This window comes from Notechis scutatus, chromosome 4 (genome assembly GCF_049901735.1).
Source record: "Notechis scutatus isolate UNSWTSFEM ecotype Mainland chromosome 4, rNotScu1.2, whole genome shotgun sequence".
Lineage (NCBI taxonomy): Eukaryota > Metazoa > Chordata > Lepidosauria > Squamata > Elapidae > Notechis > Notechis scutatus.
This window is the reverse complement of record NC_142012.1, coordinates 91,587,679-91,647,515: the sequence shown is the minus strand read 5'-3', so window position 1 is coordinate 91,647,515 and position 59,837 is coordinate 91,587,679. Positions and strand designations below refer to the sequence as shown.

Here is a 59,837-nt window from a genome sequence, read left to right as displayed (position 1 = left end):
AAGTAAAACTTCAACAAGACTTCTAAAAGATACATTTTAACTGAAACTTTGCAACTAAATAGTAACCCCAGGAAGAGAAAGTGAAAAAAAAGAGCAAAAAAGAAACAGCTTGCGTGTATTTGGATTATTTGGTGATCTTTGGATTTTTGGTTATTATATTTGAATGACTAAAATCAATCGGGTGGTTGTTTAAAAACTTATACAACGGCACCACTTCTGGATGAATTGAAAATGGAACTTAAAAAGTACAAAGAAGATGCACAAGAAGGGAGGGGTTCTTTTGGCTTCGTCTTTCAATTCTTAGAAATGGAGATTTGGAACTATGAGAAACAACAAGAAACGACTGCAAAACAAGAAGACTGGGACAAAGAAGAAGCCATCTTTAATGAACAAGTAATTCTATGTGGGGAAGAAAAAGGAAAGGGGGAAAAGAGAATGGAGAATTTAAGACTTAAAAAAACAACCAAAGAAAAGAAAAATAATTCAAAAAATAAGTATAATATTGGAAAGCAACAGAAAAGGGGAATATAGAAGAGAGAAATAGAGGTAGAGAGACAAGGGGGTAAAAAGGGGAGAGAGAAGAAGAGAGGGAAGAAGGAAGGGAAAAGAAGTTATAAAGGACAGAAACAAAATATAGAGAAACAGGGCCTATTTAGAGATAATGGGTGAAAATTTAACTGAAAAAGGGATTCTGTAAAGGTACATAAGATTGTATTGTTATATTAGTAATAGAAATAACTTTAGAAAATTGGAAACAACGTATGATTAAAATGAGGTATAAAATAGTGTAATTAAGTGAAATGTTTGTGAATAAAATAAGTGAAATAAAATAAATGAGAAAATTGAATTAGGAAGGGACGGGAACATTTTAATTAATGTTTTATAAAATATAAGTGAAGGGGGGGAATTAACTATGGAAAGCTTATAATTGTTCCAATAGAAGTATGATATTTAATTGAAAAGTAATGTTAAAGATGTTAAGACTTTAATGAATATTAATATTAATGATAGAATTGAATTGGAATGGAATGTTGTTTTAATTATATTCATTTACATTTTTTTTCTTTTTTTAAAAATACAGTGTGTATTTTAAGAATGTACCAAGCAGAATCCGAATGGAAGTTATGTATTATATTGAATGTTACAACTTTAGGGAAAAGATATAAAGGCGTCATACTCCAATCAGTAACTACAGGAGAAATTTTGTTTAATGAGAAAAGATAATAGATAATTGAAACAGGACAGACAAAAAATATAAATACAATGATTTGAATTGAGACGAGATAATTAAAATAAAATTGAGAAAATTAAAAGAGGGGAGAAGCTATGCAGAAAATGTAAAATAGTAATAAGATATGGAATAGAATATAAAAATGACCATGAACCTGAATTTGTGTCTGTACGAAGAAATGTAACCCGGGATTATACTGCTTTCAAAAAAGATGTTTTATTTGTATTTTTTTTCTCTTTGTGAAAACTCAAATAAAATTTACAAAAAAAAAAAAAAAAAAACTGTAATAGAGCCAAGTGGATCTGGGTAAGTGCCATATATATGGCATTGTTTCCTTAACCTTAACATTCCCAAAATATCCCTTAAACAGAAATTGAAGAATAAGGTCAAAGTGAAACTTCTACTATCTACCTAGTCAGACTACTGACTTATCTTATTCAGGGATGTCTACCTCAATGCCAGACCTCAGTGTTTTCCAGCTTACTTTGAGATGGACTGATTATGCCTCTTCAAATTAGTGTCAAGTCTTAGCTATTGCATAGTAGATTTTCTGTATAGGACCATCTGTCCCCAAGCTGAATCTTCAGAATACCTTTGTTGACCAGGGCCTCAATTCATTTCCAGAGTGGGATTCCATGAGCCTGGTTGTAGAATTTGCATAATATGAAGCTATCATTCAGAACAGCGGTACCCAAACTTCCCAGCTTTGAGGATCAGTGGTGGCGGCGGCGGGAGAGGGGAGGGGATTATTTCAGGCGAGTGGTGGGCGAGTGTGTGGGCCAAGCATGCACGCCATGCGCACAAATAGAGCTTTGCGTTTGCATGCACTTGCCTGCCATTCATGCAAGTGGAGCACTGCTTGCAAGGCCCAGTTCCAAATGATTTGGAACAGTGGTGGTATTCTACCAGTTCGGCCCGGTTTGGCCGAGCTCTGAAGATCATCTGGGAGCAAACCGGTTTGCTCTGACGATCAGCTGCTAGGCCCATTCACTCACCCCGGCTCCAAACTGTCCTTTATTTCCTGCTTTTGAAGCTCAGCTGCCTCGCGCGGCACATGGATTGCCGTGCATCAGCTGTTGAAGACACAGGGAGGGTGCAGGAGCGCAGGAGCGCAAAGGTCAGTAGGAAAGCCTCTGTGTGCGTGTGAAGCGCACATTTGCCGCATGCGCAAAGCGTGGGTGCGTGTGCAAAGCACACCCACCAAGCCACGCACACTGAACCGGTGGTAAAACAATTTGAATCCCGCCACTGGTTTGGAGCCCTGATTTAGAAGCACCCATCATGGTTCTGTTGTTGTTGTGATACCCTGTTGCCTGGACTGCCTGGACTTGTACCGGCCATTTGGGGGGGCAATATTCCAGAGATGGCTTGCCAAGGCCTTCTTCCTTGGGCTGACAGAGAGTGAATTGCCCAAGGTGACCCGGCTGACTTTGTGCCTAGGCACTAGAACTCACAACCTCCTGGTTTCTAGATTTGTTGCCTTAACCACTAAACCCCTGGTGTAGTCTCAGAAAAATTAGTGGAATTATTGCGGAGCTGATTTTGAGCAACAACTGAACGACTTAGTCTCTTTATGAGTATGGTGCAAAGTTTATTATTTGCATTGAAGTAGCACAGGCAAGTGGAATCCATTGGATGAGGTATTTGCGTTATCAATGTATATTCATAATAAACCTCCTCCCAACTATACCAGAGAGGCAGGGAAAGGGGAAAGATGCTGCGGCAGACTGAAACACACTAGAAGCATTCATCTGTCCCATATTATGTAACCAAGAGTGGGGATTTGAAGATGACAACATCTCCCACACCTCACATCCTTTCCTTAGTATCAACAATGGCAAAGCATTTGATCTTCATAGTTTGCTTAAACCATGTTTCTGAAATGACTATGAACATACAGTGGTACCTTGGTACTCAGCTGCTTTGAAACTCATCCAATTTGGTACCCAATGCATTTTTGAAAGAAAAAAGAATTCCTGATACTCATCTTTTGTTTGACACACAATGCACAAGCTAGAACAGTGATGGTGAACCTTTTTGTTGTGGTGTGCTGAAAGCGCGTTCATGCCGGCATCCACAATACAATGTGACCCTTCCCCCCTGTGCATGCGCACGCAACCCCCCCTGGCCCCTTACCTGCACTGCGCATGCACACACCTCCCGCTGATTTTCGGCCCGTTTGAGGCCTTTTTCAGCCTCCCAGCGGCTCAAGGGAAGCCTCTTCAGCCTTTGGAGGCCGAAAAACAGGCCTTCCGGAAATACCAGAAGTACCCGTTTTCAGCCTCCGGAGGGCCTCTGGAGCCTGCGGGAGGTCATTTTCTCCCTCCCAGGGACTCACAGGAAGTCTCTGCAGCTTTTGGAGGCCAAAAACTGGGCCCCTTTTGGCACTTCCGGTATTTCCAGAAATATCGGAAGTGCTGAAACGGGGCCATTTTTCAGCCTCCAAAGGGACTTGTGTGCCCGCACAAATGGCTCTGCGTGCCACCTGTGGCACGCGTGCCATAGGTTCACCATCATGGAGCTAGAACATGTCGGTGTTGGCTGCCTTGTTGTGACATGCTGTATAATTCCTTATGAGAAAAATTTGTTTGGTACTTATCATTTTTGGTACTCATCGTGCCTCCCAGAACCAATTAGCGATGAGTACAGAGGTACCACTGTATTCTGAAAATATATCGCATCTAGTAAAGTCAACTCATCCTTTCAAAGATGTTTGAGATACGCTCAGATGTCCCAAGCAGGGATGCTAATGGTTTTGGGAGAGCAACTTTTACTGTCCAAATCCTCCACCTTCAGCCCGCGGTGAACTGGCTGCCCATTTTTGGCAAGAAACAATCCTGCTTTCAAAATACTGCTTTCTCCAGAATCCGAGGGCTGCGCCGAATCAGAGCCTTGAACTTCAACGAATATCCGATTGCGTGCTCTAAAAAGAGGCCTGCTGTGGTTGCGATCAGAATACGTTTCTTGACGTTCCTTCTCTGCTGAGCAAAAGTGGATTTTGAAAGCAGCTTGGAATCCCCTCCGAAAGTTTTCATTGAAGTACCCATAGATGATTGGATTGATGCTACTGTTAAAGAAAGCCAGCCAGTGGGCAAATGGGAAAAAATAAACCGTGATGAGGCTAAGCTGATGGTAATTCAGGCTCCCATAATCGGTCATCAGCATTAAAGTCCAAAGGGGCAGCCAAGAGAGACTGAAGAACAAGGCCACAATAATTAGCATATTGATCACTTTTATTTTCCTCTTGGAGATCCTTCTTCCCTTGCTGTCCTCTGATTGGGAGCCTCTAATAGGTGCGGAGGACTTGAAGAGTTTCAAGGCGATCCGAGCATACATGATCACAATTGCGATGAGAGGGCCAAGATAAATGTGTGAGAAGAGGACAGTGGTGTAGATCTTGCGCATTTTGGGGTCTGGCCAGGCTTCCCAGCAGGAGTAAAAAGGATAGGAATTATTGTAAGCATCCAGCATGAAGTGGTTTTCGTCTCGAGTGACAGTCAAGGTAACTGCGGAGGGACACATTATGATGAAGGCTAAGACCCAAATGATGATGATGATGATCAGAGCTACCTGTAGAGTTAGTTTTTGTCTGAAAGGATACACAATGCAGCGGAACCTGGAAGAAAAAGAAAAAACAGTCTACTCAAATATTGGAAATGCTGTTTGAAACAAGCCTCCTTTTGAGATTTGCTGTAATATCTACTCAACCATCTACTAGGAAGTGTTTTCCCATCTATTGGGAATCTTTAGATCGCTGCCTGGTGTGTTAATTATAACATGCAACCCACGAACATTATTAAAAAGGAATATTTGTTCCAACTCGATAACAAGCTCTCATCAGCAAAGATTAGGTACATTAAGGAAAGAAAAGAAAAAACACACCAAAAGATTTAGAGAGACCTGGGCTCAGATTCTTCTTCTGCTGTAAACTATCAATTTTTATTACTCAACCCAGACTACCTTGCAGGAATTGCTGTGATTGGATAATCCCAATATAAAAAAATAATCATATAATAAAATTTGTCAGAAAAGGTGCTGACAATATTTTCCTGGTTTTAAATTTATATATTGTTAAGCAACCAGACTTGAAATTCTAGATGTAGAAAACCTTGAATTATGCCGTCTTCAGTCTGATCTAAGTATGGTATATAAAATCATACATTGCAATGTCCTACCTGTCAATGAGTACTTCAGCTTCAACTATAAGAACACAAGAGCAAACAATAGATACAAACTCAAGGTTAACCGCACCAAACTTGATTGCAGGAAATACGACTGCAGCAACAGAGTGGTCAATGTCTGGAATACTCTACCCTCAGTGGCTCCAACCTTTTTGTGCCACGGCCCGGACCGCATCACAAAATGATCCGTTTCTGTCACCCGCTTCTCCCGCCACCTTCAACTCCTCCTTTGTACCTTTGTCGATGGGCCGCCAAAACGGTCGCCAGCTCGCCTTGCTTGGTGCTGAAAGAATCTCGCGCCTTAGTTTGTTTGAACCCTCCCCTTCAATGAAACTAAGGCACGAGGATTCCTTCAGGACCCAACGCCGCTTTCCAACTGGAAAAGCTCACCCGAAGCCTTCTCATCAAACAAGATGGCGGCGACCAGCAAACCGGCGACCTGGTAGGAAATGTTCCTACCCTGCTCTACCTGACTCTGTGGTTTCTTCCCAAACCCCAAAACTTTAACCTTAGACTGTCTACTATTGACCTCACCCTTTCCTAAGAGGTCTGTAGGGGCGTGCATAAGCGCACCAATGTGCCTACCGTCCCTGTCCTATTGTTTCTTTTATTTTTCTTATATGTACCCATTTCATGTATTCATAACTATGTATATACTTACACCTATTATCTTGTAAGCGATTGACAAATCAAATAAATAAAAAAATAAAAATAAATAAATAAATAAAAAGGTGCTGACAATACCTTCCTGGTTTTAAATTTATATATTGTTAAGCAACATCCTACCACAAGGTTCATCCTATATATAGAGAGAGCGCTTATTAACATAAACTCATGATATAAATTTTATAAAACTAACAATTTATTTTACCAAAGTCATCAATATATGGGGTTCATAAGAGCTAGGATCCAGAGCAGTGGTGGAATTCAAAAAAATTTACTACCAGGTCTGTGGGCATGGCTTGGTGGGTGTGGCTTAGTGGGTGGCTTAGTGGGTGTGGCAGGAGAAGGATACTGCAAAATCTCCATTGCTACCCCACTCCTGGGGGAAGGTTACTGCAAAATCCCATTCCCTTCCCACCCCACTAACCTGCTTTCCAGCTCTGTTCTCCTGTGCAGGGCAACAAAAGAAGACTCAGACTATCAGCTGGGACTCAGGAGGCAGAGAATAGATGGGGGTGGGGCCAGTCAGAGGTGGTATTTGCCGGTTCTCCGAACTACCCAAAATTTCCACTACCGGTTCTCCAGAACTGGTCAGAACCTGCTGAATACCACCTCTGATCCAGAGTTAACTTTAATAGAAAGAATTGTTATAAAAAGAGATGCATAAATAATACTTAACATTGGCTAAATCATTTTTTTAAAAGTATTAACCCATCCTTTTGGAATTAAGAGACTATTATGTTCTTTGCTTCAGGCAGCAAAGAGAGGCAGGGCTGGGTTTGGAGCAAGTTGGGAGAACAAAAGCTGGAAGAGAAAGGTTAACCAAGAGAACAAATTTCAGATCAGTAGAATGTCAGGTGATTTTGTAGTTTCATTTTCAGATCGAAGGGAAAGAACAGAAAATTAGTGAGGCAAGCTTACCTCTCTACTGCAATGGCCACCAGAGTGAACACGGAAGCTGAGACGGACATGCCTTGGACCAACCCACTCATCTTACACATAAAAGTATCAAATGGCCAGCCTGGAACAATAAGCAGAACATCCTGATAATATCCTAGTCCTAATATCCTTACATCCTAGTCTGACTCCAGCTGTCAAGATTTTGTCTTGTTTAAGAGTTGCTGAATCACTTGTTAATAAGATACTGTTAAAAAAAATCGAAGCTTTGTTCCTTGATGGACCATCTAATTCATGTGCATTAGAATGAACACTTGTATATACCTGCACATGAGTGTGGTTGTTGAAGAGGTATTAACAAATTCTGCAAATTGAATCTTTGTGGCTTTAGTAGATGTATTAACAAATTCTGCAAATTTCTGTGCTGTTTTTAGTAATATTGTTTTCCTTGTTGATTGAGAGCTGCTCAAAGTTTGACATAAAATGCATAGCTTCATGAATTGTTTCAAATAAGTAAGTAGGTAAGTAAGTAAGTAAATAAGTAAGTACGTATACGTATGTACATAAGTAAGTAAGTAAGTAAGTAAGTAAGTAAGTAAATAAATAAATAAATAAATAAATAAATAAATAAATAAATAAATAAATAACTGGTATCTTCCACAAAAGTTGGATTTCAATTTCCCAAATTCCCAGAATGAGAAATTTGGGACTGATCTCACCTAGGAGGCATCAGATTAAGGAATGCACAAATAATATAAGCAAAATATAGAACACTTAAATCAGTTAAAAACATTTTGCTTAAAAGGGGATAATCAAACCATTTTTGTACCAGATTGGCAATTCTGATTACAGAGGTGTTTGCAAGGGTGGTGAAGAAGCTGCCATCTTTATTTTTTGATTACCACTCTACCCCCCTCATGGACACTCCAGACTAGTTATTACTACTTCATTATGAACAATAACAAAGCATCACAAACCTATATCACCGTGCTGATTAGAAAGCTCCATTCTATTGCAAAATTACAGCAATATGCAATTGCAATTTTTTGCAGTCTCCACTAGGGGTCTCCATGCCCCACATGATCACAGTCAGCCACTGTACCTGTGCCATAGCACTATTCTTCTTGAAGCCTGTTTTAAAAAGTTGAGCATATTTATTTATTTATTAAATTTATTTGTCGCTCATCATGTTTTCAAGCAATTCTGGACAGCTTGTAGCATTCAGAGGAGAATGCAGAAAATGTTTAGCCCTGGATATGAGAGATGGAGCTAAAATAAAGATCACATTTTGTTAAAACACAATTTTTTCTGTTTCGACTTACAAAAAAGGAACAAGGCAATAAAAAAATACATTTTAAGGAATTTGAATTGTGGGGCAGAACTTTTTAGGGCTCTACTTTGCTGTGAGAGTCTTGGGACCATATAAGGAAAAGTGGATACATTTGGTTGTATAAAGAGAGCTATTTTATTGTGCTTTTTAGAATTGACAGGTTTGCTGGAAACGGGCATCGTTTCTAGTTTTTAAAGACTTTTTTATATGGACTTTATTATTTTTATAAATAACTCAAAGTGGCAAACATACCTCTTACTCTTTTCTCCTCTCATTTTCTCTACCACAACAGAGCTGTGTGTGAAGTGAGTCAAGCTGAGAGACAGTGACTGGCCCAAAGTCACCCAGTTGTTTTCATTTAAATATTAAAATAATATTTACATTTGCCTAAGATGGGATTAAAACCTACAGACTCCTGGTTTCTAGCCTGAGGCCTTCACCACTAGACCAAACTGACTTTCTTATTTCTTATTAGCAAATAGAAAAATATTAATGGGATGAGATGCCTGTCCCCCCCATCTGTGCAATTTTTTTATTATTTTGTCTTATTCAATTGCAGATGGCTAGATCTTTGTTAGGTAATTACTATCATTCTGCCTTTCTTAAGCTGAACAATGTAGATAAGTCCTCAACACATCCGCAGAGGAAAAATATATTCATCATTGACTTCTTCTGGGATTTCGCCCCACCCAGTGGTGGGATTCAGACAGTTTGCACCGGTTCAAGCGAACTGGTTGTTAAATCACACACCGCCTCCCTGCTGTCAAAGTTGATTCTGGGTGCAGCGCTGCGATGCACTGCAATGGAGAAACGGGAAATGGAGCGGCTGGAGTGAGGGAAGGAATCCGCTTTCCCTCTTTCCTTGCTCCTCCTCCTTCCCTCATGCCGGCTGCTCCATCTCCCATTTCTCCATTGCAGCGCAACACCCAGGATCCACTTTGATAGCAGGGGAGGGGGTTATTTAACAACTGGTTCACCCAGGGTTAGGTTGACAATTGTGGGAGGCTCTTTCCGCATGTGCAGTGGAGCTGGAGGGCGAGGATGGGCCACACCTCTCACAACAGCCAACCTGACCCTGAGCGAACTGGTTGTTAAACTATTTGAATCCCACCACTGCCCCCATCCCAGTTTCGCAGACAAGCCTACAGTCAGATTTCCTGAGGTTTTAAGTTTTAGGTTTCTGGGTGTTATCATAAAAGAGGACCTAACATGGGGCACTCACATTGAAGCACTGGTCAAAAGGGCCCAGCAGAAATTATACTACCTGGGACTTCTCAGGAAACAACAACTGAATGAAAAACTGCTGGTGACCTTCTACCGCTGCACCATAGAGAGAGTGTTTTAACTTACTGCACCTGTGTATGGTTTGCCAATTGCATAGTGGCAGATAGGACAGCACTCCAGAGGGTTAACATCATTGCCCAGAAGATCATGGGTTGCCCTCTCCCCTCTTTGAAAGAGCTTTATAGCTCCCACTGCCTTAAGAAAGTTCAAAGCTTTCTCAAAGATCCATCTCATCCTAGAAACCCTTTTTTTGAACTATTACCATCTGGCAGATGGTACAGGACAATAAAAACAAGGACAAACAGGCTGAAAAACAGCTTCTATCCTAGGGCAGTAACTATTGAATTCTACTGCATAGTGCAATATGAATGCAACATCGGGTTTTTAATTCAATTGTATAGAATGTGAAGGATGTGTGTTTGTGTTTTATTTTTATAGTCATAATGTACACTGAATTTAATTTCATTGTATGAGGTGTAATAACAATAAACTAAACTAAACTAAACTGAGGTGATTTACCCACACTAAGCCTAACCCTGCTTGGCATCATTCAAGATCAGTGACACACCCATGAGGCTGGGAAACAGGGTCATAGGTGATAGTAAATTATATGTCTCAGAGTTGGCTTCATATGGATTAGTGCCGGACATGTTGTTCCTAATAAATATTTTGGATTCTTTTGAAGCTTGGCTTGAGGCTCATGATTTAATTAGGGCAATCCTCAGAATCCTGGCATTTTTATTTATTTATTTATTAAATTGGTACGGCCACCCCCTTATAAGAAGCGACTCTGGGCTGAGTACAATAATCAAACAAAAACAATTAAAATGCAGTTGTTATAAATATATTTTTAAAAACCATTGTTAACATTTAAATATATTAAAAGCAAAATATGCTATGTGATTAAAATCAGAATGTGCTGGATGGATTGTCAAACTTAGCTCTGAAGAGCTAATCAACATTCAGAAGCATAAATATGCTTCTAAGATGTCCAACTTTTTACATAAGAAGAAAGGGTATGTTTTTACTCGCTCAAAATTTTCCTGCCTGCACTGAATAATGCATGAAAAATTCTGATTTATTTTAAAGTGCCAGTCGGCTGCATAAGTGCAACTCCCTGGTTACTTGTTACAAAAGAGCAAGATTAATAGCTACTGGGGGCAAAAACATTCTCAAAAATACTTTCCATCTTTCTATATTGATTGGTGCATCTCAGAACTCCTTCGTAGCCATACTGTGGAGAAAAAATAAACATATCTTCAGTTCTGCTCAGGTATAGGTAAACTGTGAGGAAAAGAAGTGTATCCTCAGCTCCGCTAATTACTCATGCAGAAATATGGAATTGTAATTTAATATAATTTTTTAATCAGCGATCTATTTGACAGTCAGAGAGAAACATGAGAGGTGTTCAGTATAAGGGTGTGGATTTTCATGATCAATACAGGTAGTTCTTGACTTACAAAGTCTTCATTTGATAACAGTTCAAAGTTACAAAGACATTGAAAAAAAGCGACTTATGACCATTTTTTCACACGTATGACCATTGCAGCATCCCCATGGTCATGTGATTTGTATTTATGACGGTTGCAGTGTCTAGGAGTCATGTGACTCCCCTTTGCAAACTTCTGACAAAAAAAAGTCCATGGGGAAGCCAGAACCACTATATTATGAACTTAACAACGGCAATGATTCATTTAACAAATGCGGCAAGAAAAGCCATCACCTGAGGAAAAACTCACTTAGCAAAATTCTCACTTAGCAACATACATTTTGGTCTCAATTGTGGCTGTAAGTTGAGGACTACCTGTTATCAGCTGGGCAGGGTTGGGTTTCAGGTTTGTGGTCTCTAGACAGATGATTTTCTGATGTTTCACCAGTCAGGGGTGGGATTCAAAAAGTTTAGCAACCGTTTCTCTGCCCGGTTGCTGGGTGGGCGTGGCCATAGTGGGCATGGCCTAGTCGGCCTCCTGCATCATGGCAGGAGCGCTGTTTTCACCCTCCCTGGGCTCCGGAGGCTTTCCTTGAGCCTCTGGGAAGGCGAAAACGGCCTCCATGGGTTCTGAAGGCTCTCTGGAGGCCGGAAACAGGCCCATTTCTGGCCTTCCAGTACTTCTGGGAGGCCCATTTTTTTGCCCTCCCTGGGCTCTGAAGGCTTTTGTTGAGCTTCTGGGAGGGTGAAAAAGACCTCCCTAGGCTCCAGCGGCCAGAAACGGGCCCATTTTTCGCCCTCCCTGAGCCTCTACATGGGCCCTGCACTTATCTGGGATCCAAAATGGGTCACGTGGGGACTCCTGGGAGGGGCCGGGTGGGTTGGACAGGGCCAGCCATGGGTGGGATTTGCCAGTTCACCAAACCGGCCATAAAATTAACAACCGGTTTGCCCAAACTGGGACGAACTGGTAGCAGCCCATCCCTGACCATGGTAGCATCTTCAAAGGCCAATTATTCTGCTACGCAGACCACAAGCAACTGAGGAGGGACTGACTGGACTTCTGTCTTTGTAGCCAGGACATTTGAAGATGTCCCCCATTTGAGAGATGTTTACTGTCATGATATTATCTGGCTTTGTCTTTGCTGCTTTCCAGATTATTGTACCCAACAGCCCTGCCCTATGTTTTAAACCTAAGCCCCACCAAACAGCTTCCCCTTTTGGAACAGGTGAAATTCATAGGCTGTCTTACTCAAGGAAAGGTCTAAGCGTTATCTATAGCGTGATAATTCCGCATATCAATTTAAAGCTGTCAGTAAACCATGCCCTGAAGAATTTCTGAGAAGAGATAAAATAAGTTGCTCTGTTAGAATGAGAATTTATGTTAATGAAGGAGAAGGAATTTCATGTTTCATCTAATTCATTTCCATATGTTATTTGCAATGTTTGCATTTTAACCTTTCCTTATTATTTATTTTAGGTCATCCTAAGGGATTGAAAGCAAATGAATTATCTGTCATCCCACTACCTTTTCTTATACTTCCCTAATAAATATCATGCACGGTGAAGCATAAAATATATTGCTTAGGATTTAAAGATTCGCTTAGGTTGCATTTTAGCCCAAAGATGCAAAACCTTGGCCTTTGAGTGTTGGAGATGAAGCCAGGACAAAAACTAAATTTAATTTAACGTATATTTAAACTTAAGCTGAATTTATTTTAACTTCAGCTAGTAAGACTGTGGGTAGGCAGCTCCTTTGTATCTGGGGATTTATGTCTATGGTTCTGGATGGGGTAGCAATGCCCCAGACAAACCCACTCTGTAACTGGGTGGGTCTTCCTGGACTCAAGATTCCTGCTCAAGGGGTCTCTCCTCCTGGTTCCCCCCCAACTTTTGGTTGTGCACTAGTTATGCCTTTCTTGGATCCTAATGACCCATTAATGACCCATTTCCTGGATGGGCTATTAGTACTACAATGTGTTCTACATGAGGCTACCTTTGAAGAATGTCTGGAAGCTGCAACTGGTGCAGAAACCAGTGGCAAACAAGCAGTTTTGGGTGCCACCAGGGAGGTTGATATAACACCTCTGCCACACAAGCTGCATTGGATACCCATTTGTGTTCAGATTCCAGTTCCATGGGTGGGTTATCACCTTTCAAGAACTTCATGGTGTTGGACCAGAATACCTGAGGAACCCTCTCATCCCAGTTACATCAGCCCGTTCCACATGGCCAAGCAGAGAGGGCATATTGCGCATCCTATTGGTCAGGGAGTTTTGACTGGCGGGATCTAGGAGGAAGGCCTTCTCAGTTGCTGCCCCCACCTTATGGAATATCTGACCCTCCCACCCCTTCGAGATGAGTTAAGCTCTCATTCTTCTGGTTTTCCAATTGACTTTGCCAATTAGCATGACAATCTAAAAGTATGATACAGCTCTGGGGGCAGCTGATAGCCTGAAAATTTTCCCTATTAATTTCTGTCAGGCACAACTAACCAGGCCCACACGTGGAGGTTCAGAATTACTGATTTGTTGCTCAAGCTCATCTTCACAAGAGACTAGTCAGACTCATGGTTTGCATCTAGGTCAAATTAGATAAAGGTCAACAGCATGGAAGAAGGGTTGGGCTTCACCCTCTTGTGGCTACGTAGAGATTAACTGACAAATATGGGAGTTTAGACATACCAGAATCAGAGATTTTCAAGCGACACCTTTGATTTCTGTACAATCTAAATCTGATGATTTAGAAATTGTTGTAGCTCCACCTGATGAACTACAGCCTGCAATAGAGAGCAGCTCAAATCCATGTTCAGGGCCCTGATGCCTCATTCTTAATTCTGTGGTTGTATTGACCCATAGAGAAACCCTAAATCAGGGGCCCTCAAGTTTGGCAACTTTAAGACTTGTGGACTTCAACTCCCAGAATTCGCTGGAGAATTTTGGGAGTTGAAGTCCACAAGTCTTAAAGTTGCCAAGTTTGGAGACTTCTGCCTTAAATATTTTCTTAGGTATTTTCTTAAGGGTTCATCTTTTACTGTCTGAATATCAGAAACACATAGATAGTATATATGTATTTGTTACTGTATTTATAGCCAAACTTTTCTTTGAGAGCTCACGAGCTTACAAGAGACCCTGCTCTAATATTGTTTCGACAACAACCCTATCAGGTGAATTGAGCTGAGGCAGAAAATGTCAAATCTAAACTGTAAGATAGGGATTTAAACCTAGATCTTTCCTCAGAATATTTGTATTTGAAAGTCTGGCCAGACTTTCAAACGCAAATATTCTGAGGAAAGATCTAGGTTTAAATCCCTATCTTACAGTGAGATTTGACATTTTCTGTAAGTGATCACTGGAATTTGGAAACAAAATTCAAGAATAACTTTGTAGAGCTCGACAAATCTAATCAATAAACATAACCCTTGACAGAACAGTTGGCTTCTAATCATTTGGTTATATTTTTCTCATATGCAGAGTTCTCCATCTAACACCTCTGTTAAAAAGGCCACTGTTTTCCAGCTCTGTGTCCTTCATTTTCACAGTTACAGTCATTGCATCATTTCAGGGAAGCAAAGTCTATAAGACTTTCATTATTAGGTAGATAAGAGCACAGTGGTCACATGGATAGGATGCTGGCTTGACAATCCTGCATTTGAGACCTGGGTGCTGCCATGGGTGAGTTTCTGTCCTTTGTTCCAGCTACTGCCAGGGACATGAAAGGACCCCCCCAAACTGGGCATCCCCTGGGCCAGTGGTCTCCAACCCTGAGGCCACAGACCAGAAACTGGCCTATGAAAATGAGCGAAGCCCCATCCATGCACACATGGAATCCAGGCAGCATGCAAAACCACACACATCCCAATCCGCAGAAAAACCTACCCCCATGGAACTGATGCCTAGTGCCCAAAAGGTTGTGGGCAGTGGTGATTTCCATTTTTCTTCTACCGATTCAGAAAGCGTACTTTGCATGCACACTTCGCATGTGTGCGCCGAACTCAAAGACCACCCTCTGGAGATCTGTGCGGTTTTTTAGCTCAGTTGAGGCATAGCAATCGATTCTGCGCAAATCAGCTGAGCTAAAAAGCAAGGGAATATAGGATATATAGGGGTTGGGGCTAGCCAGAGGTGGTATTTGCCAGTTCTCCAAATTACTCAATTTTTCCGCTACCGGTACACCAGAACAGGTCTGAACTGGCTCAATACCACCTCTGGTTGGGGGCCTTTTCCATGGACAATGGTGATGTCACTGGCTAATCCTTTCAATCCAGAAGCGCCTCGGTGCTTCCAACATGAGTATAATATGATTAGCTAGATCATTTAGCAATATAATTTCATTGTACGCTGCGCAGAGCCATTTGCTTGTAAGATGGGCATTAGATAAATAAATATCTCAGAAGAGAGACAAAGTACAATTCCCTACTCAATATCCAAACCACACGTTCCATCACCTTTCATAATAATTCTCTGCCCTCTCCAAGGAAAATCTTCATACAATTTAATCACAAAAGTAAAAATGTTTTACCTCCCCCCCCCTCCTGAGCAAATGCAGGCAAATAATATACCTATGCTATCTCACAACTATAACCTGTGTATAAAATCTAAAACTAGTATTTGTGCCACTAGCACCTGAGCTGACTTAAGCTACAAAATTAAGGCTGCACTTTCATATAAAATAAAATGCTTTTTGGGCAATAATTTTTTTTAATGGAAAATTTGCATCACTTTATTCCATATTTTAAAAGTGTAAGACATTCATAACAGAGCTAGTGATGCTCTCCAACATCATAAAACCTCCAAGTCCAACCTCTTGTAAATTAGTTATCAACCCTCAATATTTGAAGGGATCTTAGCATTTCTTTTCATTTGCCCCTTTTTTCAATATTCTCTGAATGTTCTTGGTTTTCGTTTACCTGTAATCAGGTTGTCCACCAGTGTGGTTGGCATACAAAAAATCCCCACCAAGACATCGCTGATCGCTAGGTTGAGGATAAAGAAGTTGGTGACTGTTCGCATCTGCCGGTTCTTTAGCACAATGAAGCACACCAACATGTTGCCAATCATGCACATGAAAAAGATAAAGGCATAGGCAACGATGAACATGGATGCTACTGGAGAAGAATGTTGATAGTAGGGGGAGAAGGTGGAGTTTCCCTTGTAAGTCTCGCCATGGCTTGTGTTCTTAGAGAATGGTGGGCTGCTCTTGGTGGGCTGTGGAATGACACCTGCGAGGGAGAAGAAAGACAGAATAACAGAATTGGGCCTTGAAGATCTTCTAGTCCAACACCCTACTCAAGCAAGAGACCCTATACCATTCCAGACAAGGAGCTGTCTAGTCTCTTCTTAAAAGTCTCCAGTGATGGAGCACCCAGAACTTCTGAAGGTTAAACCGTTCCACTGGTTAATTGTTCTCACTGTTACTGTAGATGTCTATAGAAATTCTCAGTCATCCAGATCATAGTTGTCTCAAAGGTGCTTTTTTCAAGAGGCAACTGGACTTTCTTGTTTTTCTTGAAAGACATTTCGCTTCTCATCCAAGAAGCTTCTTCAGTTCTGACTGGATGGTGGAGAATAAAAGGATTTATACTCCTTGCAGACAGCTGGCCATTTGCAGATAGACTGTATTTAAAAGACAAAGGCCACTCTTTTGAAGACAGCAAAGTCCACATTTTGGACAGAGAGGACCACTGGTTTGAAAGAGGCATCAAAGAGGCCATTTATGTCCTCTCTCAACAGAGGAAGAGAGATATGAAATCATCTATCCCCAGTCTACAACACAATCCTTTCAACAGTTCCAAGAAGGCTCCACATACATTTGCATTACTCAGATGACCCTGACAACACAGATAAACCTCCAGGTGGCCTCAAAGACTCAAGAATGCAAATGACTAGCTGTCTGCAAGGAGTATAAATCCTTCCCCACCATCCAGTCAGAGCTGAGGAAGCTTCTTAGATGAGAAGTGGAACGTCTTCAAAGAAAGCAAGAAAGTTCAGTTGCTTATTGAAAAAGCACCTTTGGGTTCTGTTAGGAAATTTTTATTTTGTTCTAGTTTGCTTCTCTCCTTGATTGTTTCTTGCCTGGTCTTCTAGTGCTTTGCAAAATAGGTTGCCTCCTTCTTCTTTGCGTCAGGCTCTCAAATATTGGAAGACTGCTATCATGTCACCCATAGTCCTTCTTTTCACTAGACTATACAAACCCAATTCCTGCAATCGTTCTTCGTATGTTTTAGCCTCCAGCTCCCTGATCATCTTTGTGGCCCAGATTCAAAGCCAAAAGAACCACAATCCCTGTAACATGATAGCTAAAGGATGAAAATAAATTAAGAATGTCCTGAATGTTAAGAAGGGCCAGGTTCAACAAAACAGAAAGCCAAATCAACTGAATCTGCAGAAACAACGTGGGCGCATCTCAGAAGGGGCCCTCCCTGGCTTCTTCGACGTTCTTCTGCTGTCAGCCTTGCAGAGTAGTCCAGACAGAAACCATGGTCAGAAAGTAGATTTCTCCCTAGCCAACTTTATATCCAAGAGACTTGGCCATGCCCACCTTCAGTCTGTGGGCTCAGTGCCTCTTATACAAGTGTTCCCCTCTCTGTGGCTCTTCCCTCTGTTCTCCCAAAAGTCATCCCCCCGTTACCATTACATTTGTGGAAATCCATTTCCCATCATCCCTCCCCGTTAGACAATCTGGCTTAATTTACTACAATTATATTTTAGTAGAACTCTGGAGAACCCGTGTCCCATTGAGTCATTATTTCAGAGATAGTTCCTCATCTACACTGAGAAGCTAAACGACTATAGCAAAAACAACTTCTGACTTCGTACTGGCTTTCCCATTGAGTTTCATTGTGGGAAACCAGTGGAGACTGGGGACCATCATAAATCTTCCTTTCTCTTTCCCCCTCTCCCTCCCTTTCGCTCAGTTAAAGGTCACGACAAGAAGAGTTTCTATAATTTATATATCCAGGAGTATCTGCAGGGTGTAGAAGAAAAGACAAATAAATAGTGGCTGAGCAATGGGATTAAAGCTTGGATTGATTTTTAACGTGTGCCACATGTGCATATGAAAAACAGGTAGGGCTTCACTTGTAGCATCCTGGCCCACTATCTATGACTTTGCCATACCCTGGGGGAGACTCCTAATCATCTTGGTAGTTAGTGATTTTTTTCCCAAGGCAACCAAACAAACTATGGAAAATAAAGCGATTATATTCCAAGCATGAGATTTTTCTATCCTCTTATTTTAAGCCCTCTGAAGAAAACGTCAGTTCATAGCATGTGATATTCTCATTTAATATGAATGTCAAGGAAAAGTCAATGGCTAATTCAGAGATGGTTTGTATGTCAGTGTTCCAATGAAACTCCCCATTTCATTTAGCACTCAGAAACAGAGTTCTGAGTGTTCTGAGTTCCAAGTAAGAATTTGTTGAAGAAGTCATCTTGGCACATCTGGGAAAACCCGAATCTGAAAGTTCCAGATTTTCCCTTCCCAATTGAAAACCAAAACCCATCCCCTGCACCCACCAGTCCATCACATGGTACAATCAACCATTGTTCCAGCTACACCTCTCAAGTGCAGGATAACTTGTCCTTGACTTTTGAGAAGAATGTTGTTGAGTTTAATCTTCCTCCTCTACAGAGGTGGTACTCAGCAGGTTCTGGAGAACCGGTAGCGGAAATTTTGAGTAGTTCAGAAAACCAATACCACCTCGACTGACCCCGCCCCCATCTATTCTCTGCCTCCCGAGTCCCAACTGATCAGACCGGCTGGGTCTTCTTTTGTTGCCCTGCACAGGAGAATGGAGCTGGAAAGCAGGTTAGTGGGGTGGGGAGGGAATAGGGATTTTGCAGTAACCTTCCCCCAGGAGTGGGGAGGGAATGAAGATTTTACAGTATCCTTCCCCTGCCACACTCACCAAGCCACACCATGCCCACCAAGCCACAGGCACAGAATCAGTAGTAAAACATTTTGAATCCTACCACTGCTTCTCTCTATGAAATCTCCCTCCCAAATTCCCAGGCACAAAAATGTGGCAGCCTCGAAGCTTCTAAGTAAAATATGGCTTCCAAGGCTGATATTATAATTGCTGAAACCCTGAAATTACCAATTCTGCATGTAGGCTCTCGATAGTTAAGCTGCCCTGGAGTGAAAAGGATTAAGCATAATGCCACCCGTTTAACAGAAGGAAAAATAATGTTCCCACAGCATACGGTCACTTAGAAGGTTAATGTTCTGTATATAGAAGAATGACATGTTTGTGAGATAGATGGCTATATAAATTGGATAGATAAATAGATAAACCAATAAAATATCCCCCCAAATAGAGAGTTGACCTAGGTAATTCCCACAGATTACAATTATCCCAAAAGAGACCCTATTGTGCACAGAGGTTAAATTAATTTCATTCACTTATGTTGTGGGAAATTTCTAGAGTCAGTCAATCAACTCATTTTGCATATTTAAGTCTAGTGGGGGGAAAAAATTGGAAAAAAAATCCCAACCCTTCTGCAGGTTCCTAGGCCTGGCAGCACAGAATATGCCTGCCAAATTCAGTTCCTCTTGGAGATTTAGCCACATCCATTATCCCCTAAATCCATTCAGTCCAAATGTACATAATTGACACCCTTGAACATCTATGTAATTGGTGAGATTTCATACTTTGCATCAATTTGTCTCAATTTGCATCAACTGCATAATAATATCTTTTGGAGTTTTACATTGTGCACCTCCTGTTTATGTTCTGTCTGTAATCACCACGTAGAGATTAAACAATACAAAGGACATAAATTGCCCAGACAGATTTTTAGAACAATGGAACAATTCAGAACAATTGTCATTTGTTTGTTATCAGATTTCTGAACAAGGGAACCATTCAGAGCAATTGGTTATTTGTTCTATTAGCTACTTGACGAAATCTCAGTTTGGCTACCTGAGATTTGAATGAAGGTCCAAAATTTAAGGTTTCGCATGGGATGTTGCATCAGTTGTGAAGACATTGTGGGTAACAACTCTGTTCACAGAATGGTGATTGTTTTTGTTTGGTTACTGTGAATAGAGACTGCTAGAACCACCACTTTTGATTGTTAACCGTGTTGTGAATATCCGCAGGAAGAGATTACGGTATCAGCCATTGCAGTAATCGTTCTGTGTAAGCAGAACTATTTCCATTTTTGTTATTTTCAGCGAGCAGATCAAGATGCTTTGAAACACCCCTTAATAAAAGGCTATTATTCCAATCTAGCGGGGTTCTCCTACGAAGGGTCATTTATTTACACTACCTCTTACCTGAATTGGAATAAGAATATATTGCTCAGGTACATGATTAACTCAAACAATCCAATAATTATTTCTACCCTTTTAGATTTCAGGAGAGCTGGAAAACCTGGCTTTCCACCTCAAGCACTGGGTTAGGATTGGAGTTGAGCTGGGAAGCTGTTTGGTTTGTGTCCTGGAGAGAAGGGTAGTTTTGTTTTTAGCCTTGCTTTAGTGGATGATTTGAGCTACCTAGAATTGTTATAGGAGATAGGTGGTCATATACTTGCTGTAAATAAGTAAATACATAAAATTATCTTCACAGGTTGACCAACAAGCTACCTTTTAACACAATAACTAAGGAGTTACTCTGCACTAAGCCATATTTTTGCATATTCCTCTGTACTTAGCCATAGTTTCTTCTAAACATGGTTTGTACAAATAGGTCGCAGTGGCTGGATTCACGAGTAATACTAAAAACTATATTCAATACAATCAGGGGTGGGCTGGGCTTCAAAAATTTTAGCAACCGGTTCTCTGTTTGGTTGCTGGGTGGACGTGGCCATGGTGGGCGTGGCCTAGTCCAGAGGTCTGCAAACCTGGCCCCTTTAAGACTTGTGGACTTCAACTCCCAGAATTCTCCAGCTGGAGAATTCTGGGAGTTGAAGTCCACAAGTCTTAAAGGGGCCAGGTTTGCAGACCTCTGGACTAGTCGGCCTCCTGCACCATGGCAGTGGCAGGTAATTTTCACCCTTCCCGGGCTCTGGAGGCTTTCCTTGAACCTCCAGGAGGGTGAAAACAGTCTCCCCAGGTTCTTGGAGGCCCTCCGAAGGCCAGAAATAGGCCTGTTACTGGCCTTCCTGACTGGAAGGCCGATTTTTTGCCCTCCCTGAGTCTCCCTGCACTTACCTCAAATCCAAAACGGGCCTCATGGGAACACTTGGGAGGGGAAGGGAGGGTGGGTGAGGCCAGCCAAAGTAGGATTTGCCGGTTCACCAAACTGGCCATAAAATTAGCTATGGCTTTGCTCAAACCAGGGAGTTCCGGTAGCAGCCGACCCCTGAATACAATTCAGCACAGAGGTTGGAATCATACAACAGGCTAAGCACAAGCCAAACTCAACATATTAGGACTTAACACAAAGTATGCATTCGGCCTCTGGAAAAAAAAATTATCCAGCCCCATTGGAGACAGAAGGCAAAGGCAACTGGTTTGTGGTTCGCTGGCAGCCTGTGCAGACAGCAGCGGAATTGGACAGTGGGGAAGAAAGGGGATCAGTTTGGGAGTCTGGAGAGGACTCGGACGAGGGTCCTGCATCTGATGTGAAGATGGGGCCAGGACCATCTGGGAGTGGTGTGCTGACTCTGGAGCCTCTGGAGCCTGGCAGCAGCGAGGCAGAGGACCCAGGGGAGCCTGTTCCCAGTGTGCATGTGCGCAGAGCTGCTAGAAGGCGAGAGCAGCTGAAACAAAAGGGGTGACTTGGGAGCAAGGCTGGGAGGTGATTGCCCCTCCCATAAGGTATAAAGGACAGGCAAAGTTGACAAAACCTTTGCAGGAAGCAAAGTCGTTCGTTCGGTTCTGATTCATTCTTGAAGCTCTTTGTACTTTGGTTGGCTTTTTTTCCAGTTCATTTGATACTTCTGTTATTGGCAGCACTTCACAGGAAAGCAAGGTGGGTGCTTATCTCGAGGGACTGTTTGAGATTCATTACAGGCTGGGAATGAAAATAATTCCCAGCATTGCAATAAAACAAGATTTGTTTTTAAAATAAGCATGTGCATAATTACGGTCTCGGAAGCCTTGGTCAGAACAACTGGTCCGATTTGTCTTGAGCCACCAGCTTTACTATTCAGGTTCTCTTGATTTTCCCTTTGTCATTGTAATGATCTTATTTGATTTTCTGGAATCACTGAAGCCACTTTAGTGGAGAATTGATAGCATATATGCTCCCCTCTATGACCTGTCCAAGGTTTTAATTGTGAGTTCTTGGATATCTCATAGAGGTTGCAAGCTCAACCATAGCAAGATTGCGAATTCTGCACAAAGCAACTGCATAATAATGAAAAAATCCAGAGCAATAATTGGTGTTGGATATAAGGCACACATAATACCACAACTATGTGAGCTGCATTGGCTACTGGTGTATTTCTGGGTGCAATTTAAGATGCTGGTCGTCACTTTTAAAGGCCATTACTCCCTTTCCCGAAGGCGGTTGCAGCGGTGGTCAGAAATGGCCACCTCAAAGAAGAACTCGACCGGAAAAGAATGTGCAGGAGGAACATAAGAAGTGAAAGTTTTGGCTGACCAGGTTAAATTGCAAAAGCAACAACTAAGGTACCCTGGAATTTAAACTTACAAAAAAAATAACATAGTTCCCAAAGAAGAGTCTGAAGCAGCGAAGGAAAGTGAAAAGGGAAAGGTTTGGGGGTTTTTTCTTCTCTCCCTTTCCCTATACTGACAACTAAGAGACTTAAATAAGAAATCGGAAAAAATCAGCTTTGACATCAACAGGCAATTAAGCTGAAAATAAAACAAAATGTCAAAGGGATAATAAAGATTTCTGGACACTAAATTTTTTTTCATAAGCAGGAAAGGAGAGAAAAAGAATAAAAGGGTAGGATCTGGGAAGAGGGAGGAGACTGCCTGGAATTAAAAGGAATCTACAGTAAAACTTCAACAAGACTTCTAAAAGATACATTTTAACTGAAACTTTCTAACTAAACAGTAGAACCCCAGGAAGAGAAAGTGAAAAAAAAGAGCAAAAAGAAACAGCTTGCGTGTATTTGGATTACTTGGTGATCTTTGGATTCTTGGTTATTGCATTTGAATGACTAAAATTAATCAGGTGGTTGTTTAAAAATTTATACAATAGCACTACTTCTGGATGAATTGAAAATGGAACTTAAAAAGTATAAAGAAGATGCACAAGAAGGGAAGGGTTCCTTTGGCTTCGTTTTTCAATTCTTAGAAATGGAGATTTGGAACTATGAGAAACAACAAGAAACGTCTGCAAAACAAGAAAACTGAGACAAAGAAGAAGCCATCTTTAATGAACAAGTAAAGAAGAAAAAGGAAAGGGGGGGGGAGAAAAAGGAAAGGGGGGGAAAGAGAATGGAGAATTTAAGACTTTAAAAAACAACCAAAGAAAAGAAAAATAATTCAAAAAATAAGTATAATACTGGAAAGCAACAGAAGAGGGGGATACAGAAGAGAGAAATAGAGGTAGAGAGACAAGGGGGTAAAAAGGGGAGAGAGAAGAAGAGAGGGAAGAAGGAAAGGTAAAGAAGTTATAAAGGACAGAAACAAAATATAGAGAAACAGGGCCTATTTAGAGATAATGGGTGAAAATTTAACTGAAAAAGGGATTCTTTAAAGTATTGTTATATTAGTAATAGAAATAACTTTAGAAAATTGGAGACAATGTATGATTAAAATGAGGGATAAAATAGTTAGTGTAATTTAGTGAAATGTTTGTTAATAAATAAGTGAAATAAAATAAATGAGAAAATTGAATTAGGAAGGGACGGGAACATTTTAATTAGTTAATGTTTTATAAAATATAAGTGAAGGAGGGGAATTAATTATGGAAAGCTTATAATTGTTCCCATAGAAGTATGATATTTAATTGAAAAGTAATGTTAAAGAAGTTAAGATTTTAATGAATATTAACATTAATGATAGAATTGAATTGGAATGGAATGTGTTGTTTTAATTACATATATTTATAATTTTTTCTTTTTTTAAGAATATAGTGTGTATTTTAAGAATGTACCAAGCAGAATCCAAATGGAAGTTATGTATTACATTGAATGTTATAACTTGAGGGTATATATTGAAGCCTAAATAAGAGTTAAATGGATAAACTTAAAAGATATAAAGGCGTCATACTCCAATCAGCAACTACAGGAGAAACTTTGTTTAATGAGAAAAGATAATAGATAATTGAAACAGGACAGACAAAAAGTATAAATATAATGATTTGAATTGAGATGAGATAATTAAAATAAAATTGAGAAAATTAAAAGAGGGGAGAAGCTATGTAGAAAATGTAAAACAGTAATAAGATATGGAATAGAACATAAAAATGAGCATGAAATTGAATTTGTGTCTGTACAAAGAAATATAACCCGGGATTACGCTACTTTCAAAAAAGATGTTTTATTTGTATTTTTTTGTGAAAACTCAAATAAAATTTACAAAAAAAAAAAAGAGTTGTTACATAGGATTATTTTTCTCTGGTAATATCACAGTACTAACTAGAGCATACAAAACATTTGCTAGACCAATACTCGAATACAGCTCATCAGTCTAGAACCCACATTACGTATCTGATATTAGCACAGTTGAGAAAGTCCAGAAATATTTCACAAGAAGAGTTCTCCGCTCCTCTACTCGTTGCAGAATAACTTATGCCACCAGACTTGAAATTCTAGACCTGGAAAACCTTGAATTATGCCATCTTCGGTCTGATCTAGGTATGGTATATAAAATCATACATTGCAATGACTTACCTGTCAAAGAATACTTCAGCTTCAACCATAACAACACAAGAGCACACAATAGATACAAACTCAAAGTTAACCGCACCAAACTTGATTGCAGGAAATACGACTTCAGCAACAGAGTGGTCAATGTCTGGAATACTCTACCTGACTCTGTGATTTCTTCCCCAAACCCCAAAAACTTTAACCTTAGACTGTCTACTGTTGACCTCACCCCTTTCCTAAGAGGTCTGTAGGGGGCGTGCATAAGTGCACCAATGTGCCTACTGTCCCTGTCCTATTGTTTTTTTTATTTTTCTTATATGTACCCATTTCATGTATTCATAATTATGTATATACTTATACCTATTATCTTGTAAGCAATTGACAAATCAAATAAATAAATAAACAAACTTCTACATCATAATATGGAACAACTAGAAAAAAAAGAACTGAAACCATCACCTTTGGAGAAATAAAAATCACAAGGGAAGAAGAAAACAACATTATGCATGCCTTGTATTAACCCCTGGATACACCCTCATCAATACAGGACACAATGACAAATGGGAACCCAAGTCTACCAGAAAGTAACCTGTAGTATCCTAGGTAACACATTTCGTTGGTTTATCAAAATATCAAATATAAAACATACAATGAAAAATAAAGAGAATGAAGAGAAAGGGAGAAAAGAGAAAAGGGCAGAGCAGAGGGAAAAATAATAAAAAGGCATTGACTTCCGACTCCTTTTGGTACAGTAGAATAAGATACCCTGTTTCTCCAACAATACGGCCTCCACCAATAGGAAGGCCCAGCATGATTTCTAGGCATGAGGTGAAATTAAACCCTACCCCCAAAATTTAGGCCTATTTAATCCATGCGTTTCCCCACCATTTCTCACATCGTTCATTAAAATTACACGAGGTGAAGAGAAACGGGGGGAACGGGGGGAGAAAACTTGCCTTTAGGAGCACCCTGCACATAGAATACCCCAATCTACTACCTATAGAACATCGGTCAATAGAAGCTCCACGAAGGCAGAGTCACCAGCCACTTCTATCGGCCGGTAGAAGCGGCCTCGGGGCAAACGCCCACATGCACTCCCCTCACCACAAAGCTGTTTCTATTGGCCGATGGAAGCTCCCCGAAGGCAGAGACACCAGCTGCTTCTATCGGCCAGTAGAAGCAGCCTCAGGGCGAGTGCCCCACGCACACTTCCTTTGCCATGAACCCGCTTCTACCAGCCGATAGAAGCAGCTGGTGACTCTGCCTTTGGGGATCTTCCATTGGCCAATAGAAACGGCTTCGTAGCGAGGGGAGTGAATGTGGGCACTCGCCCCAAGGCTGTTTCTACCGGCCGATAGATTTCCTCCTCCATGTGCACCCCCACCTAGAGCGGCCCATGCGCACTCAACTCTCCACAAGGCCACTTCTACCAGCTGATAGAAGCGGCTGGTGACTCTGCCTTTGGGGAGCTTCCATCAGCCGATAGAAGTGGCGTCATGGAGAGGTGACTGCGCATGGAGCACTCTAGGTTGGGGTGTGTGTGGGGGAGGAAATTAAGACACCCCTGAAAAGAAGTCCTAGCTGTTTTTTCGGGGCTCAAAAAAAAATAAGACCCGGCCTTATTTTATGAGAAACACGGTAGTAACATAAAACTTCAACTTTTAACTTTTATTTAATAATATATACCAGCCATTTCTATAACATCGAACCTATCTAATTGGCAAAACCCAAAGTTGGCAACCTGTAGTATCCTAATATTCCACTACCAAAGTAACAACCCAACCTCTTACATGAGGAGCTATGTAAGAAGCACAAACACACTGCGACAAACTGGAATCAGAGGAAACAGACTACTTATGCAACACCTTGGATACCAACACTATTTTATCAAAAAGTGCCTCACAACACAACCAGTACAATGTGTGGAAAGAATAACAATTGACTGCCAGAACAACACAGCATCATTGTAGCACACAAACTAACTAAAGCTCTCCAAAACATTTTAAACAAACAAAATGACCCAGTAGCCTAAGAAAGAAAAAACAGGGTATATGTACAATATATGGCAGAAGTTCTGCAACAGCCACAGCTAGAAGACTACAGAACACATCCATAAACACCAACTGCTTTGAGAAGACATGATTTAATTTCACAACGCATGGACAGATTCAGCCACAGTTCCAACTAGGAACCTATTAGTAGCTTAGACTAAGCCAAATCCAAAAATACTAGAGAATTCATGGAAGTTTGTCATTCAGACAAATCAGCCATCAATAGACATGTAGAGATAAATCACATCTTCCCACCATTCAAAGAAGACAATAAGAAAACCTAACAAGGAAACGAAAAGACCACAACATATCTTCTCTAGCAGCAACACCCATGTAAGCAGGGACCAGACAACCATTAAGCAAAAAGCAATATTAATCTTATTAAGGAACCACCAAGGAGGAACCCCCACCCCCAAAACTGCCAGGACAAGCTGCTGCATGTAAATAGGCAGCAAACCATATTCCCTTGCACCTATGTTACCTAGTTGGGTAATGCAATATTTGCAAGCAAACAACCAAACTCAGAGACCACCAAAAACTCCACAGTTCCACCTTGATCCTACATATATCCTCTTCTATGGGAACAGTTTCAAATGCTTGAAAATTAATTGAACTAAGCAGTGTAGCAGTGTTTTAGGAAGGACCAACACATAACCTTTGTTTTCAGAACTTTCTTCCTAAAGGAATAGTTATTTAACCTCAAGAAAACACTAAAGGGTGTAATTATTCCACTTGGAGTAACTGATTGGAACTTAAGACCATAAGATATGGGACTTCTATGGAAATCTATGTAGGATTGCTCTGTCTGAAAACAGATTTTAGTTTACATACCTCTATGACTGCCTTCTCCTATCAGGTCTCGTCTATCTCTTGTATGCTACAGAATATTTGAAGGGCAGCAGATTGAGAATCCTGGTTTGTATTCTAATAAATATGCTAGTCTTTCAGATGGTATTTGATCCTTTGTTGCTCATGCTGAGGCAGTCCGTATTTCTTGATACCTGGTCTGTCATATCCAGAGGAGTTTGTAACCATCCATCTGCCAGCTCCTCACACTCCACATGGAATTTGAAAATGCTGAGATTCTCTTGACTTCTGCTCCATCAGCGTGGAAAATTAAACCTAGTGTCAAACTTAAGCAATTCACTTCTGACATTCCCCCCTCCCCCAATATTGTCTTGGCTCTTGGTTGAGAATAAATCAATCAAGAAGCATTAAGGATTTCCTTGCAGTTCCTTTTTGTGCTGTATCTGAAGATTCTGTAATGAGATTTGAGTGCAGTTGGTCCCTTCTCTCAGATATGATGCTTCGACTATATATATATATATTAATTGAGCCTGGAGTAGGAACAGAGAAAGCGACAGCTTTCTGCAGAGGAGTTACCAGAGAGAAAGATGAGTCATCTTTTTGTCCCATAAACTAGGACGTGTGAAATGCATCTCCCTAGAACAGAAAATATGTACTGAGCTAAAAGCAGGAATGGAGTGGACTTCTCTGCAAGAAATCCTATGAAAGCATTGAGGTCCTTAGAAACTCCAAGCTAGTTGTAGGGCTTTGCTGCAAATCCCTCATCTTATTTTTGGCCTGCATGAATAGCCTACCATTGCAGAAAACAAAATTGTGGGTTGCTTAGCACACTAGACTAGAGTAAAAGGAGATTCGGTATACTAGACTGAACTACAAGGTGTTTGGGTCATTTATAGTTATTGTGGGAATTTGACTATTGTGTCAACTTGCTATGTTAAGGAGGACATCACTTCCAACCTTAAAAAGGATTTATTTCTTTGGGTATAACAAGTCGTGTGGACATAGGAACTATGGGGAGTAAATGTAAAGGTGGAAATTTTCTTTGGACTTTGGGCTGAAAATTGCTCCCACGGATGATGTCATTAGAAGAATGGAGAAATTACTGGGAGGAGAGAGTGGCATATGCCATTTTTAAGGTTGAGAATGAAAGCGTCTCTTAAAATACACACAAATTGGATCAGTGGTGGCAAAATGGGCATATTTGGGCTACATGATTTCAGACTGATTTGGGGGAGTTGCTGAAAAATGGATTTTGCCACCATATGCTAGCAGTACAATTTCAAACACCGCCATAGTATGTAGATTGCCACCTCTTGTTTTAACAAGTGTTTTAAGTCTTCATATCCTTCTTGGACAACTGAAATCCCAAGAAGATCTGGCACCTCTGAAACTGTCTCAATTTGGGGGAAAAAGCTACAGGAACATCTAAAACTAGAGGATGTAGGAACCATTTGGCTATCCGAAGGAAGATCAAACATTTATTTAAACAGAAAAAATGAACCTAATGAAAGATGCATGTTCTTCATGAAGGTGGGAAGATTAAGTGGTGAAGCAGATGCAAGAATATCATTTCTCAGGCTTGACAGAGCCATTCTATAAACAGTGAGAAGATGCTTCCCAATCTCAAGATTGGGAAGAGAGTAGCCAAAATTCCATTGACACAAGACAGGAGGAAAATGCTTTGAATTTACAGTCTGGAGCAGATATACACAAAAGGACTTGATTTTTTTGTGCTCTGTAATAAAATTGTATATGTGTGCTTATGCTATTAGCAAGTCCCTGAGTACGAAATTAAGAATCTAAAGAGTCAAGATTTATTGTCCAGTAGATGGCAAGAAACATAGAGATCATCAGGCAGATAGGAAGGGAAATGCTATGCACACACACATACACGCAAAACAAACCAGGTTATTCATTGTTCCCAAATGATGCCTTTTATCCTGTTTATAAGCAGAACATAAAAGTGTTTAGTTTTAGGGAGTTATCCAAAAACATGGCTGGGATAGGAGCAAACAATTTTATTGCCTCTAGCCATTCATGAAATACGACTTCAGCAATAGAGTGGTCAATGTCTGGAATACTCTACCCGACTCTGTAGTTTCTTCCCAAACCCCAAAAACTTTAACCTTAGACTGTCTACTATTGACCTCACCCTTTCCTAAGAGGTCTGTAGGGGCGTGCATAAGCGCACCAACGTGCCTACCGTCCCTGTCCTATTGTTTCTCTTATTCTTTTATTTTTCTTATATGTACCCATTTCATGTATTCATAACTATGTATACACTTATACTTATTATCTTGTAAACAATTGGCAAATCAAATAAATAAATAAAATAAAATAAAATAAATAAATAAAATAAACAATAAAACATCTGGGAAAGAGAAATGTTTGATCCTTATCACCCCCGTTAATTTCAAAACGACTTAGATCTTGCACTAGTTTAATTCTGGGACAGCTATGTAATGAAACTACATGGATGGACAATGGGAATGGATTGCCTTAGTTTTGTATTTTGGAATTTCTCAGATTTTATACTTATACTCTAATAATAAAATGTACATGGAATGGACTTTCTTCCCCCCTCTACCATTTCCTGCAACAGGTGTTGGAAAGGTGATAGAGGGAGGCAGCAGGGACTACAGTAATTTTAACAGACGTTCATAGGGAATGCTTCAAGCCATATACCCCAAATAACCCATCCTATTTCCTGGAAGTTCAATGGACTGGTAGAAAACAATACTGCAAATTTATCCTGGAATGGCTATTGTTAAGAGCAACCTAATCAGCCCTGGAAAGTGTATGAATTAGAAATTGTATAAAATACCATAACTTAATTTAATTTTAATTTTAAATTGGTGGGATATACCTGTAAATTTCTCAAGTATTCAGAATGTATGGGTTCCAAAAGCAAGAAAACAAACACTGGTGGATTCTTTTCACTTATACACACACACTCTCTCTCTGTCTCACTACAACAATTAAGCATATTTTCCACATGGAAAAACAAAATGTAAGAAAGAAGTTATTTGGGATTGCTGCTCCCTGATCTCAGGTAACTCCTTGATTTTACAGATTTTGAATTAGTCACTTGAGAAAACAAAATGCCAGGATTTTAGCAGGCTTTCAATCAAACTATAAACAAACCAGGTTTTCCAAGAAAAGAAGAAGAATCTGACCCTACCTTCTTCGTTTTCCATGTTGTTGTTAATTCACAGTTTCTTCTCCAATGGTACCGGTTGAAGAGATTGTTCAGCAATGAGTTGAGATCTGCTCCATGTTTCCTTTTAGAGGCTTACTCTCTATTTACACAGAGGCAAGAAAATCAGATTATTTATTTCCAGGAAAACTAGCCTGAGACAGTTCTTCTGAGAGCTTGCTGATGGCTTGCTGAGATACTGTTTCCTTCTACACTTTTTATTTTCCCCTAAAATGACCTTTGGGTTTACATTCCAGAATGAATGAAAATAGCATGCATCTCTTCCTTTCTGTTTCAAAGAGCAGGTGGCTGGCAAACAGGCTTGATTAAAGAAAAAGGAAACCCTTAGTTAGAACTGAAGGGAAAGAGATAAAGAGATTTTCAATTTATTTTCCTCCCCTATTTAAAGGGAGGTGAGGGACATTCTTGCATAGGCAGGGATGCTTTTTGGCCAGGGTTGTGTTGAAATCCTTGCCAGCCCCCAACTTCAGGGCAATGGGTCAAGGTTGGGTCTCTTCTATATCTTTGATCTCCTTCTGAGATCAAATCCAAGTTGCTGGTGTTTATCCACAGCAACGCAGCAGGCAGAAATCTCACCTTCCTGGTGTTTGAAGCACAGACAGCCAACTACCTTTTGCTCAGTGTCTGCTATCTCCCCCCTCCTGAGGTTCTGAATGCTCTCTCTCCTCTGCCTTCTCGCTCAGCCAGGAGGCAAACTGGTGGAAGCGGCTTTTCTTGTTGGTCGGAGTCAGTTTGTACGTAGAAAAAGGGGGAGACAGGATGGTCTGAAAAGGAGGAGGGGGTACACCTCTCCCCACTACCATGGTTACGACATTGGGTGACTGAGCAGGCAAATTACAGATAAATAATCCACCCAACCCTTTGCTGAGAATGTTCATTTATCAAATGGACCAAGTGAAGAATTTTCAAGGCAGAGTCTATAGCAGGGTTCTCCAAACTTGGCAACTTTAAGATATAGCTTAATGGCTGCAGAATTCTGGAAGTTGAAGTCCACAAGTCTTAAAGTTGCCAAGTTTGGAGACCACTGTTGTATAGTATCCCAAGAAACTCTAATCTTAACCCTTGCTCTTAAAGGTTTGGATGACCGTGATTTATTATCCACTTTCATATACCGTGTTAGTCTTTCTAATTATGTATTACTTATGTATGTAGCAGCATTCTAAATATTACTGAATTACAGTTCCCAGCATCCCTTACCACCGGCCACCCTGATTACTCAACCCTTGGGGAGGTTGCATTCTTCGGCATGACTGGCTGGGGAATTCTGGGACTTGAAGTCCACATATCTTAAAGTTGGCAAGGTTGCGAAATGTTGAACTTTGGTGATTCTCAAGAGACGGTGTAGGACAGATGTGGGCAATTATCAGAGGCACGATCTGCTGTGTTTGTATTACCGCAGGAAGAAAAAACTGAGTGCTGCCATCAGTAAGGCAGGATAGGGCCCCTAAAGCTCCATCCATGGTCCATGCTCAAAGGCACACCTGATTACTACTGTAGAATATTGAGAGTCTCCAATTAGGGCTTCGTAGATTTAGAACAGTGTTGAAACATTTAGAACAGTGTTGAAACATTTAGAACAGTGTCGAAACATTTAATATAGAATTAGAGATTTCACAAAAATTCATTCTTGGGGGTGTTTTTTGCACTTAGGACAGAGGACAATGTCAACCCATGAAGTCCTGTTGCTAGAAGAAGGACCAGCCATGAAAAGAATGAGGAGTTTGTAGAAAGGATGCAGAGAAGAGCAACGAAGAAGGGACTGGAAGCTAAAACATATGAGGAATGGTTGTAGGAATTGGCTATGTCATGTTTAATGAAAAGAAGGACAAGGGCTGACACGATAGCAGTGTTCCGATATCTAAGGGGCTGCCTCAAAGAAGAGGAACTCAACCTATTTTCCAAACCACCTGGAGACAGGACAAGAAATAATGGATGGAAACTAAACAAGAAGAGAACTAACCAAGGACTAAGGAGAAATGTCTTAATGGTGAGAACAATCATTGGAATAGCTTGCCTTCAGAAGTTGTGGGTGCTCCATCACTGGAAGCCTTTAAGAAGAGATTGGACAACCATTTGTCTGAAATGGTATAGGGCAGTCTCCTGCTTGAGTAGGGATTGGACTAGAATTCCTCCAAGGTCACTTCCAGAAGTGGTATTCAGCAGGTTCTGACTAGTTCTGGAGAACCGGTAGTGGAAATTTTGAGTAGTTCGGAGAACCGGCAAATGACACCTCTGAGTGGCCACGCCCCCATCTATTCTCTGCCTCCCAAGTCCCACCTGATTGGCTGGGTCTTCTTTGGTTGTCCTGCACAGGAGAACGGAGCTGGAAAGCAGGTTAGTGGGGTGGGGAGGGAGTGGGGATTTTGCAGTAACCTTCCCCCAGGAGTGGGGAAGGAATGGAGTTTTTACAATATCCTTCCCCTGCTGTGCCCACCAAGCCATGCCCACAGAACCGGTAGTAAAAAAATTATGAATCCTACCACTGGTCACTTCCAAATCTGTTATCCTGAGGCAACTCTAACATCCTGCCAGCCCATTGCTTTTTCCATGACCCCCTTCAACAAGCACCTTTCCTGATCTAGTGGAATTAGCCAGAGATTATGTCAGCGGATCATATTATGAGTGTTTGGGATAGAAATTTAGTGCCTTTGGGGTGTTTGTAGTCTATTCCCCCCCCCCACACACACACACACTGTAGTGACTGGAGTCCTGGTTTCCAGTTGTTAAGAAAATTACCTGGCTTTGGAAAGAGCTAACATGCTGCTATTTCACATTGTAGTTCACAGTGAGTTTCATATTCAGTGGCGTGATGGGCAGTTTCTCAGCGTTCGGATTTTCAGCATGCGCCCAGGCAACATGTGGGGAGGAAGGAAAAGGAAAGAGGTTCTTACAGTCACCTTCATTTTCTTTTTATAATGAGTACAGGACAGTCCTCAAGTTATGACCCCAATTGTGCCCAAGATTTCCGTTGCTAAGCGAGGTAGTTGTTAAGCAAATTTTGCCCCGTTTTATGACCTTTCTCCCCACAGTTCTTAAGTGAATCACTGCAGTTGTTAAGTTAGTAACCCGGTTGTTAGGTGAATGTGGCTTCCCATTGACTTTGTTTGTCAGAAGGTTGCAAAAGGGAATCACATGACCAACTGGTTGAAGTGTCCCGGGGTCTGAATTTTGATCACTTGGCCATAGAGATCCTGCAAGGTTTCTAAGTGTGAAAAATGGTTCATAAATCACTTTTTTCAGTGCCGTTGTAAATTTGAAGGATCACTAAACGAATGGTTGTAAGTCAAGGGCTACCCGTAGAGGATAGGGGTGTCTATAAGTGGGACAACAGATAACAGATAGTTGGAAGGGACCTTATAGGTCATCTAGTCCAATCTCCCCACCCAGGCAGGAGACCCTGCACCATTTCTGACAAATGGCAGTCCAAGCTCTTCTTGAAAATCTCAGGTGATGAAACTCCCATAACTTCTGAAGGCAATTTCTGTTCCGTTGGTTGATTGTTCTCACTGTCAAAAAGACTCTTGAATGTTACAACTTGTACCCATCTGTTGGTTTGCTAGAGGAAGTGTTACCTGTCTTAGAAGGTTCCTAGAAAAAAAAATAACATCACTCCCAAAGAAGAGTCGGAAGCAGCGAAGGAAAGTGAAAAGAGAAAGGTTTGGTGTTTTTTTTTTTTCCTTCTCCCCCTTTCCCTATACTGACAACTAAGAGACTCAAATGAGAAATCGGAAAAATCCGCTTTGACATCAACAGGCAATTAAGCTGAAAATAAAACAAAATGTCAAAGGGATAATAAAGATTTCTGGACACTAAAAAAAAAAATTATAAGCAGGAAAGGAGAGAAAAAGAATTAAAGGCTAGGATCTGGAAAGAGGGAGGAGACTGCCTGGAATTAAAAGGAATCTACAGTAAAACTTCAACAAGACTTCTAAAAGATACATTTTAACTGAAACTTTGTAACTAAACAGTAGAACCCCAGGAAGAGAAAGTGAAAAAAAAAGAGCAAAAAGAAACAGCTTGCGTGTATTTGGATTACTTGGTGATCTTTGGATTCTTGGTTATTGCATTTGAATGACTAAAATTAATTGGGTGGTTGTTTAAAAATTTATACAATGGCACTACTTCTGAATGAATTGAAAATGGAACTTAAAAAGTATAAAGAAGATGCACAAGAAGGGAAGGGTTCTTTTGGCTTCGTTTCTCAATTCTTAGAAATGGAGATTTGGAACTATGAGAAACAACAAGAAACGTCTGCAAAACAAGAAGACTGGGACAAAGAAGAAGCCATCTTTAATGAACAAGTAATTCTATGTGGGGAAGAAAAAGGAAAGGGGGGAAAGAGAATGGAGAATTTAAGACTTTAAAAAACAACCAAAGAAAAGAAAAATAATTCAAAAATAAGTATAATACTGGAAAGCAACAGAAAAGGGGAATACAGAAGAGAGAAATAGAGGTAGAGAGACAAGGGGCTAAAAGGGGGAGAGAGAAGAAGAGAGGGAAGAAGGAAAGGTAAAGAAGTTACAAAGGACCGAAACAAGATATAGTGGAACAGTACCTATTTAGAGATAATGGGTGAAAATTTAACTGAAAAAGGGATTCTGTAAACATACATAAGATTGTATTGTTATATTAGTAATAGAAATAACTTTAGAAAATTGGAAACAATGTATGATTTAAAAGAGGGATAAAATAGTTAGTGTAATTTAGTGAAATGTTTGTTAATAAAATAAGTGAAATAAAATAAATGAGAAAATTGAATTAGGAAGGGACGGGAACATTTTAATTAGTTAATGTTTTATAAAATATAAGTGAAGGGGGGGGAATTAATTATGGAAAGCTTATAATTGTTCCCATAGAAGTATGATATTTAATTGAAAAGTAATGTTAAAGATGTTAAGATTTTAATGAATATTAATATTAATGATAGAATTGAATTGGAATGGAATGTGTTGTTTTAATTACATATATTTATACTTTTTTATTTTTTTAAGAATATAGTGTGTATTTTAAGAATGTACCAAGCAGAATCCAAATGGAAGTTATGTATTACATTGAATGTTATAACTTTAGGGTATATATTGAAGCCTAAATAAGAGTTAAATGGATAAACTTAAAAGATATAAAGGCATCATACTCCAATCAGTAACTACAGGAGAAACTTTGTTTAATGAGAAAAGATAATAGATAATTGAAACAGGACAGACAAAAAATATAAATATAATGATTTGAATTGAGATGAGATAATTAAAATAAAATTGAGAAAATTAAAAGAGGGGAGAAGCTATGTAGAAAATGTAAAACAGTAATAAGATATGGAATAGAACATAAAAATGAGCATGAAATTGAATTTGTGTCTGTACAAAGAAATGTAACCCGGGATTACGCTACTTTCAAAAAAGATGTTTTATTTGTATTTTTTTTGTGAAAACTCAAATAAAATTTACAAAAAAAAGAAGGTTCCTAGTGTAGTCCCAGTATTCTGGATTCAGCAGATAAAAGATAAAGATAGAAGATACAAACAGAAAAAAGATACAGATAGAAGATCCTTCAAACTCTTGTGAAGGAGGCATCAACAGTGCCACATGGAAATGTCCTTATGAAGACCTCCCTTTTTAAAGACAAAGAATCCTCTGATTCTTTGATTTCCTCAGAATTCCAGGTACTTATCTAGCTTAGATGATGTGCACCAGAGGTGGTATTCAGCAGCTTCTGACCAGTTCTGGAGAACTGGTAGTGGAAATTTTGAAATTGAGTTTGGAGAACCGGCAAATCCCACCTCTGACTGGAGATTTTACAGTATCCCTCTCCTGCCATGCCCACCAAGCCACACCCACAGAACCGGTAGTAGAAAAATTTGAATCCCAGATGATGGGCGTCTATGGAGGACAGCCTCAGCAAGCATTTTCTGGAGCTCCAGAAAAAGGTCCACTGTCCACAAGAGGCCACTATTCAGTATTTCTTATTTCAGTATTTATGAGCCTCTGTGGCGCAGTGGTTAGAGTGCAGTATTGCAAGCTACTTCTGCAGCCAGCTGCCTACAATTTGGCAGTTCAAATCCCACCAGGCTCAAGGTTGACTCATCCTTCCATCCTTCTGAGGTGGGTAAAATGAGGACCCAGATTGTTGGGGGCAATAGGCTGACTCTGTAAACCGCTTAGACAGGGTTGTAAAGCACTATAAAGTGGTATATAAGTCTAAGTGCTATTGCTATTTCAGCTTTAGGAACATCCCATTCAATTGGGTGCTGCCTGACAAACTCTGTAGCCACCTGCTATTTAAGTTCAAGAGTTGGGGTTGTATTCCATTTTAAAGAAATCTAATCTGGAAAGGTTGTTATTTATTACTTGTTCTCTAGTCAAGTTTGTCCCTTGTGGTACAAGTGGACGATGGCTTTTCCTTCACCTTTCTGTTTCAGTCTCCACTCTCTTTTTTCTGGGTTTTTTTTCCCCCTTGCCTTACCTACTCTGAAGTTGCCAATCCTTTGATACAAGAGCTCATTTCTTGACATTCTTTGAAGCTTGACGCATAGCACTGCTGCCAGTGAAACATCAAACAAGCAGAGCCTTCACTCACTATTGCTTAATGGTGTATGGTCCAGGAAGGTTAACTCAAATGTACTCATTGTATTTCTGTTTATTTTAATACCTTTAGGCTCCTAGACCTAAATATAACTTTCAATGTATGTATCTATCTATCAAATATATACATAAAATAAATAATAAGTAAATAAATAAAATAAAGCCACAAGTGTTAGACTCTTAAAATGGGTCTGAGTTATGTCTCCTTTGGTCAGGCCCAAAGAACCAAAAACAACACATGAAAATATTTCTGAGTAGTTTCTTTATTGTTGTTCGCCTATAGACAGAATCTTGCCAGACTAAAGCAACCATCAGCATGATTATAGATATAAACTGAATTGCCAGGGAAGGTCCATTGTCCTTGCCCTCTTCCTGCTCACTGGACATTCCAAGCTCCACTTTCTCTTCACCTTTTGAGAAAGAGTCCCTCCCTTCTGCAACTCCAGACTAAAAGCTAAGAAGACCCTAGAACTAAGGAGAAATTTCCTAGCAGTGAGAACAATTAACCAGTAGAATGGCTTGCCTTTCAAGAAGTTGTGGGTCGTTGGAGGTTTTTAAGAAGAGATTGGACAGTCATTTGTCTGAAATGGAATAGGAGCTCCTGCTTGTGCAGGAGGTTGGACGAAAAGACCTCCAGGGTCCCTTCCAGGGGTGGGATTCTACCGGTTCTGTCCGGTTCTATAGAACCCCTTGTTAACTTTCTAAGCAGCTTGGAGAACCAGTAGTTAGAAGCAATCTCCTTTTGTTTTTTTTCCACCCTTATTACATTCTTGGCAGAAAGCCTAGACTTCCTGTCTCCGGAGCTTCTGGGGCTTGGCTTTCTTAAAGCAAAAGGGTTGTTTTAAGATTTTTACACTGCTGTTGGGAGGAAATACTTCCCTGGACAATCAGCACTTTGAAGAAATAATTGGATAATGAAGCAGAACTTTTAGTGACAGGGAACCAAGATGAGTGACATTCATCAAAGCTTCTTGGCTAGCTAGAAAGATTAACATTCAAACGTGAGTTTGCATACCCTTTCTAAGTTTTGGTCTAAAACTGGTTTTTGGTGAAGGTTAATTCTGTGCTTGGTGAAGGTTTAATCCTGTGTTTATTGATGGGATAATTTTCCCTATTCAGCTTCAACAAGCAACAGCTACTGTTGTGATTTAATTATTTGTATTGTGTTTGAATTTTTTCCTGCCTCAAGGTTTCTTTTTCTATCTGAGGAGGGGATCTTCCTTCACTGCTTTAGTACTATCTGGCACTGTCCTTTTGGGGTATACTTCCAAGAGGCAGGATGCAAGCTTGGCACTGATTTTTTTTACTGCCTTTCTGGGGGGCATGTGACCTTCCCTTAAATATGGATGACTTCCTTAGGATATCTTGTGAGGTGAGTGAGACCAGCTGGTATCTTTAAGTGGTGCAAATGGATCTAAGGATTGCTTTTCCTGAGGGTGCTTTTTCTGGAGAGCTTAAATGACCTCTCTGCTGAAGGGTTTCACTTTATGAGCAAGAGTTGGCTGCTTGATAGTTATCACTGCATTTTAACTATTTTCATTCCTCAAGGTGCTCTGGCACCCTGCCTGTTTTGTAACTCTGGCTTGCAGGTATTTTTAATCTAATGATTGGTATTTAGGGCAGCTTTTTGCAAGCAAAGAAGCTTTTTGTATTTTTGTACAGGTAATCCTTGACTTACAACAGTTCATTTAGTGACCATTCAAAGTTACAATGGCACTGAAAAAAGTGACTTATGACCATTTTTCACACTTATGACCGTTGCAGCATCCCCACTGTCATGCCAGGTGAGGAGAAGTGCCCCTTGACATGAGTGATGTCGAGTTGACCATGCCCACCCAGTCACATGACCACCTAGCCACACCCATCAACTAAGCCACGCCCACAGAACCGGTTGTTAAAAAAACTGAATCTCACCCCTGGTCCCTTCCAACTCGGCTATTCCGTTATTCTGTTAAACATTCCACTTCGTGCTTCTCCCCGTCCCCCATAAGGCAGTCTGTAATTATAAAGCATGAATTATATACTGTTTAATTCACAACTAGTCCTGAGATGCTCACACTCCTTTCACGTGCCAACACATGCCCCCAGAAAGGATAACCAATTTCCTACATATGCGCTGCTTCTAAATTGACAGTTTTTTCCAATTCATCATATGCGAGAGGTGTGCTCTGTGCTTCCTGTTGACACACAGCAAATCAACTCTCCAAAGACAGCAATGTTCGGATCACCTAACTTCACGAAAACCCATGCCAAACATTTCAATTTTTTTTCAGATGCAGATGCACGATTAATGGTAACATAATAGAAGTGGGAAGACCCAAATTTTAACCTCCTCTTAGGACTGGCAACCAGCTGGGTAGTTATTCCACCTCAGCTCTAACCAGTGTCATGCTCTCCGACATATCAATTGACTAACATTCATAGAAACACACTTATGTCCCATCATGTTTTGCTAAGCTTTGCTGTGGTAAGAGGTAAGCACAGAGCAAAACCTCTTTCCACAGAAGCCGTTTCACAGAAGGAACAGGAAACTGCCAACAGGTTGAGGATCTTCTGCTGTGTCACGCCCCTGTCGGAATCTGATTCGGAGGGGGAGGCCAAGCAACTGACAGGGAGTGGGAGTGTGGCTCCATTGGCTGTGGAGGAAATTGGAGAAGGGCAAAGTCTGGCTGGGCAGAGCAGGAGAGAGGTAGAGCAAAGGAGAGGGAATTTGGAGGAAGACCCAGGCCCATCCTCTCTTCATCCTAGGGCAGTGGTGGCTAACCTTTTTGGGCTCCTGTGCCAAAAATTGTGCACATGCTTGCATGCTCGTACTCATGTGCCAGCACCCAGAAGGCAATGCCCCCCCTTGCCTCCTACACATGTGTATATAATCCCCACCCCTTCCCCCTTACCTGCACCTCACAGCTGATTTTTAGCCTATTTGAGGCTTTTTTCGGCCTCCTGAAGGCTTGAGGAAGGCTTCTGCAGGCTTTGCAGGCCGAAAACTAGGCCTGTTTCATCACTTCTGGTATTTTCAGAAAAACAGGAAGTGACGAAATGAGGCTAGTTTTCGGCCTGCAAAACCTGCAGAAGCCTGCAGAAGCTGGGAGGCTGAAAAAGGCCTCAAACTGGCTGAAAATCAGCTGTGAGGCACGTGCATGCCCAGTGAGGTAAGTTTGCCTGTAGTTCACGTGCCGGCACAAATGGCTCTGCGTGTCACCTGTGGCACGCGTGCCATAGGTTTGCCATCACGGTCTAGGGCATGCAAGGAGGAACAGAGAAGAGAGTAATGTGGGTTGCGTAGCTTACAGGGAAGGAAAGGGCCCTGATTCCCTTCATTAGCTGCAGCTGGGAACACAGTGTTTAAAAAGGGAAGCTGCGCGCAGCAAGTTGTTGGGAGCAAATCGTGAATTATCTGGTATCATTGAGGCTTTTCTGTGTTCCTGTCATCTTCCCAACTGTGTGTGTTTTGCTGTGCTTTCAATTCCTTCTCCTGCCCTGTCAAGTTAATTACTGCTGTGTGGTTTGTTTGGATTTTTAGTTACAGTTTGTAAGTACTTTGTTTTCGGACTCAATTTCCTCCATTTAAAGACTGTTCCTGGGAGAGTTTTCCTCCAGCTGAAGGTAACTTGGACATTGGGAGCAAAGTTGGAGATAATAAAGGGACTCTTCTTGCTTATTTGACTGTGTTGCCTTTGTGCCATGCCCTGGGTCATCACATGCTGTTTTGAACAGCAAAAGCAGTGGATTCCAAAAAGACATTTTAAAAAGAAAGGCTGTTTCTGCTTTCTCACGCTCCCACCCTCCCTCTCTAGTTGTTATTTTTGGGCAGACAATGTCTTACCTATTGTATTATGACATTTTGACAGATTACAATATCTCTTGGCTGCTACTTGTATTTTATTTATTTTCTCCATTGTGTTTTAACTGTTTTTATGTCTAGATTCTAAGTCATCCAGGTCCTGGTTGTCTCAAAAGGCAACTGGACTTTATTTTTCATTGAAGATGTTTTGCTTCTCATCCAAGAAGCTTCTTCAGTTCTGACTGAATGGTGGAAGAAGGAAAGATTTATATTTTCTGCAGTCATCTGGTCATTCGCATTCTTTCTGAGTCGCTGAGGCCACTTGGAAGTTTATCTCTGTCCTCAAGGTCATCTGAATAGTACAAATGGATATGGAACCTTCTTGGAACTGCACAGATAAATACAATTGACGATTTCCCTCGGTATATGGTACAGATATAATATCTATAACGTAGATATTACATTATTCTATTCACTTTCTCACTTTATATTTTTAAAGTAATAATATATATGATATATAATATGCATTGCTATATTTATTTGTAATACACGATATATGTTTTTTATATGCATGACATACTTTTATTTTTATTATTTGGGAAATGGTCTCAGTTTTAAACAGAAACAATAATTGCTGGAGAAGCTGTCCACCAGTCACAATTTATAAGTAATTAAAATGCTTTCTATCATATCAGCTTCTAGCAATCCTATAATCAGACATAAAACCTTTTAAAATTCTTTAAAGCCAATCTGCAGTTTTACTAATAAAAGAAATACTGCAATAGTCATTGTTTCTCTGTCTTATAAAAGATTTTTGTGTTCTAATTAACCATCAAGCAGCTCACTGCTAATAAGCAGTGGTTTGTATATTTTAAAAGGTAGACAAGCTATGGTTTATTTTTTGGGCTCTAATGAGCCTTGATAAAATCTTTGGCGATGGGTATAGTCTCATCTAATTAGTCCTCCAAAAATAAAGAAAATCATCTTTCTCATGCTTTTGAGTTTCCCAGCTCTTGAGATAGTGTATGTTTTTAGTAATTGTTTCACAGTGTTTTCACACACCTTTTCTCTCCCTCTCCTTCTTTCCTTCTCCCTCCCCTTCTGCCCTTCTCCCCCTCTCTTTCCCCTTCTCCCTTTCTCTCCCCTTCTCCCTCTCTCCTTCTCCCTCTCCTTCTCTCTTTCTCCTTCTGCCTATCGAGATGAGGTGAACCAGTTGCTTTCGTGGTGTGGAGACAATAACTTGGTCCTCAACACCAATAAGACCAAGGAGCTTATAGTGGACTATAGAAGAAACAGATCAGACCTCCAGCCCTTGCTTATCAATGGAGACGGAGTGGAACAAGTGGCCAGTTTTAAGTTTCTGGGTGTTACCCTAAAAGAGGACCTGACCTGGGGTGCCCATATTGCAGCTCTGGTCAAAAGGGCCCAGCAGAGATTATACGACCTGAGACTTCTCAGAAAACAACAACTGAATGGAAAACTGCTGGTGACCTTCAACCGCTGCACCATAGAGAGTATCTTAACTTACTGCATCTCTGTATGGTTTGCCAATTGCACAGTGTCAGATAGGAAAGCACTCCAGAGGGTTAACATCATTGCCCGGAAGATCATTGGTTGCCCTCTTCCCTCTTTGGAAGAGCTTTATAGCTCCCGCTGCCTTAAGAAAGATCCATCTCATACTGGGAACCCTTTTTTTGAACTATTACCATCTGGTAGACGATACAGAATAATAAAAACAAGAGCAAAGAAGCTGAAAAACAGCTTCTATCCCAGGGCAGTAGTAGTTCTTCTGCATTCTGCTGTATAGTGCAGAGTTGGTGTGGTGTCGGTGGGTTTCGATTCAATGTGTGGAGGGTGAAGGATGTGTGTTTGTGTTTATTTTCATGGTCATGATGTGCACTGAAGATGGTGTTTGATTTCGTTGTAGGAGGTGCAATGACAATAAAGTAAACTAACTAACTAACTCCCTCCCTTCTCCCCTTCTCCTTCTTCCTCTCCCTCTCTTCTTCTCCTTCTCCTTCTCCCTTTCTCCTTCTTTCTGCCCTTCTCCTTCTCTCCCCCTTCTCCCTCCTTCTCCCTCTCCTTCTCCCTTCTCCTCTCTTCTCCTTCTCCCCTTCTCCCTCTCCCTCTTTCTCTCTCCCTCTCCTTCTCCCTCTCCTTCTCCCTTTCTCCTTCTTTCTCCCCTTCTCCTTCTCTCCCCCTTCTCCCTCCCTCTCTCCCTCTCCTTCTCCCCTTCTCCCTCTTCTTCTCCCTTTATCTCCCCTTCTCCCTCTCCCTCTTTCTCTCTCCCTCTCTCCTTCTCCCTCTCCTTCTCCCTCTCCTCTCCCCTTCTCCCTCCCACATACACCCACACCATTGAACCTGGACCATTTCTGCACTGGATGGCCTGATTGCCATAACCAACCACATCAGGAACAACTCCAGGTGCTCAGTTCCAGTCTGCCCGCCAACCTGACACTACCTTCTCAATCAGGCAGGCGCTTCTTTCAGCCTTTAGATGGAAAGACTAAAGAACGGCAGCCGGATTCTCTCTTCCCATCTCTCCTGCTGACCAGAGACTATAAATGGGGAGAGGCCACCCCGGGTTGCCAGTGGCCCTGTACCCCTTTTTGGATTCTGGCACTGAAAGTCAGCTGGACAGGAGAGCTGATCTGGACCTGGGCAGGAGGTGAGTCCTGAGGGGTCTCTTTGATGGTCCCTGATCTAAATGGGCTGGGGGGTCTTGTCCAACCTGAGAAAGTCCAGCCCTCCCTGGCATTACCTCCTTGTGAGTTTGTGGACTGAGAATTATCCCCCCCTTAGTGATTGACTGTTGAGTGAAGTGATATTTATAAGATTTCACATACCTGGCCATGCCTGGCCCTGTTTGTTTGTTTGTTTGTTTGCCTGTTTGTAGAATTTATTATCTGCCCATCTTGCCACAGGGTAACTCTGAGTGATATATAAGTTAAGTTAAACAGCCCTGGATGCTACCATTTCCACTCATAGGGAAACTGGTCAGATCCCCCCATTTGCCCCTTTAAAAGGTACCTTCTCCATTGCTCCATATGAAAAGGCAACCTCATCAACAGATGAGTTAGAAATGACCAGACATTCTTTCTTATCCTTCCTTCCTTCCTTCCTTCCTTCCTTCCTTCCTTCCTTCCTTCCTTCCTTCCTTCCTTCCTTCCTTCCTTCCTTCCTTCCTTCCTTCCTTCCTTCCTTCCTTTACTTTCCTTTCCTTTCCTTTCCTTTCCTTTCCCTTCCCTTCCCTTCCCTTCCCTTCCCTTCCCTCCCTTTATTTATTTATTTTTATTTATTTATTTATTTGATTTGCCAATTGTTTACAAGATAATAAGTATAAGTGTATACATAGTTGTGAATACATGATATGGGTACATATAAGAAAAATAAAAGAATAAGAGAAACAATAGGACAGGGACGGTAGGCACGTTGGTGCGCTTATGCACGCCCCTACAGACCTCTTAGGAAAGGGGTGAGGTCAATAGTAGACAGTCTAAGGTTAAAGTTTTTGGGGTTTGGGGAAGAGACTACAGAGTCGGGTAGAGTATTCCAGACATTGACCACTCTATTGCTGAAGTCGTATTTCCTGCAATCAAGTTTGGTGCGGTTTACTTTGAGTTTGTATCTATTGTGTGCTCTTGTGTTGTTATGGTTGAAGCTGAAGTATTCATTGACAGGTAGGACATTGCAATGTATGATTTTATATACCATGCTTAAGTCAGACCGAAGACGACGTAATTCAAGGTTTTCTAGTTCTAGAATTTCAAGTCTGGTGGCATAAGGTATTCTACAACGAGTAGAGGAGTGGAGAACTCTCCTTGTGAAATATTTCTGGACTTTCTCAATTGTGCTAATATCAGATACGTAATGAGGGTTCCAGACTGATGAACTGTATTCGAGTATTGGTCTAGCAAATGTTTTGTATGCTCTGGTTAGTAGTGTGATATTACCAGAGAAAAAGCTACGTAGGATTAGGTTAACAACTCTTAATGCCTTTTTGGCTATGTAGTTGCAGTGGGCTCTAGCACTTAGATCATTAGAGGTGAGTATTCCAAGGTCCTTTACAGAGCTTGGGTCATCAACAAGATCTTGACTATTCAGCTTGTATTTTATTTTCTGATTTTTTTGCCAATATGTAAGACAGAGCATTTATTTGTTGAGATTTGAAGTTGCCATTTGTTTGACCATTCAGATACATAGTCAAGATCTTTTTGTAGGGTAGCAGTATTGTCTGTGGTATTGAACAGCTTTACATCATCAGCGAAGAGAATGCAATTGCTCTTAATATGATCACAGAGGTCATTTATGTAGAGTATGAAGAGAGTTGGTCCTAGAACACTGCCCTGGGGACACCACTATTGACAGGTACTGGATTTGATAGGACGCTCCTGATTTTGACCATTTGTTGTCTGTTTGACAGGAATGCTTCTATCCAGTTATTCAGTTGTCCAGAGATACCATAGGATTTTATTTTTAGGAGTAGTTTGTCGTGTACCACTGAATCAAAGGCTTTACAGAAGTCTATGTAGATGCGTCTATTGCTTTGCCCTGGTCGAGTTGTGTCGTCCATATGTTTTTGCAGTGTAAGAATTGCAGATTACAGGATAGTTTTTTTCTGAAACCAAATTGTTTATTGGAGGGTAGGTTGTTTGTCTCTAAGTGGAGGATGATGGATTGGTTAATAATTGATTCCATGACTTTACAGGTGACGCAGCATAAGGAGATTGGCCTGTAATTTTCAACTAGGCTTGGGTCTCCCTTTTTGAAGATGGGGATGACTGTGGCTTGTGACCAGGGATGAGAGATCAAGGGATGAGAGACCTTTCCTTTCCTTTCTTTTCCTTTTCCTTTCTTTACTTTTTTTCTCTTTCCTCCCTCAATGTCAAGCTGAAACCACAGTAAATTCGAAAGCCTCATTTTTATTCCATGGACTTGTCAAAGCACCAACTGTGTACCGGTTCCCCTGGCATCTGTAGCAGGGGATCATTCATGCTTTGAAAAAGAAAAAGCAGCATGATGTTTCAGACAGGGGAAAGAAAAAAAACACCTCCTTGCATGGTGGATGAGAGGAAAGCCGCTTGTTGCCACAGATGGTGGGCATGGCTTGGTGGGTGAGGTGTAGCTTGGTGGGCGTGGCTTGGTGGGCGTGGCAGGGGAAGGATACTGCAACATCTTCATTCCTACCCCACTCCTGGGGGAAGGTTACTGCAACAACCCATTCCCTCTCCACCCCACTAACCTGCTTTCCAGCTCCGTTCTCCTGTGCAGGGCAACAAAAGAAGACCCAGCTGATCAGCTGGGACTCGGGAGGCAGAGAATAGATGGGGGCGGGGCCAGTCAGAGGTGGTATTTGCCGGTTTTCTGAACTAGTCAAAATTTCCGCTACCGTTCTCGAGAACTGGTCAGAACTGGCTGAATACCCACTAAGGGATCTAATTCAATCCCTTTATTTATTTATTTGATTTGCCAATTGTTTACAAGATAATAAGTATAAGTGTATACATAGTTGAGAATACATGAAATGGGTACATATAAGAAAAAGAAAAGAAGAATAAGAGAAACAATAGGACAGGGACGGTAGGCACGTTGGTGCGCTTATGCACGCCCCCTGTGATCTTTATGACATGATACCCAGTTGTGCCTGGAAATTCAAAAATATATTAGTGCAGCTTTCCTGGTAGGCTGGATTACGAAACCCATAATGCTGATTGAGATTATTCATATTGTAGTCTAACCCAATTTGCTGGTAACTTTTTAAAAAAAAACCAAAAATCCTGTTTTTAAAATGTTCTCTTGAATTTTTCATACAGTAGGTTTTGTTCAATTGATTTTACTTACTCAAAATAAAATGACTTATGCTGTGCCTAAAATTACCCCCCTAAAGTAACTCTAATTTCCCATTAACTTTTATCATTATTTAATTTTAAACTTAAATTGTATGCACAAACTATAATGAATATGTACAGGAAGAATGCAATTAATTAACAGGGTTCTTTGTCCAATTTTCATGTACAAATTGGAGCTGGGAAAGATTGAGGAGAAAACCTGATTCAAATTCTACACTGACTTTCACATTTACCCAGGGGTAACATGCTGAACATTTAATGACTTAATAAATGTTTTATTAAATTAAATAGAAGAAACAACAGTTAGAAAAATAAAAAAGGAGAAAAAAGTAATAATTTTCAATTCTCTTCTGTGCAGTAGATAGCAAAATTAATACATCAACCTTTTGCTTTACATTTCACACCATTTTAAGTTATTTCTATAATTACTAAATCATTCTAATCAAGTAAACCGAAGAGCAAAATGATATTTTTTTCTAGTTTTGATTGAAAAAATTCAGAAGCTGTTTCCAAGTAGAAATAAAATGAGATATATCATTTTCTTTAATTAGCAATAGCATTTTAGGCTTATATAGTGCCCCCAGTAGCACTTTGCAGCACTCTCTGGGTGGTTTACAATGTCAACTTTATTTGCATATTGTCCCCAACAATCTGGGTCCACATTTTAACAACCTTGAAAAGATGGAAGGCTGAATCAACCTTGAGCCCAATCAAGATCGAACTCCAGGCTGTAGGCAGAGTTTGCCTGCCATATTGGTTTCTAATCACTGCACCCTGGGGGCTAATTAAAGCAGTCCATTTTGCCATCTTCGCCAATGGGGAAACAGGCCTTCCTTTCCAGAATAGAATTACAAGGTGATTTGTGACTTTCTAGAAGGATTTATTGGGTCAGTAAGATCCTATCGTATATACTGGCTTCAGGTAATGGAGTTTGTTTAGTTTATGTATGATTGGCAGCGTGGAGAGACACACGTCAAGATGAGGATGGTACAAATTAAGCTCCATTCCTTTTCTACATGAGTTGTATTTGCAACTTATATTTCAAAAGATAGGTTTTATCTTGATCTCTATCTTGATTTGTTTGACACCCATCTTTGTGGATGTCCCTGATTGGCAGTCTGTTTTTCCTAAGATTTTTACAACCACAGACAGAACAAGAAGTGCTTCTATAGATTTGCATCTGAATGCTTTGTGCTTCTTGAGAATTCTCCATTAATCCACTTGTGTCTCCAGCTCAAAAGAATAAATTGAATGAAGACTGAAAAGAAAACAACGGAGATTTTTTATATATTTAATGCATCATCTTTTCTTTGTTGCTTTTAACTGCATATGCCTCCTTGTATTTTGATTGAGTACCATTATAAAACTGAATAAATGGGTTCCATAACTTCACTGGCATGAGACAACGCTTGCTGCAACTACTAGGTTGCACAACACACGTGTGAAAGTTGGAGACAGTCTTTGAAGCAGCCTCATCGACCTTACAGATTAGGAAGACATGGCTGCTTTCATGCTTGAACAGAGGTGCTTCCCTTATACTGAATAAAACTGAATAAATGGGTTCCAGAACTTCACTGGCATGAAACAACGCTTGCTGCAATTACTAGGAAGCAAAAGTTGTGCAATAACATATGGGTGTGAAATTAGGAGACCATCTTTGAAGCAGCCTCATGAATCTTCCAGAAGACATGGCTGCTTTCAGGCTTGAACAGAGATGCTTCTCTTACACTGGCAGCCTTTACAAAGCCCGACAATAAATAGCAAAGATTTCATGCAACACTGCTTGCCTTTTCAAATGACTTATAAGGAAAAAGACTTCAAAGTTAAAGTAAATTATCCTTAAAGGCCAGCAGTGTTATTATTTTAAATGTCTGCATTATAACAGAGAGCCAGGTCCCAGGCCCTGTTTCATTGACAATCAGTCAGGTTTTATTTCAGAAGACCAGTTCAGTCTAGCTTGGAAGTGTTAGCAATCGTTCATAAGAAAGAGTTTGGTTTTTTAGGCTAAGCTTGAGACTGTTCTCTGGTTGTTCTGGTTTTCCAGCACAGAGAATGCTTCGGTATGGAGGAGTTTTTGATCAAGATATCTCAGGGGCTGCCACAAAGAAGAGAGGGTCAAGCTATTCTCCAAAACACCTGAAGGGAGGACAAGAAGCAATGGATGGAAACTAATCAAGGAGAGAACCAACCTAGAATCCTGTCTGGTCGCTCACAGAGACTCAGATTAGATAATCATACCTCTTCAGCCCTTATTCTTAACACTAGTACATCACAGGGTTGCGTGTTGAGTCCCTTACTCTATACTCTTTATGTGCATGACTGCATTCCCGCTCATGCTAGTAATACTATTGCTAAATTTGCAGATGATACAACAGTGGTGGGACTCATCTGCAGGGGTGGGGGGATGAGTCTGCCTACTGAGATGAGGTGGACCGGTTGCTTTCATGGTGTGGAGACAATAACTTGGTCTTCAACACCAATAAGACCAAGTAGCTTATAGTGAGCTATAGAAGGAACAGATCAGACATCCAGCCCTTGCTTATCAATGGAGACCGAGTGGAGCAAGTGGCCAGTTTTAAGTTTCTGGGTGTTACCCTAAAAGAGGACCTGACCTGGGGTGCTCGCATTGCAGCTCTGGTCAAAAGGGCCCAGCAGAGATTATACGACCCGAGACTTCTCAGAAAACAACAACTGAATGAAAAACTGCTGGTGACCTTCTACCGCTGCACCATAGAGAGAGTGTTTTAACTTACTGCACCTGTGTATGGTTTGCCAATTGCATAGTGGCAGATAGGACAGCATTCCAGAGGGTTAACATCATTGCCCAGAAGATCATGGGTTTCCCTCTCCCCTCTTTGAAAGAGCTTTATAGCTCCCGCTGCCTTAAGAAAGTTCAAAACATTCTCAAAGATCCATCTCATCCTGGGAACCTTTTTTTTTTGAACTATTACCATCTGGCAGATGGTACAGAATAATAAAAACAAGGGCAAATAGGCTGAAAAACAGCTTCTATCCCAGGGCAGTAGTAGTTCTTCTGCATTCTGCTGTATAGTGCAGAGTTGGTGTGGTGTCGGTGGGTTTCGATTCAATGTGTGGAGGGTGAAGGATGTGTGTTTGTGTTTATTTTCATGGTCATGATGTGCACTGAAGATGGTGTTTGATTTCGTTGTAGGGGGTGCAATGACAATAAAGTAAACTAAACTAAACTAGAACTAAGAAGAAATTTCCTGATAGAACAATTAAGCAGTGCAATGACTTGCTTTCAGAAATTGTAAAAACTGCCAACATTGGAGGTTTTTAAGAAGAGATAGGACCAACATTTTTTTTTTTTCTGAAATGGTCTAGGATTTCCAGCATGAACTAGAAGACTAGAAGATCTCCAAAGTCACTTCCAACTCTGTTATTCTGTTAAGATCACCCCTACCCTGTCAGAGAGAGAGAATGATTCATGATGAGAGCCAGTTCACATCTCCACTCACAAAAGGTCCCTCTTGGTTCAAGGACTTTTATGTGTGAGCGCTTAATTTGTTTTGGTCACTGCAGTCAATAGAACTATCACTTAAGTTGGCTTCTGTACATCAACTGTGTGTGTAAAAAATACTTTGAATTCTGTTTTATTCTTCCTGTGGTCAAACATTTTATAATAAAACAAACCAAACCTGTGCAAGAAATTGTTCTGAAGCAGACTTTAATCAATAGCAACAGCACTTAATTATATACCGCTTTACAGCCCTTTCTAAGTGATTTACAGAGTTAGCCTATTGCCCCCAACAATCTGGGTCTTCATTTTACCCACCTCAGAAGGATGGAAGGCTGAGTCAACCTTGAGCCTGGTGGGATTTGAACTGCCAAATTGCAGGCAGCCTGGCAATCAGCAGAAGTGCCCTGCACTCTAACCACTGCACCACCAAGGCTCTTGGTATGAAACCTTTCCACCACTCCCAAGATTGTACAATAAGGCAAATATATTGACTTGTAGCTAGAGTGTGACAGTAAAAATGTGGCAGTAGAAATTTTGGAATGTATTTATGCATGCATCATTTGGAAATAACGGAGACAGTAATCACAAACTTTGAATTCTAATATGGAAACTAGATTGTTCAATTATTTTATGATTCAGGCTAAGTCAAGATTCTACTTCATTTAATGTTATATCCAGCTGGGCCTGGAGCAGCACAATCATTTCTTAAATTTAATTGCAGATTCAATTTTAAACGGTGTGGAAGTTGAAAGAAGAATGAGTATTCTTTTTTAATTGGAACTTAATTCACAAAGTAAAATACTGAAAGAATGGCTTAAAGAGATAGGAGAAAAGCCTGTCATTATGTCTTTTACTTGTTGCACTAAATTTGTGTCATTTCAGCATCTCTGGTAGTTCAAAAAATGGTTTGCTGATAAATTCTAGTAATTCACTTCATTTCAGAATAAGTTGTAGAGAAAAACTATGAGATAATTAAGGGTATTTGCAAGATGGGCCAAATGATACATATATGATGATTTGTACCATTACATTATCACTCCCATTTTGTCATTTGGAAGACTTCTCAGGCTTTTATGGATGCCACTGGAAATAATGGATGGATGCTCTTCTAAAATGCATTTTTTTATTTGCCCCTAATTTTGCTTTTCTTTCTTTCTGAAGGAAAGGAGCTGAAGGATTGCAGAAAGAAATCTGAAGCCCTCCATATGTTTTGGATTACAGTTTCCAAAAATACCTTATCATTGATTATGATGGCTGTGACTTAGAAGATAAATTCCAAAGCACCCAAAAAGCCTTGAATTTCTTTCTCTTAGGATCAGTAATAAAGAAATAGATTTAAAGTGTGCATCAAAAAAGACATCCATGGCATCAGATGTGACATTGATAGTCAAGTTTAGAGTGCAGGCCACTTCTGCTGATAGTCAAATATATAACGAAATATTTGATTGTAAATGTTTTAACGTCGGCTAGGATTGTATTTGCTAAGAATTGGAAAAACGATAAAAAAACCTATGCAGGAGGAAGTTATTAAGAAAATTATGGACTGTGCTGAAATGAGTAAATGGACATTTGAAATTAGAGAATAAGAAGATAAACAATTTTATATGATATGGGATTTGTATTATCAATGGTTGGATAAAAAGACATGGTAATGTAATAGACTAGATAATTCTGTGATAGAAATTTAATAGACTGATACAAAAATAATATAGACATATAAAGATGAAACTCGAAAAATTAGAATATCGTGCAAAAGTTCATTTATTTTAGTAATGCAATTTAAAAGGTGAATCTAATATATGAGATAGACTCATTACATGCAAAGCAAGATAGTTCAAGCCGTGATGTGTCATAATTGAGATGTTTATGGCTTACAGCTCATGAAAACCCCAAATCCACAATCTCAGAAAATTAGAATATTGTGAAAAGGGTCAATATTCTAGGCTCAAAGTGTCCCACTCTAATTAGCTAATTAAGCCATAACACCTGCAAAGGGTTCCTGAGCCTTTCAATGGTCTCTCAGTCTGGTTCAGTAGGAATCACAATCATGGGAAAGACTGCTGACCTGACAGTTGTGCAGAAAACCATCACTGACACTCTCCATTTGTCCCTGGCCTTCCACTTCATTTCTTATTTAAGGATCAGCTGGAGAACCAACTAAAGGAATATCTATATGACCACAGCACATCTTTTCCTTAAAATCTACTGACAACTAATAGTATATCTGAGGATGCCAATCTTAAACAAAAGGAGACGGATACTTTGTGGATGTTAGGGATATACACCCTAGCAGAATCTGCACGGCAGTCAGGCAGGCAGGCAAATATGTGAGATAAACGTTATTGTAGCTTACACTCAGTAAAACAGATACAATGTGCTAGTTAAATAGTTTATTCCAGTAATAGTTATAGCATAGTCAAACAGTCCATATATCATACACTAGTTCAGTCCGTCCGGGGATTAATCAGTTGCAAAGTCCAGTGTCGAAAAAGAGGTCAGTAAACTTACAAATATCAGTCCTGTAATATATCTCTTCGCAGTTAGAGATATGAAGAAGTCAAACCTCCTTTCTTCAGCAACAGCAGAGAACACGCAGTTAACAATCCATCATCGTCAGCAAGCAATTCAGTAAGCCAGCAATCAATCAAGTTCTCTTGCTCCCTCTTATGGCGATTTACAGCCGCACCCAAAATTACATGCTTTGCAGTTAAAGTGACACACACTTACAATCACTATCATAGTTTATATATATTATTTTACCCAAACCATGTTAGGTAACCTATGTTATTCCTAACATTCTCCCCTTTTGGGTAATATATATATATATATATATATATATATATATATATATATATATATATATATATATATATATATATTTACAACCTTAAACCATAGTTGTCACAACTTTCCTTATGTTTGACTGAACCTTGGGCTTTTGTAAACTGATCAGCAATATTTTCTTCAGTCATGCAATATTCCAATCTTATCAAACCATTTTTTACAGATTGTCTTACATTCAGATATCTAAGATCTGTATGTTTAGATCTCGTTTTTACAGCAATATTTGTAGCCAACCGTATGGCTGCTTGATTGTCCTCATAAACTACAATGGAATCATTAACAATTATTCCCATATCTAATAACAACTGTTTATACAGAATTAAATCAGTACATAATAAAGATAGACATGAAAATTCTGCTTCCATTGTGGACATACTTATATGTTGCTGTCTAATTGACCTCCAACCAATCAGTGCTTTTCCTAATAGTATAGCTGTACCTGAAGTTGATTTCCTAGTGTTTATGTCTGTTGCAAAACTTGCATCAGCATATGCACTTAAAATCAGATCATCTTTTGGCTCCAAATACAATGCATAGTGCATTGTCCTTTTAAGATACCTTAATACAGGGGTCCCCAACCGCCGGTCCGCGGACCGGTACCGTCCGCTGAACAAGGCTTACCGGCCGCTGGTTGCTGGGCGCCGCCATCTTTTTTTAAAAAGCGCTTCCGGTGAGCTTTTCCGGTAGAAAGCTCACCGGAAGCGCTTTTTCATCATAAAAAGATGGCGGCGCGCTACGTTCGTGAGCTTTTCCGGTAGAAAGCCATTTCTACCCAAAAGCTCACCGAGTGTTGGCGCCGCCATCTTTTTGATGAAACAGCACTTCCGTGAGGTCACCGGAAGCGCCTTTCGTCATAAAAAGATGGCGGCGCCAGTTGACGCCGGGACCGGGCCGCGGCACCCAGCTGATGCCGGAACCGGGCCGTGGCGTCGAAAAGGTTGGGGATCCCTGCCTTAATATACATTTTGTCGCTTGCCAGTGTTGTTCAGTGGGTTCAGCGTTGAATCTTGCCAATTGATTAACGCCATAGGCAATATCTGGCCTTGACCAATTACTAATGTACGATAAACTACCAATTAGTGATTGATAAATAGTCTTATCGAATTTTGGACTTTGAGCATCAGTGTGGCCAAATTCCTGACTCATTGGAGTTTTAGCCGGTTTACAAAGTTCCATCTTGTATGTTTTTAGTAATTGATAAATCTTATCCTCTTGAGATATCTTATAGCCACTTTTGGTTTTATTTATTGTCAATCCGAGATACTGTTTTATTTCTCCTAATTGCTTTAATTTTATCCTCTTACCTAATAATGATATTATTTCAGTAGCTTTATTATTAGTTTTTGTAATTAAGGCAATATCATCTGTAAACAACAATAATAATGACACTATTCCATTTGTCTCTCTCTTAAATACACATGGATCAGCTAAACCTGCTTTAAACCCTATATTGTTTAACTCCTTAACAATATATTGGTTCCATTTGTAACCAGATTGTTTTAATCCATAGAGACTCTTTTTAAGTTTCCAACAGTCATTATTTGTTTTATCATCCTTAATTCCTACAGGTTTCTTTAAGTATATAGTGTGCTGCAATGGTGCATGCAGATAGGCAGTTTCTACATCTAAGTGATTTATAATATAATTATTCTTAGCTGCCCACACTAAAGCTGCTCTCAAGGTTATTGCTTTTAGACTCGGTGCAAATACTTCATCATAATCACATGCAGTTTGATTAAATCCTTGAGCTACCAACCTAGCCTTATGGGTAACAGTCCCATTTTTACCTGTTTTTAATTTAAATATCCATTTACAGCCAATGGATTTTTCACCTGGAGGTAATTTAACATTTTCATAAACTTCCATTTGTTTTAATGAATTTAATTCTTTCTCCATTGCTTTATGCCAATTTTCCTGTTCCTTTACTGGATATATTTTAAGTTCTTCAACAGTAGTTGGAACTTTACTAACTTGGCAAACTACACTTGCTTGGTACCTGTCAGGTGGTCTGGTTTTACGTGTTGATCGTCTAGGTATTACAGGGCTTACAGGTGGACTTTCTTGTACTACCTGTCCCTGGTTATCTATTTCTTCCTGTTCATCTATTTCTTCCTCTTCTGGTCCTATGTGCTCTTCCTGTACTTCCTCTTTAATTGTACTCTTCTTATTACTGATATGTGATTTTGGTCTTTTGTAGGTTTCTATGATTACTTCCTTACTTGAATCTTGTTCCAGTTTTTCCCATCCTACATGTTCAAGGAATTGTGCACTAGCACTACAGTAAACTCTAGGTGTACCTTTTTCCCAGAATCTGTATGATTTGTGATTAGATTCATAACCTACAAAAAATAACTTTTTAGCCCTATGCTGCCCTTTATGTCTCAGTTGTGTAGGAATATGCACCCATGCTGGTGCTCCAAATGTGTGCATGTAGCCTAGGTCAGGTTTTCTACCATGCCACCGTGTGAATGGTAATTCACCTGTTGTTGAGTTAACAACATTATTCAATATATGATTACCACACATTATTGCTTCTCCCCACAAAGTTTCAGGTAATCCTGAATCCGACAACATAGTACGAGCCATTGCCTGTATTGTTTGGCCTCGTCTTTCTATAAAGGAATTATGTTGTGGCCTATATGGTGCAGACTTTTTATATTCAACACCTGCCATCTTCAGTCTATTTTGGAATTTATTATTTATAAATTCCGTACCATTATCAGTTACAAGAGTTACTAGTTTCCTTTTAGTTTTTCTTTCTGCAAACTTCAACCAATTAAAGAAATTCTGATATGTTTCCGCGTTTTACTCTTCATTAAATAACAGAAACCATATCTAGAATAATGATCCATTATACTTAATATATAACGAGCACCTCCCACACTTGGTTTTTTAGGACCTATAATATCAGCAAATACGACCTCTAGAGGTTCCTTTGTCTTAAATCCATTTATTCTATTTGCTGGTATTACCTTGCTTTTTTCTTTACTACAAGCATTGCAGTGCAAATACTTACTGCAAGGCTTCAGTTTTATACCTTCAGACAGTTCAACCATTTGCTTGAGCATTTTAAAATTTATATGCCCTAAACGTCTGTGTAACAAATGTATGCATTCATCATGAGGTTTAACATTATTATAAACTGTGTTAGCTACCTCTGACTGATTATCATTTAACACATACAGTTCACCTTTTAAAGTTGCAGTCACTTTTTTACCTTCTTTTTCTATTATGCAGTTTTCTCCCCTAAAGGTAACTACATAACCTAGTTTAACCAAAACTCTAACCGAAAGCAAATTAAACTTAAGTTGTGGTACATATAACATTTTTACATTTTCTTTTATGCAAGAACAATGTGCAATACCTTCACCTTTTGCTTTCATTTTCCAGCCATTAGCTAACGATATTTGCTGTGAACTTGTGGACATCTTAACAAATCTTTTCTTATCTTTCGTTATGCAGTGCGATGCTCCACTATCTACAACCCATAAATTACTATTCACAGTTTCGTTGCTATACATGGCTAACTCAAAGCATTTTTCATCCTTTTGATGCCTTTTAGCATTCTGGCTGGCATTGTAGCGTTTTCCTTTCATGCAGAATCTAGCCAAATGTCCTTTTCCTCCACAATTAAAACATTTTCTAATTGTATAGGCTGTCGTAGATTCTTTATCTTCTTGTGGTTGTTGTTCCCTTCTGAGTTGATCCCTTTCAAGCCTTCTCCTGGCTTCTTCAATTAATCTGCCAGTAATGTCAGTTAATGTGAGGTTATCTTTTGGCAGTACTTCAAGTGAAGTTACATAGTCGTCATAACTCTCATCTAACGAAGACAAAATTATATAAACCTGATGTAGTTCTGTGAAGATAAGTTCTTTTTCATGCAGTTCCTGAAAAATTCTCTTCATTGTGTTTATATGAGTTAACATGTCTCCATTCTTTTGAAGATGTGTTCTGAACAGTTTCCATGTAAGATTTATATGTGCTCCTACACTGTCTCGAACATAAATCTTCTTTAAATTCTCCCAACATTTTGCAGCTGTTTCTTCTCCACGAATATGGACAAGCTGCTGGTCACAGAGTGTCAGTCCTATTATACAGAGAGCTTGCTCATTCTTCAGTTTATATTCTTGTATTTTCTGGGCATCATCCTCATCCTCTGGATCCCATGCATCTACCTCTGGTGGGTTTTGAATTATACTCCACAAACCTTCTCTGCGTAGAAGTAGGCTGCATTTCATAGACCATGAAACATAGTTTGTTCCATCCAGTTTGGATATTAGAGACAAACTTGGTAAATTGACTTGTGCCATCTTTTTCTGGATATTAAACTATAATTAATAAAACACAGCTGTCTGTTTACAGTATTGTGTAACTACACAAACTCTCACTTTATATAAGCCTGTTATATCCTGGTTAGTCTGACTGTGCAGCTGGGCCCATAACCAGTGTTAGGGATATACACCCTAGCAGAATCTGCATGGCAGTCAGGCAAATATGTGAGATAAACGTTATTGTAGCTTACACTCAGTAAAACAGATACAATGTGCTAGTTAAATAGTTTATTCCAGTAATAGTTATAGCATAGTCAAACAGTCCATATATCATACACTAGTTCGGTCCGTCCGGGGATTAATCGGTTGCAAAGTCCAGTGTCGAAAAAGAGGTCAGTAAACTTACAAATATCAGTCCTGTAATATATCTCTTCACAGTTAGAGATATGAAGAAGTCAAACCTCCTTTCTTCAGCAACAGCAGAGAACACGCAGTTAACAATCCATCATCGTCAGCAAGCAATTCAGTAAGCCAGCAATCAATCAAGTTCTCTTGCTCCCTCTTATGGCGATTTACAGCCGCACCCAAAATTACATGCTTTGCAGTTAAAGTGACACACACTTACAATCACTATCATAGTTTATATATATTATTTTACCCAAACCACGTTAGGTAACCTATGTTATTCCTAACAGTGGATATCTAGTTGAGGGAGGAGGGAGGCAAATTAAAACGATATTTAATCGTTACCAGTAATTTACATTCTCTGGAAATTATTTGTCTCACCTGGTCTTTGCATTGATACGTAAAGAAAATAAAAGAATTCTCTTCATGCCCTACCTCAGAGGTCTCCAACCTTGGCAACTTTAAGACTTGTGGACTTCAACTCCCAGAGTTCCTCAGCCAGCTTTGCTCTGGGAGTTGAAGTCCACAAGTCTTAAAGTTGCCAAGGTTGGAGACCCCTGCCCTACCTGACACAAATGCTCAACACTGGTAGAAAGTGACTGCAGATTTTGACAAATTAAAATTCCTATGTAAGAGTAGAGCAATAGCTGCTTCTTAATGAGCATTTCTGACAAAATACACCTCAACTCCTCATTTCTTTTGTGCTTTGTTTTTGCTTCCCCAGAGGAAAAATGTGAAGTTCAGCCTTGCCAGTTCTCTTTAGATCAAAAAATATCTGTTTCTGTCAATTCTGTTATCTGGTGGTTTGGGCAAGCCTAATTGCTGAACAGGGGAAAAAAAAATACTGCTTGAAATTAGAAGCAGCTGCTGCAAAGTGGAATAGCTCTAATGAACAGTAATACCTTCATGTGGGAATCTAATGGGGAACTGTCACTTGGTGATCAAAGTGGCAGAAAGGCAGGCAAGAGTCAGCCCAGAGAAAAATTAAAATCTTCATGCAAAGATATAGGCAGAGATATACATCAGAGGTGGTATTCAGCAGGTTCTGACCAGTTCTGGAGAACCGGTAGTGGAAATTTTGAATAGTTCAGAGAAACAGCAAATACCACCTCTGATTGGCCCTGTCCCCATCTATTCTCTGCTTCCCGAGTCCCAGCTGATTGGCTGGGTCTTCTTTCGTTGCCCTGCACAGGAGAATGGAGCTGGAAAGCAGGTAGTGGGGAAGGTAGGGAATGGGATTTTGCAGTAACCTTCCCCCAGGGGTTGGAAGGGAAGGGAGATTTTACAGTATCCTTCCCCTGCCATGCCCACCAAGTCATGCCCACTAAGCCATGCCACACCTACCAAGCCATGCCCACAGAACCGATAGTAAAAAAAATTTGAATCCCACCACTGATATACATATATACAAACACAAATGCACACACACATGTGTTGGAAGAAATGTCCATCTGGGTTCAGTACCAAATTTGAAGAAAGACACTGGAAACATGGAGACTGCTTGGAAGGATGGTTTAATGGTGGACAGAACCAGATGGAGTTTGAAGTCTTGGGCAAAATGGAGCACATGGGGGGGGGGGGGAGAGAGAGAGAGAGAGAAAATAAAATTCTCCCTCTGTATGTTTGTGGGTACTTTTGGAAAGAATATCCTGGTCCTATTCCAAGCTGGGAATAAAATGGAGGCTGATTAGAAAGAAAGTTGGTTTATTGAGGAGCCGAACCTTCAACAGCATGTGATTCTGGGACAGCTGACCAAACTGTGGAATGAGTGGATGGATCTTTATAGGTTTCTGTGACTTTGA

The 59,837-nt window shown here is 40.2% G+C and overlaps 1 protein-coding gene across 1 annotated transcript; it reads right to left on the bottom strand.

Annotated features, from left to right (window-relative positions):
• Nucleotides 1-3,813: 3,813 nt before the first annotated feature.
• NPFFR1 (neuropeptide FF receptor 1) lies at nt 3,814-30,905 on the bottom strand. Its single transcript, XM_087964101.1, has 4 exons — nt 30,788-30,905; nt 15,925-16,236; nt 6,997-7,096; nt 3,814-4,847 (listed from the first exon to the last, which is right to left on the bottom strand). The coding sequence occupies exons 1-4, from the start codon at nt 30,801-30,803 to the stop codon at nt 3,956-3,958; spliced, it is 1,320 nt and encodes a 439-aa protein (XP_087820227.1). The 5' UTR covers nt 30,804-30,905; the 3' UTR covers nt 3,814-3,955.
• Nucleotides 30,906-59,837: the final 28,932 nt, after the last annotated feature.

Excerpts from the sequence above, each read along its gene's own strand:
- NPFFR1 (XM_087964101.1), bottom strand. Across the intron at positions 7,097-15,924 it reads GGTGGACAACCTGATTACAG|GCTGGCCATTTGATACTTTT; the intron begins GTAAACGAAAAC and ends TTATTGTTCCAG. Across the intron at positions 4,848-6,996 it reads GTGGCCATTGCAGTAGAGAG|GTTCCGCTGCATTGTGTATC; the intron begins GTAAGCTTGCCT and ends TTTTTCTTCCAG.